Here is a 61,411-nt window from a genome sequence, read left to right on the forward strand (position 1 = left end):
AGACTATAGCTGCATTAGAAATCTTAGTTGATTTTCGGACCTTCTTTTTTCTTTTAAGTTTTTTCTTCTTCCTTTTTGCTAGGGTAATTTATTACTAAAAATCAGTACATGGAGATACAAGAAAAATACTTTATGATTAATTAGAATTGAAGTTGAGAATTCCAGAGTTAGTACTTTCTAAAGGTATAGATATATATATATAGAGAGAGAGAGAGAGAAAGAGAGAGAGAAGATCGATCATAAAATTTTAGGTACATGGTTAGCTAGAAGCAAACACGCAAACACTTTATCCCCAAAAAAGAAAAAAATAAAAAATTAAAGAAGAAGAAGATAGAAAGATTTAGATGGCATGCACACTGCTATACATTAAATGTTCAGTAAATATAATGGCATGCACAATATCCTTAGGAAGAGAGCGTATGAAATTGAGGATTGCAGATATTTATACATGTATGTATACATAGTTGACAATGTTGTTAAAGGTAGATAAAAGTTTATTAATGTTGTCAATGTACATTTGTAGGTTGTACTTTATAATGGCACCAAAGAGGAACTTGCGACGTCAACCGAAGAAGGGAGTTAAGAAGGTGGAAAGTAAGAGACGCGGTGGTAGCACAGCAGCACCCGACTCTAAGCGTCAACGTACTACTAGGCAGAAATCCAAATCTGAGACGGAAAGCACCAAACTTCGAGGGCACGTTCCACTTTCCTCTCCCCCATCTGATATGGTAAGTTTTATATTCATTTATGTTGTTTTGTGCGGTAAATGATAAGACATGTGACAGTATTTATTCATGAATGTGAAAACTGAAGAAAAACTTCACCCGATGGCCATCGGTAATTGCCGATAAGCCATCGGGCTTTTTTTTTAGTTCATTGTAGGTTGATTACCGATGGTTTCATCGGTAATTACCACTTGTGCAAAAATGTGAACCCATATGTCTTAAGATTTAGTTGGAAATTATTATTATCAAGTTAGGGTGGAAAAATAGGGTATGATTAAATCGTTGATGTCAGTTCCATTTATGTAATTCATATTGCAGCCCATTGATGCTCCAAAGGAACGGATGTTGCAGGATGCCGATATAAATAAAGTTAGGACACATTCATTCGGGAATCCAATAGAGGCGAACAAAGTAATTACAAGTGTCCTCACAAGTGAGCAGCTCGAAAAGTATAGACAAACATGTTTTGGACACTTACTTGACATGAAGAACCTCCGGTTCTCTGGTCAGTTAGTGCATCACCTGCTTTGCAGACAAGTTTTGTCCAACAATCCAGAAGTACTGGAGTTTAACTTTGGTGGATCTGCAGTGCGGTTTACGAAGTGGGAATTCGCACTCATTAGTGGGTTAAAGTTTTGTAGGTACCCTTCGATGTATGATATGCAAATTTCCAAAGGAAATGAGCTGCGCACGAGGTTGCTAGATGACAGGAGTGACTTGAAACCGCCCGAACTGGAACGACTATTCAAGGATACACTTTTTGTGGATGATTGGGATGCTGTTAGAATTGCATTACTATATTTCTTAGTTCATGGTGTACTCGGAATGGATCCGAAGGTTCAAATAAAAAAAAAATTCATTGATTTGGTTGCTGATCTCGACGTATTTAATTCCTACCCTTGGGGCATTCTGAGCTACAAGGAGACGATCAACTCATTCCACAATACATTCTAGCAACGAGGACGAGGACGAGGACGTGCAGTAAAGAATATATCACAGTATTATGACCTAAAAGGTTTTCCATTGGTGTTTCAAGTACGGTAATATATTTAATACATGCAGCGTTTACTTAAAATTTATATTTAATAACCTATAATTTGTATTTTGTAGGTGTGGGGGTTTGAAGCAATCCCTGATTTTGGTAACCAATTTGCCGACCGGTTGGAAACCTGTTGTCCGAGGATCCTTGGATGGCATACTCCAAGGCAACCGAACCATTTTGCTGTCCATAATTGGTTCTCCTCCAATAGCAATGTAAGGCAAATTTTGTTTAGACTACATGGTACGACTACATTCAAGTTACATTACCATAGTCAGTTTCCAAATTTACTTTTTTTTCCTTTCTTCATTGCATGTAGTATGTTGTGCACTGGAGGTTAGATGCTACCAATGAGGAGAAGACTATGGATTATTGGCGAACAATAGCAGTTAACATACATGAAGTTCGCTACACGTCACCTCCAATTGTAGCACCAATAGTTGGCGCTAAAGATGTTGGCGCTAAAGATGTTAGCGCTAAAGATGCGTCCAAAGCTGAGGAGCATTCTAGTGGCCCTCCAGATGCTAATTTCAGGGTATGCAATTGTTACTTGCATGCAAATTTGTATTTCATATGTTGTACTAATATATGTTGACTTATGTTTTGGATATTGATATTGATTAGCTTACTTGCTTGGAGGCAAAATTTGATGAATTAAATAAAGAGATGGCAGCGTTAAGGAAGATGCTTAGTTCTGTTATTGACCAACAAAAGCATCAGGTATCATTTAGACAACTTAGTATACTTTACTTTAGTGCTTCAGCATTATTAAATTACATATTGTAATTCAGCAATTATTTGTTGTTAGAGTTTGGGAACTGCAAAAATAATCATTGTGTTTTGCAGGCCGAGCATCATATGCATAGCCATTCACCGTCATCTTCAGTTAGACCATCATCCCCTGTGGCACCGTCTGTTGGAGAGCAAGCTGAAGAATTTGATGCACCCATAGACGGTTCCAATGGTAGGAAGGAGGATGATGATTGTACTACACTGTTTGAGCCTATCGTACTTGGAGGACCCTATGTGGAGGATTCCTGGGCTTTGGTGCCATATCGGCCTTTGCATTTCGGGTGGGATATCGGTGCTTCAGCTGACAGTCCACATCATGACCAATCAGCTGAGATTGAGGTGGAAGATCGGAAGCATAACGTTGATGATACAAGCCGATTCGGTCGAGTTTACCACCAGTCACATCACGTCATCTCTCCTTACACCGACCCGTGTAAAAAGAAGGTCAAATTTAATCTTACTCGACCTATTGATGCATCAAAGGAGAGGGCGTTCGATGAGTGGTATAGGGTGGTACCGAAGGAAGCAACCGTGTGTACATCTTATATGACGGTGGGAAAGGAATTTTTTGCTGAGCTACTGACCGATGAAGGATGGTTGAATTCCGATGTAAGTTATATGCTTTATGTTCATGTAAAATCATTGTGGTCCTACGTTTGGAATGATGTTTTATTTATCACCTCGCACTTGTTACTTATTTCCTTTAATGTGGTTTTGCAGCATATTGACACTATTTTGTATTTAATACGAAAAAGGTGGTTTGATAATGAGAAGATGTTCACCAACACCTGTGCCATATTAGACGTGTTATTTTGGGTAAGATGATGGGATGTTACTGCGTTGCTTAATGTTATATTGATGATATTTTATATTGTATATATTTCATTATTGGGCAGTCATCCATCAAAGGGCGTTATCCCATATGGAGGGCATCTCGTAGCACATATTCATGTGATGCAACCCTTTGTAACTATGTGCGTGGGAGGTCACCCAAACCTAGCATGTCATGGCGGATATGTGATTATGTAAGTCCATACATATATTGAAAACAATTCTCACTAAGTTTCCCATTTTGTGGATAATGAGGTTATGTTCTAATTTGCAGGTGTACATCCCTGTCAACAATGGAGGCGCGCATTGGTTGGCAGCATGTGTGGACTTGAAGGCCCGGCATATTGATTTATACGATCCAAATATGGGAAATAAATATGTCCAGAATAGAGAGTTGAAGAATGCGGAATGCCTTATGTATATGCTGCCTTACCTATTGAGGGATGGGGGATATTACGAGAAGAATCCGGACGTGTCTCCCACTTTAGATCCATTCACGATGACCATGATCAAAGATGCACCCCGCCAAGATATTGGGTATGAATGTGTTGTCATTTCAAACAACTTGTATTGCTGCTGTTTTTTATTGTGGTTACGTGTGAAAATACACGTGGTTGGTTTTCATTAATACTAATCATTAATGCTATTCTGCAGGGGTGATTGTGGCATCTATGCTCTGAAATTTATTGAATACATGAGTAGTGAGGAGAACCCTTCATTTGGTCCGCAAGACATTATGTTTTTTAGAAAAAAATATGCTGTTGATTTGTACTTTAATAAACTTTCAACGTAGATCGTATGTTTAATGTTATGACGGTCTATACTAATGTTATGCTAATGTTATCTTAATATGCTGAACCTATCTTTACTAATGACAACCGTTGAAAAAAAAAGAAAAAAGATAAAAGATAAAAAAAACCCTCGGTTGTGGTAAAAATTAAAGGAAAGATGATTATTGATGGTGCATCGATAATTCCCGATTCACCATCGGTAATTACAGAAACGCTTTTCGTAACCAACAAATAAACCCTGGAAAAATTACCGACGGTTTCGTCGGTAATTTCCGAAGGTGTACAGTCCATCACGTTTTACCAATTTGTTGGGCCCCACAAGTCCCATAATGTGTGTTGAATGCAAAAACATGGCAAATAGGGATTCTAAAATTATAATAAGTGGAGAAAATCCCAAAATTTAATAAATGTGTATCAAATTTTGCCAAAAAATGGGATGTCTATTCACCCTCCGTAATTCCCGAGGAAAACGTCGGTAACCACCAAATTCCCTCGGAAAATTACCGATTTTTTCATCGGTAATTCCCGAGGGTGTACAGTCCATCACATTTTACATGTTTTTTGGGCCCCACAAGTCCCATAACGGGTGTTAAAGCAAAAACATGCAAAACAGGGATTCTAAAATTGTACTAAGGAGAGAAAATCCCAAAATTTCATAAAAGTATATCAAATTTTGCAAAAAAATTGATGACTGTTCACCCTCGGTAATTCCCGAGGAAATCATCGGTAACCAACAAATTCCCTCTGAAATAATTACCGACAGTTTCGTCGGTAATTCCCGAGGGTGTACAGTTCATCATATTTTACCAATTTTTTGGACCCCACAAGGCCCCTAAGGTGTGTTGAATGCAAAAACATGCAAAATAGGGATTCTATAATTGTACTACGGAGAAAAAATCCAAAAATTTCATAAAAGTGTATCCAATTTTGCAAAAACAATTGATGACTGTTCACCCTCGGTAATTCCCGAGGAAAGCGTCGGTAAACTACAAATGCCCTCTGGAAAAATTACCAACAGTTTCGTCGGTAATTCCCGAGGGTGTACAGTCCATCATATTTTACCAATGTTTTGGGCCCCACAAGGCCCCTAAGGTGTGTTGAATGCAAAAACATGCAAAATAGGGATTCTATAATTGTACTAAGGAGAGAAACTCCCAAAATTTAATAAAAGTGTATCCAATTTTGCAAAAAAATTGATGACTATTCACCCTCGGTAATTCCCGAGGAAAGCGTCGGTAAACTACAAATGCCCTCTGGAAAAATTACTGACAGTTTCGTCGGTAATTCCCGAGGGTGTACAGTCCATCATATTTTACCAATTTTTTGGACCCCACAAGGCCCTAAGGTGTGTTGAATGCAAAAACATGCAAAATAGGGATTCTATAATTGTACTAAGGAAAGAAAATCCCAAAATTTAATATAAGTATATCAAATTTTGCAAAAAAACTGATAACTATTCACGCTCGGTAATTCCCGAGTAAATCATCGATAACCACCAAATTCCCTCTGGAAAAAGTACCGACGGTTTCGTCGGTAATTCCCGAGGGTGTACAGTTCGTCATATTTTGCTAATTTTTTGGGCCCCATAAGGCCCCTAAGGTGTGTTGAATGCAAAAACATGCAAAACAGGGATTCTATAATTGTACTAAGGAGAGAAAATCCCAAAATTTCATAAAAGTATATCAAATTTTGCAAAAAAACTGATAACTGTTCACCCTCGGTAATTCCCGAGGAAATCGTCGGTAATCTCAAAAATACCCTCTGGAAAATTACCGATTGTTTCGTCGGTAATTACCGAGGGTGTACAGTACATCAAATTTTCCAGAGGCTATTACCGACGAAATGTCATGGACTGTACACCCTCGGAAATTACCGACGAAACCGTCGGTAATTTTTCCAGAGGGCATTTGTAGTTTCCCGACGCTTTCGTCGGGAATTACAGAGGGTGAACAGTTAGCTTATTTTTTACAAACTTTGATACACTTTTATTAAATTTTGGGATTTTCTCTCCTTAGTACAATTATAAAATCCAAATTTTGCATGTTTTTGCATTCAACACACCTTAGGGGCCTTGTGGGGCCCAAAAAATTGGCAAAATATGATGAACTGAACACCCTCGGGAATAACCGACGAAACCGTCGGTAAGTTTTCCAGAGGGAATTTGGTGGTTACCGACGATTTCCTCGGTAATTACCGAGGGTGAACAGTTATCCTATTTTTTTGCAAAATTTGATACACTTTTATTAAATTTTGGGATGTTCTCTCCTTAGTACAATTATAGAATCCCTGTTTTGCATGTTTTTGCATTCAACACACCTTAGGGGCCTTGTGGGGTCCAAAAAATTGGTAAAATATGATGAACTGTACAACCTCGGAAATTACCGACGAAACTGTAGGTAAATTTTCCAGAGGGAATTTGTAGTTTCCCGACGCTTTCCTCGGGAATTACCGAGGGTGAACAGTTAGCTTATTTTTTGCAAACTTTGATACACTTTTATTAAATTTTGGGATGTTCTCTCCTTAGTACAATTATAGAATCCCTGTTTTGCATGTTTTTTCATTCAACACACCTTAGGGGCCTTGTGGGGTCCAAAAAATTGGTAAAATATAATGAACTGTACAACCTCGGGAATTACCGACGAAACTGTCGGTAAATTTTCCAGAGGGAATTTGTAGTTTCCCGACGCTTTCCTCGGGAATCAGCGAGGGTGAACAGTTATCCTATTTTTTTGCAAAATTTGATACACTTTTATGAAATTTTGGGATTTTCTCTCCTTAGTACAATTTTAGAATCCCTTTTTTGCATGGTTTTGCATTAACACATGTTATGGGACTTGTGGGGCCCAAAAAATTGGTAAATTTTTATGTACTGTTCACCATCGGGAATTACCGACGGAACCGTCGGTAATGATTCCAGAGGGAATTTGATGGTTACCGACGGTTTCCTCGGGAATTACCGAGGGGGAACAGTCATCAAATTTTTTTTGCAAAATTTGAGAACTTTTTAAGCAATTTTGGGATTTTCTCTCCTTAGGATAATTTTAGAATCCATATTTTTCATTTTTTTGCATTCAACACACCTTAGGGGACTTGTGGGGCCCAAACAATTGGTAAAATGTGATTGCTATAGGGTTTCGGTAATTACCGACGAAACCTTCGGTAATTCTTGAATCAAAAACAAATTGAACGTTTTCATTTTTTAATGCCGTTTGATCACTAACTTTGCCAGAATTTATCATTAATAATGCTACATTTAGCATGTTATTGGTTGGAACACACATGATTGAAGTTGCCGGATGGAATTGTTGTGAGTCTTTTACGACGGTGTACAAATGTCAATTACCGATGATGCATTGGTCATTACCATTGGGCAGTAATAACATCCATGCAATAGTAAGAAACATACAAACAACTGAACCAAAAATTGAAGACGGAATGATATGTTATCAAAACAATACGACAGATGAATTTGACAATAAAAGAACACATAAAGCCAACGTCTATTACGCCAAAACACATGTTACGCGGTTGACCAACTAATTGCATTCCTGACTACATTTCATACACACGCATACCACATAACATGGCCTCATTGTCTGAATATAGCATCATGCGATTGATGGGCGTTCGTTTCAGTGGTGCTGTTGGTTGTTAGTGCTATCAAGAGGTACGGCGGCGGAGCATGATCGACTGGTGTGACCAACCAGTTTGCACCTCCCGCATCTATATTGATGACGCTCCTCTCCTTGAGATTGAATCCTCTTCTTTCTCGGTCTTCCTGACTGTTTGCCAATTTGAGGTGAAAGTACAACCTGGTTTATGACATCATCTGGAGCATGCCACTGACATTTATCTCCAAGTGGATATATGGTTTCCGAATATGCATAACGGAGTGAGTCAACTGAGTAATGCACCGAGCAAAGGAAATATGGAGAAATATGTCGATGCTTACATGCTGCAATTGCATGGACACAAGGAAATCCATCAATGTCAAATTCCTTGCATGAGCACGTCTTATTTTCTAAGTTAACAACTCCAACGAACATGCCATGGCCAACAACTTGAAACTCATATAAGTTCATTGGCATAACACGTAAGCCTCTGCCATTATTTGAGCGGTCCTGCATGATTTTTTCCAACCAATTAGTAACAGGAGTTTTCATTGCAGCAGCGTTAGTTCGACGTTCATACCACCACCTTTGCAAGACATCACGAATGTAATCTAGTAATGGTAAAACAGGTTTATCCCTAGCATCAATAAGCACAGAGTTCATGCTCTCTGCAATGTTAGTTGTCATTATGTTGTATCTATTGCCCGGAAAATGTGATCTAGCCCATTTTGAAGGACTTGCATCCTTGAGATATTGTACAGCTTCAATACTAACCCCTTCTAAAAGCTGCATGGCCTTATCAAAATCCTCAACAATATATGCTCTAGCTGCATCATTAAAAGTTGATATAATCGCGTTGACATTACCTTTAAACTTCTTAGCACGTAAATTTGTATCAAGATGATATGTGCAGTGGCCATGGTGATTATTAGGGAAAACTGTACGTATTGCTTTTGTAATGCTCTTGTGTCTATCCGATATAAAAGCTATATTCGGATCATCCCCAAATGCTTCTTTAAAGCTCTCAAAAAACCATGTGTAAGCAAGTGGATAAATTTGATTATTCCCATCCAAACATGATGCAATATATAACAAACCTCTATATCTATTCTTTAGTGTAGTTCCATCGACAGCTACGACTCTCCGCATATGCTGGAACCCTCTAATGCTAGCTCCAAGTGCCATGAACAAATATAAAAATCTGTTTTGATCATCAGTTTCAATTCGAGTAAACGTGCCCGGATTTTTGCTCTTCAAAACGTGACTCCATAAAGGAAGTTTTGCATATGAATCTTCTGGCGTGCCCCACAAACCCGATAGTGCAACTTCCTTAGCAGCCCATGCTTTGTTGTAGCTTATGTTTACTCCGTAATTAGAGCGAATGTCATGCACGATATCTCGAGGTTTGTATTGCCTTGAAATCCCATCAAACATTGGCTGGATGATGTCTTCGATAACTGAACTTGTTGCTTGACGATGATCCCTTTTCATGATATTTAAAGAGCAAATATGCTCATCTTTGAAGGCCCTAATCATGAAGGCCTCTGTATTATCACCATGTAGTTTGGTAGCACGCATTCGCCACATGCAATTGCGTTTGCACATACAACCTCATATCGGACTCTATCCGACTTCTTGACCTTGAATTCAAAATTTCTCCTTAGTGCATAAAGACTAATCTTCTTCTGTAGCACATTCTTACTCGCAAAGATTTGGTTGATTCGAATGATTTCATGGGCATTGACGGATGAGAAGCGATGGTTGACCCTACGTTCAGCCATGGTTGCCGTCGAATCCTGTCGAATGTCCAAATGGTTTTCGGTACAAGGAGAGGCAAGCACATCATCATTCACATTATCAATTGGAGTACTACCATAAGGAGACTCACCATGTCGACTATCACCAGCTGAAAGTCCCAAATGTTGGGTCCAACAAATGTCTCGTAGCCCATCTTCACTACGATCAGTGTTGACCTCAACCTCAAATTGTTCATCTTGATCATAATCATGTCCACGATATTCATTCAAATCATTAATGTCGAAGTGCTCGTTATCATGATCATGTTCCGCAGATTGCACATTGTTTTCACAAATTTGATTTTCAGAGAATCCAGGTTGAGTTTCCGGCACATGAATTTCGATCGCTGGGGACTGCATGTTGGCATCAGAGGTACAAGTAACTATCTCGAGAACTGCAGATAGTGGGGCAATAGTCATAAATCCTGAACTTGTAGGTATCCTATTCACAACACATCCAGCAGTATTAATACTCTTTAGAACCCTGGATAACACATCAACAATAAGTGGAGATCTGTCTTGAGATCTGTGTGAACTATACTCTTCTATAAAACTTTGTAGGTCTTCATCATTTTCCACAACATACGGCTCACATGACAAACACACATGGTATATGAACTTGAAGATTAATTGATGTTGTGTAGAATCTAAGTTGGGAGCGTTGTAGACAACATTTTCAAGTTCGGCCAACGTACAATTCCTTTTGATACGTATAATCTTCATTCTTTGACGTTGGTATCTCTAGGTACCTTCAGAACATACACTCCATGTTCCATCGTAGAACAGTAAAACTGAAATTTGTGACATTGAGCACAAAGAGTTTACCAATTCAAAACATACTAAGTATCTACTTCTGCAATCGTAGAATCTTTGCTGGAAGGTTTAACTATAATCCTGAAGCAAAAGTAACGAAAAAATACAAATACATTTTTAGTAAATGAGTACATAAAATAAGCCAAACAATTATGTTATTAACGCCTACTGGAATAGCATTTTAAATACAAATACAAATGCATTTTCAGTAAATGAGTAAAGATAAAATAGGAATGCATTTTATGTAAATGAGTACAAATGTTGTTTAAGGGAAAAATGTTGCCATATATGTACACATATTTATATTTATAACACACCCTGTGAAATCTGATAGAAGGTACTAGCTACTGGATAGAGAAGACAAACGAGTTTTGTAGTTGGTCAATGTTTTCCCTTTCTAATCATGTAAATGTTATTTTTTTAATACAATATTGACTAATTAAATTCTTATTCTTAGGCTAATATATAAATATATATATATATATATATATATATATATATATATATTTATTAATTAAATCAATCCATTGAAAGGTCTAATGCTCTAAATTTGACCTCGATATCATCTTTCTGTGAATTCAAACAAAACATTTTTGATTCATTTTTATAATATTATATTTAATTTTTTGTTCATAGTTTATAACGCCTCCTTTGTTCGTACCAATTCATACTTTTTCCTCACTACTAGTATTGTGATAAGGCTAAGTCATTATTTGATTTTGACTTTATCTATCACCTATACGTAAAATATATTTTAGGAAATTTTTTTCGTAAAATCAATTAACAAAATTAATATGAAGTATATTGTATTTATTTTTTGGCTTACTTATTAAGCCATTTATGTTTACTATTGGGAGTTCATGATTTCAAAACATTAAGATGGAAAAAATTTATTATAAATGATAAAAAAAATTATGTAAAGAAGTAGCATAAAGCCAAATTATGTATATATATCCACATACCAGGTAATCGTTAACTCCGATCTGCAAAAACGTACAATTTAATTACATCCTTTTGAAGTGTATGGGCTCCACAATGAAGATTTTCAGATGATGCAGGGAGAGTGAACTGAACTGAAGAGATTTTGGGATTTTCTACAATGTTCGTCAATGCAAAGAAAGAAGGCTGAAAGGTACCTAACCAACAAAAGAGAAAGAGAGAGGAAGACACAGTATACATTTAATGTGGTAGCAGGGACAGAAGTTAATGAGGGTAGATAGAAATGAGGGATGGTCAAAAAAGTTGTTTTACTATTATCACCTGTATTCGAGACAGTCAATGAGAAAACTGTTATTTTTACTTTACACTTTCATAGGTATCCATGTATTTAAATAGTTTACAAAAGCCAGACAATTAATTCCCTCCTAACAAGTCTCATTTGGACATACTACCATGGAGCCATTCATGTAAAAGTGATTGATACCATCCATTTAAATTATCATCCTTCTTATTTATTGCTTCTCCACATATCAAATAATATGGAGAATTTAATAATGAAATTGGATCCTTACACATCATATTGACACGAGAATCAAGTACAAAAACTAAAAACAAAATCTGAATTAGCAAGAGGAAATTGTACAAGTGTTTTATGAATAAAAACAAGAGAATATTACACCTCCTAGAGAATATTACAGCTCCTAGATAATATTATAGCTCCTACAAAAGCCTCTGTTGGTATCAATCCCGACTTGACCCAATGTTCCCCATCAGAAATGGAAAGGCTTGAAATTGTCACAGCAATTAAACATCAGCCATGGTAGTCAAGGATCACCTCCTGACAACACGATTAATTGTTGGTTGAACAAATATATGAACCCTGCAGATAGCAAGTAGCTGTCAATAAGCCAAAAATACTATCTAGTTTGCATGAAAAGAATCATGAGAAGGAAACTCCATATGAATGATAAACTTTCGGGTGTACCATTTTCCAGGGAATCATGAAAAGGAAACTCCATATGAATGATAAACTTTCTATGTACTTTCATGATTTTCTGCAATGTAAGGCAAATTCTCCTTCCCTGTATCAGACTTCTTATCTGCACAAAAATATATGAACAACATAAAATAAAAGTGAAAAATATAATGAGCACTGGGAAATAAAAACCACCATAGCTGAATATATTACCCTCGGTAGAAATGGAGGTTTCTGTTAACGTATATAATGTGCAACCATGGAGTTTAAACAGTAAATTTCCCTTATGATTCTCATGTTGATAATGAAGTAAATGCAATAACTGACAGTTTGCATTAAACATTAAGGAAAACAAGAATTATACATGACAACAATAACTGATAACAACGAAAGCAGTTATATTTAATCACCAACAGCAATTATAGTAATAAAATAACTATAACTACAATTATATTAAAACACAAATAAGCGTGTAAATAAGCAGCATTCAATAATGGAAAACACACAATTACCATCTTTAGAATAACCTCACAGCACCTTTGTCATCACCAAGAGCTCCATCTATTTCATCAATCACCTAGAGAAAAAGTAGTAACTTGTTTCTCCTGCATACATTCTACAATAAGAAGGGTAACCATAAAAATAATGCCAACCAAGCACTTTGGCCTCGACTCAACAGTGACAGAGTTCATCTGCACTACATCAACAAACTAAACTGTTGTATAAAGTAACCTATAACACAAAGCAATACATTGTAATAGCTAGCGAAAAAAAAAAAGAAAAGAAAAAAAAAACACAAAGTAACTTTATACAAAATTTCCAATCTTAAAAGAATCTAATATTCAGCAGATAAAAATTAATGCAGATCCATGTGAAAAAAAACAAAAACGAAAAAAGAAGAAGAAGCATATATATACAAATACATACATCAGGGACCAAACCCATGGATTTCATTTTTGGCCGGGGGGAGGGGGGGGGGGGTGTGGGGTGGGTTGTTGGTGTGGAAATTGGAAGCTGGATGAAGAAGCATTCACTTGAAAAGACAAGTTGAGCATCATTTTCACATTCACAGGTAGGTTACTAATTTTAAGTTCTACCCATGTGTGATATTCAAAATCACAATTTCACAGCCACAATTTTATGCTTTGAAAATAAATTAGAGACGCATAGTATTTAGAAATTGAAGGATATAACAGCAGAAAGTTTAACATGACAAGAGTATTACAAAACATTTCTACCAATTGTATATGATCATTGTCACTGTTGACTCCATCTATGCTTCAAATTTTTTAAACAACCATGACAGCTTTCAGAATGCAAAAATCATATGCACTATAAAATGGAAAATGGATTGGAGACACAATAGAAAAGAAGATATGGTACCTGTAGGGCCAAACCATAACCGCCATTCACATCTTGCTCGAAATAAAGTAACTGGAAAATAAAGCAATTAGATTATAAATTTAATGTCACATCAGCAACACAAAAGAAAATGCAGATGCAGAGATAGAGAGAGAGAGAGAGAGAGTTCATAGTCATCAAACATGGTATATAAAAAATTTAAATGCAAAAATATGAAATATACATACCTTAAATTTGCTTTGTGCATTTGAAGTAACTCTTACTACAATACCACACTCGGCTTGTTGCTCGTTGATCGTAACACCAAAGAAATGAGCATTTTGCTTATCCACCTGCAACAAAACAAAATCAAGCAAACGGAAAATTCCAGAAAGAATGAAAGTCCATGATAACAAACATGAAAGCACCTTTCCACTAACTGATGACAGAATGGAATGTATCCCTAGTTGGCTGTACTCCATCCAGCATCATATCATCATACATATCTCTCAGCAAGAAATGCCTACCACTACCGTTATTAAAAAAAAAAAAAACAGAACACAAACTTTCACAATTTCTCCCAAAAAAAAAAATTCCCAAAACCACTAAAAGAAAATCAAAATTACAGACACTGCTTGAGTAGTTCCTCCGTCCCAATAACAATCTAAAATATATTATTTATTTAAAAAAAAAAACTATTTCATTATTAGCGAAACAAGGAAAAAAATGTCTCGGGAAAAGCTTAAGAATTTGAAAATGGAGAGGAGAAAAGATTACCAGTGATTGATCGAATGAGCCTCATGCTTTCCTACTTCGTTGTTGCCTACCTGTTACTTCTGCTCCTAGGGCTCTCTAGAACCCTGCAGTTTTCTCTCTGAGTCGCCTCTTCACCATCTCCTTCAAAACGCGCAGTCTCCACGCTTACAATCCGGCCGATGCGTAAAGAAACAGAGGGCTCCTAAGGTCTGGTTATGGATAAAGAGATGGAGGGGAAAAGTCGAAGAAAGGAAAGAAAAAAACATATAAAAAAAAACATAAGGGTATTTTAGGATTTTAAAAGATTGGAGGGGTAGATAAAAAAAGATATGAATTGAAGGGGCAAAATTCATGAAGCTCGGTCCTATGGGGGTATTGGGCCAAATTTCCCTTAAAAAAACGTTACAGTTGCATCAGCAAACCAGGGTTTAATTTCACTATTTGCAACCCCAAAACTCAAATCAATTGAAATTCATTGTCTTTTAATAACAATGACGAGAAATATCAAATTCCTTCAAAGTCGACTATATTATATATATTACAATAAAACAAATAACCATAAAAAATGTGACAACTTTAGCTTAATCTCTTATGAAGATAAAGTCAGAGATTTAAAAATAATAATAATAATAATAATAAATAGATTGAAAAATAAAAATAAAAACCAAAGTTGCATCAGCAACCCAGGGCTTAATCTTATTACATGCCCAAAGCTCGAAACAGTTGAAGTCATTGTACCAAATTCGTTCAAAGTTAACTAAATATATTAAAATAAAGCAAACAACTGTATAAAAATAAATAAATATTAAAAAATAAATTATGTGACAACTTTCATAGCATCCTGGCCCAAGTGAAAACCCGAACCCTGAAACCGTGACCAAGAATTTGAGAACAATAATGGTGGTATGGTATCAAACATTTGGCATTTTCTGTGTTTAAAAAACAAAAACACATATTATCATTTTCATTACTCGACCCAAAAATTCAGCTCCCAATAAATATGATTTCATATTCAGCAAAAAAAATATATAAATAAATAATTATGATTTCATAATTAGCTGCTTAGCCTTGACTTATTTTAAATTTTCTCTTCCTCTTTCTTATTGTTTGCCATTATTTCCTAGATAATGATCCGATTTGGATCCTCCCTCTTCTTCAATACCAAGATTAAAAGTTTAAAAAAAAAAAAATTTAAAAACTAAAACACCGTTCTTTTTAGTGTGACAAACATTTGATCAATGGTAATGTTGATAATATTATATATAATGGTAAAATTGTAATTTGACATATTTGACCACCAGTTTGGAGGAATTCCAGCTCACACAGCATTGCACACAAAAGAACATTATTGTTTCTTCAGAACAGACAAGGCCTGAATCAATTTGACCAGATTTTAAGATACAATTTTGACATTTGGCAAATTCATGAATTTTTATAATCATAACAAAAATGAACTATGGAATGAAATTGCCGACACTACAACACCAATGAATATCTTTTATTAAAGGTATTAGTACATGAGTAGGAGTGGATGATGGGTGATTATGGTAGCAAAGCCAATTAATTTTTTTATTAATTAAGCAGAATATTAACTATAGTAACGGGTATATGGAGCTATTAAGCATGTTACAAAACAATGCCAAAAAAAGAAAAAGAAAAAAGGAAAATGTACGTCACAAAACAACATAATCAGGCACCAATTTATGTTACACTCTAAAATAAACGACTTAGAAGGAAAGAGTTTACATTAATGAATCTTTTTTATACACGGGGAGGTATGATAAACTTTCATTTTATAATTAAACTCGAAGGATATTTAACCCCATTTTAAAATGATGAATTTTTTTATCATTATTTTAAAAAAGATGGATTAAATATCACACTTCACCTAATAAATAATGATACCCTTTGTTTAGTTAAGTAGTAACTCGAGTAATATCTTCATTTTATACAACTAAAAATCAATTTTTTTAAAACAATTAAAAATTAAAAATTTAGATGGTGAAGTAGTAATGAATAGTTACTACATCATTAAATTCCCAAAATTTTAAATTAATTTCTAACATTTCTCTTTAGTAATTGATAAGCTTATTTTGTTCAATAATATATATATATATATATATTTTTTTTTTTGGGTCGAATTAGTTGCATATATGCTAGCATAATAGCATTGCAATATTAATGTAGTTTCCCAGTAATTGAAAATACCTTTAGCTTCAAACAGTGTCTTTCATAATTACTAGATTTTATTCATTACTGGATAATCTCACTGATTACTGGCAAATACATGGTACATCCATTTTAAGGGTACGTGTGTTTTCAGTTTGTGACTTTGTGTTTACGGCATTGTCATATTTATTCTTAATTATCTTAATTACAAAAATTAAATTAATATTTCTATGGTTCTCATCATTCAGGGACAGACCATTTAACATGCTTTATAATGATTGGCCTGTGTGCTGCCCAAGACCTTAACCTAAGGTTTGATTTCTTAGATCATGGGACCTTATATAATATTTCATTTTGTCTTCCAAGCAATTTATTGAAAACATACTTTTCACTGCATTAGATTCCCCTAAAGCAAAAAGAGAGGCTGCCCCACATCTTTCTTTTTCTTCTTTTTTCTAGGACACTTGGTACAGTTATCCAACTATATATATGTGTGTGTGTATATATATATATATATATATATATGAGTTCTTGTAATTTTATAGCAATAGCATGACACCTCCATAAATAATTTTGAATTTAAAATCTAGTTAAGAAAGTGATAATCCTATTGTTACTATATATCATCATCTCTCATATTAAGTTAATCTAACGGGTTTAGTAGAAAAACTCTTTATCAGTTTCTAAACCACTTTATTGATGGCTACAGATTAAAAATTTAGAAGTAGGATAATATAGATTGAGTGAAATATTAAAATTTCATTAAATAAATTAGGCTTCACATGGAACCAAAAGACCATTCATGCATATGTAATATTAATCATCATTGCAATCTAAGAATTGAAACAGAAAAAAAAAAAAAAAAAAAACAAACAAACAAGACAAAACAAAGTGTTGATAGTAAAATTATCTCATCAACCTGACGAAGTGAACTACTGTATTCTAATATGGAAAAAAAAAAATGCATATATAAAATAAGTATTCCACTTATTAAAATTTTTGACAAATAATTTGATAAATCATTAACCATTAAAATGATAGAAACAATATTTTTAATTTCCAACATTTTGATCAACTCAACATATTCTATTTGACGTCAAAAAAGTCAAAAATTCTAATCTGGAAAAAAGAATGTCTATATAGGAGTGTTTTCATGTAGCTCTAAGATTTTTGACAAACGATTTATTATAAATCGTTAGCCTTACAGCTACAGAATTTTTAACTTTCAATATTTAATTTATATACTGTTAGATGAGATGATTTTAATTATCAAAGTAATTTTTCAAAATCACTTATCAAAATTTTTGGTATTGAGAACCTATACAGATTCATAGAATAACTTTCACTTTCACAATTAAAAAGTATTATATATATATATATATATATATATATAGAGGAGGGGACTATAATCCGGACATCGGAATGGGCATAAAAATGGAATAAAAACATGCTTTTTTTTTTCTTTTTTTTGTTTTTTTTGTTTTTTGTGGCCATTGGATGGCAATGAATGGTCAAGATTAGAAAAAAAATTTCCCTTCTATTTCCTTCCTCTTCCACCCTATTCGACACCACTTGCCACCATTTCTCTTCCATTTTCGACAGCCATTAGCCACCGTAAGCCCAACTGCCCATACCCACATATCCAGACTATAGATTCAATTGTCAAAAAAAAAAAAAAAAAAGGAAAAAAAAAATAGAGGAAGACAATGGAGAAGAGGAAATATCCAATATAGGAGATAAATTCAATAGAGGAAGCTCCAATGGTGGGAAACAAAGGTATCACTTGCCAAAAAAATTTACAACGTGAATTTTTTTCTTTTTTTTCATTATATGACCGGATTTTGTGGTTTAGTTTTATTGCTTCCGAGTTTACTGTTGACCGAGTGATTTGGTGTGTAAGTCACTTTAGGTATGATGAACTTAGCTAGATAGAAGAAATGATTTATCGAGATCAGCTAAACTCAGCCAATGACTAATGGCTGATGTCTAGTGCGCGGTTGGGCTCACAATGGCTTATGGCTGTCGAAAATGGGAGAGAATCCATGTTTTTAATCTTGTGGCAGCTGGTGTCGAATGTGATGGAAGAGGGGTGGGAGATCCCAATAATTTTTGAACATAATTTACATTTTAATATTAGATAATTATTTTGATAGTTGTTAAGGATTATCACTTGACCAATTAAATTTTTATTTTTAAATTACTAATTAACATGTCACGTTTGATATGTTAATATATTTTCAATTTAGTTATATTGAAAATATATTCCTAATATATCATTTATTCTATAATATATATTTAAATAAAACCTAGGAGCTATGAGTACAAGTGAAACCAAACCTTCATTTGAAAAGGCAATATCACCTACAAGTTTCTCTTCTTTCCATATCAAAACTAAACACATTTATAAGATATTTTGACAAAATGTTACAGCAAAAATGATTTATATCACTTGGACTGTGTTTTACAACATGAACTAGTTGTCTATTTTCTTGTATGACATATGAAAAAGACAAAATATCCAGCACTCCTAGTTAATTAATATGCTCGCTAATATGCTGATTTACAATTTGTTTTAAGTAAGTGGTTTATTCAGTAACTAAGCTCCATGTGGAACACTTTTTTTTTTTTTTTTTTTTTTTTTTTTTTTTTTTTGTTTTTAGGGAGCGCAATGGGGTTAGTTTGGAAAAAAGGAGAATGCGAAGTGGTTTCCTGGCATGTGTGGTGTTTTGAGGTGAAAAAGAAATAGAATAATCCTTGGAAACCCTCTTTCACTGTGAATGTGTCAGTGACACTGAGGAAGTCACTGGGGATAGAAACCCCTCCCCCACCTTTTGGGGGTTTTTGCTTACCGGAATTGAAGTAAAGCATACGCAGCGTACATATGGAGTACGGACCAAGCAAGAATTTCCACTCAACTAAACAGTCTACAACTCTATTTTTTTTTTTTTTTTCTTTTTTTCTTTTTTAAGAAATTGTACAAAAAATTAAAGAAATTGTATGATAATCTCATATATTGAACTAAACTCTTTTATTTTTAACAAATTTCTTTTTTTCTTTTTTCTTTTTTTAATAAATATCATTTGAATAGGTGGTGGCTTTGGCGAGTAATAATATTTAATGCTGATTGGGTGAACAAATTTTGTCAGCATGGAAGGTCACATGTTTGAAAGCTGGCCCTCTAAAAGAAAGTCAAAATAGTGTGTTAGGATCAGATTATGTTGGACACTTGGAATGCTATTAGAATATCATCGATTTGAGAAGATTCTTTAAATAAAATATTAATGCTAAATATTCATAAACACCAAGATGAGCATCACGCTGCTGCAGGCCTCAAATTTATCTTCATTTCTTATTCTTCTTCTTCTTCTTCTTCTTCTTCTTATTATTATTATTTTTGGATGGGGATCGAAACTCAGGCTGTTTAGTTTGGAAACAATGAATTTTGTCATTGGATTGCCCTTTCGAAAGCCTAAATACTATTTTTAAGTTTTGTAAATTATTTATATTAAAAAATTACTAAACTAGCTTTAACATATTATATAAGGATAAAATATAAACTAATTTTCACTAATCTAATTCATACTTGTAACTAGCTAGAAGTATCTTTGTCTTTATCGTACTGCATATTGTTGTTCTTTTCTTTTTTTTTTGTTTTTTTTTCCCATTAAAATTACTTGAACCTCTAGGATTTTATATATAGAGAGGTGTGTAAACATATCACTAAACTGAAAACTTTTAAGCCAATTGAGAAAATATAAAAAAAATCTATTTGTCTACTTAAACATATCACTAAACTGAAAACTTTTAAGCCAATTGAGAAAATATAAAAAAAATCTATTTGTCTACTTAAATGCAAACTATCACATAAAATGCATCCTTAAGATAAAATTATCAGATAAAAATAATTATTTCATCAATTAATCTAATTTTAGAAGAGAAGAATTTTTATTATTTTATCATTATATCTCAAAAAATAATAAACTTTTTCGCTAAATTTTTTTCTGAAAAGATTCGACAAAAGCTCATGATAAAACGTCTAATATTTTAGGTGGCATATATTAATTTTGTGAACCATAGTTTAAATTACATCTTGCCTCAGTTGGGTTTATTAGTCATTACAACATTACTTATACTTAGTCCAACAGGTAACAACATACAAAAACCATCAAAATGCTTTGGATAAACTTACCAATTTTGGTAAATAGGTACTAGTTTTATAGAAACTTAATTAAAGATGTAATAAAATGACACAAATTTTTTTTTTTTTTGATGGAGTAAAATGCAAAGTGTGCTATTATTCAAAGGACAATGTATAGTTTATACTTTATCCCTAAAAAAAATATATTAGAAATAAAGAAACAAGTACATATATATGCAACTAACTGGGTCCAATTTGCAAGTTTCCTAAGTCAATGATAAGTAAATGAAACAGCCCCCTATATATCTCAACAAAATTTTCAAGAGGTAGGTGACCCTTTTGGCTAACAACTTAATACCCAACAAAATTAAAAATAGCATAAGTTGATATATAACATCAATGGGACTTTTATTCACTTTGAAGATTTTGATTTAAAAACAAAAAAAAAAAAAAAAAAAAAAAAGAAAAAAAAAGGGAAACAAAACAAAACAAAAGAAAATGAAGTAATTTGGCAAAAAGATGAGGGCGAGAAAATAGATTGAAAATGAAGGGGAAAAAATATTAGGCTTGGTTTTGGGCCAAGAAGGGAATGGAAGGTGCTTTGGAAACAAAAAGCTAATATTAGGCACCAAACAACATGTGCCTGCTCACATCACTCTTTATCACGTGGGACTAACTTTGCCACCACATATAAACCCCACTTTGTCTTCCTTTTTCATCATCTTCCAAGTTTTCTTTTCCTTTCTTGTCCCAATTTTTTTGTACTTCTTTTTTACCAAGAATTTTACTTCACTATGCTAATTAACCTTCATGCATACACTACCATAATACTGCCATTACTACTATCAGAAAAGTTTAACGGCTTAAGTGGATTCGCTTTATTCCATTTACAATCTCCTTCAGTTTTTATTCTAAAGGCTTGTAGTATGAGAAATAAAAACATTAACTAGTTGTTATTACCCAAAATTTAAAAAAAAAAGAAAAAAAAAGAAAAAGAAATTAACTAGTCATTTGATAACATGTATGTTGTCCTTTATTTTTTTTTCTTAAATTAAGTATACATGAATGATAAATGACTTCCATGATAAATATTTATGATTTTATAGTAGTAAAAAAAAAAAGTGTTTTATTAAAAAGTATTTTATAAATAATTTAAAATGGTTTTTAATTTAGTATTTTTATTTTTGTTTTTATTATTTTTCCTTTTAGTTTATAGCAGTAATTTTTTTTCTTTTTCTTTTTGGATAACAGCTTATAGCTAGTTGAGAAATTCAACTACTATTTGTTGCTTAAGCAAATTATACACAATTTGAATAAAACCTTTAAGAAAAAAAAACAATAAAAACCAACAATAAAAAACATGAACATTACCAAATGACGCATAAATTATATATATATGGATATATATATAAAATTTATTGTCAAGTTACATTTAAAATATGACAAATGTTATCGTATTTTTAAAATTTTTTTTATTTTTTATTTCATGATATTTCTAAAACTGCATTTTAGGTTTAGTCCAACCAAAATATGGGATTTCAAAAATACTTATCAAAGCTTAAAAAAAAAAAAAAAAGTACATGCTTCAACACTTTTTAATCATTTACATATTAATGTTTTTGTATCCCTGCAAATATATATATATATATATATTTTGTGTAGATCATATTTTGCTATGTTAATCTACATTTATATTAACTTTGTTTTCAATTTCTAATGAAATATGCAGATTATTTGATAAGTACTCTTTTTTTACACTTTCTCTTAAAAAAAGATATATTGAGTATACGTACAACATCTGGTTTGTATGATTAAGTAATGAAAATGGCCAGCTAACAGAAAAACATAAATTATCTTTTTGTGATAAGGAGCTAAATTTTCTTCTTCTTCTTCTTCTTCTTCTTTTTTTTTTTTTTTTTTAAGCAAAAAAAAGAAAAAGTGATTTTTTTTTTTAACAGCCAAAAACAAATAAAAGGTAAGTGTACCGAAAATGATGAATAAAATGGCTTTTTCAAAATTGAATCTCGTGAGTTAAAATAACCAAAACAAGGAAATTCCCTCCCTTCTTACTGAAAGATAAGAAAATGTAACTTTTTTTTTTTTCTTTCTTTCTTTTTTGTTTTGTTTATTTTTTAAGGGAAAAGGAAAGCTTAACGGTATCCCATAAACCTCTCGTATATCTATTTTGTCTTTTGTCTTATTAATAAAGCTAAATTGCAATTATCTAAATGGTTAAGGAAATAAAAATACAGCCTACGAAATCATTTACTTAAAATCCCAATATAATTAAAAATGTATTGGAAACTAGTTACATATTACACACACACACACACACACACACATATATATATATATATATATATTTAATTATACAGGATCATGACTTTTAGTCATAGGTGTAGATAGAGTATTCAAACATTTAAATTAATTTTTCTTCTTAACAAAACTGAAACTTTTAATTACATGATGATATTCTGTCATTTTTCTCTTTATATTTATACTATCTAATTTATCAACATATTTATTAAAAATATATATATTATTATTTAATTGATTTATATTTAATAATATTTATCATTTTAAAGATCTACTTATCTATTTTTAAGTTATATTAATATACTAACAAATCAAATGACAGCACATGCATTTTTAATAAATATACTGGTATACTAAATGGTATCTTAGTATTACTCTGATTTTACCAACAAAAAAAATATGCATGCTAATTTTTAAGCTAAACTATATGACACATGCATTCTTGATAAATATATTAGTATACTAGATGGTATCTTAGTATTACTCTAATTTTACCCACAAAAAAAAATATGCATGCTAATTTTTAAGCTAAACTATATAGTTTAGAAAAAATTATAAAATTCTTCCTTGTACTTTGAGCTATGTCTCAATTTACTTCTCAAACTTGAGATATAAATAATCTATATTAACTAAACTGAGAGCCAAATTAAAATTATTTGAATGATTTGTATAATTATATTTAGTTTTAATTTATTAATGACAGGTCTAATATAAGTTTGTGATTAAACAAATATAAAAGTAAGCACTACTCCGCAATATGGCACACGGTCCAGTTATTAGAAACCTCAGATTTCTTCATCCATCCGCATTTCACTTTCTAGAATTCAAATTTCAAATTTATTTTTTACAAAAAATTTCAAAAATGATATAATATATATTTGTAGAGAGAGAGAGAGAGATTGAAATGGGGTCCAAAATATGTGGAGCACTAACTTTGGTTGATGAATGACACACAGTTTAAATGTAAGTATTAATTATTTTCAAAAAGAAAAAAAAAAAAAGAAGGGAAGTATTAATTGAAATAGAAAACCAGCAGCTTATTATGTCTAAATGTTTTATTTTTTTTAAAGTAATATTATTAATTTTCCAAAATCCAAGAACTTGTTTTAAGCCACTGACTTAGTGGCAATCTCCGTAATATCTGGGGAAAGTAAGGGGCAGTAATCGAATTGGATTTGATTCGGTTTCAAAATTTTTCAAAAAAGTTAAGATTTTTTTTTTCTTCTTCTTTAATCTCTTTTTTTTTTTTTTTTTTTTTTTGGTCGATTTGTAACGGTCGGAAATTACAATACTAAAAAAAAAAAAAAAAAAAAAAACGGATCTTTGTTGACGCCGTTAACGACGAACGGCACTGCCGTCCTTTTGGATTTGCAAGTAAACGTCCCTGTAACGTCTTTTACAAAATTTAAACTTTTATTTTATACTTTTATTTTTAATTCCTTTCTTAAAATCCAAACACCCCCGCTCTCGTCTCTCTCAGCTCACGCTCGCTCTCACTTTCTCTCTCTGTATTACTTATATGTATTGTATATAAATAATCGTTGAAAGAAAAAGGAAACATTTTACCAATTCATTTAACACTCACACACACACAGAGTACAGCTTCTCTGACACCCTCTCTCTCTCTCTCTCTCCCTCTCTCTCTCTCTTGGAGTTTCTCTGTCTAAGAAGCGTTATCGACGTTTCTTCAAGAATCTCTTCTTTAAATCTCTCAGTCTCTCTCCCTGTACCGCCATTGAAGCTGAAGCAACAGTTTTTGAAAGGCCGGCCTTCGGATTTTCACCGTAAGTTTTCACTTTTTTTTTTTTTGTTTTTTGGTTTTAGTCTGTTTGGTTTGAATCAGAGTAATCACGTACATCTCGGTTCTTCGATCGGTCATTTTCGATCCAAATGTGATTTTATCTTCTTTTTTCTCTTCTAAAGTTTTTCTCTTTTCAACAATTTTCCTTTATTGATTGTATATATAAATACATTTTAAATAAAGAAAAACTGTGTTTTTTTTTTGTTTTTTTATTTTTTTAATTATTGCTTAATTTGATCTTGCATTGTTTGAATGGCGAAGAAAAATCAAAATCAAAATAAAAATGAAGATCATGCCTTTTTTTATTTTTTGGTATTGGTCAAATCTACGCGTTATGTCACGGGGTGGAGTTTTTGATCGTAGCTTATACTAGAAAATAATGCAAGCAATGTCTGAGTCGGTGAGTTCAAAAATTCTGGTACTGAGTCACTAACAGCTCAAGTTTCGCAGAAAGTACTGCCCTGTAGAACAATTCATCAATCTTTCTGATCAAATCGGTGCATCCACATTGCAATTTGAGCTCCATTTCATCTACCACTTGTTTTCTCTCTCTAACTCCGTCTGTTAAGCAATTGAATGATTAGACACTTTGTTTTTTGCTAATCGGGTTGGATAATTCATATCCATGATCAAAAAGGCATTTTATACAGAATCGGGTTTTCACTGATTCTGGGTTTTACTTGCAGTGTTAACATAATCTCAGATTCGGTGAATAAAAGGTAGAGCAATGGATTCCTCTCAGTCGCAGCAGAGAAGAGGAGGATTGATATCTCTATCACCTTCTCAGACGCCGAGGTCGAGCGACAAGGCGGTTCGAGATCTGCGATCCGCGGATTCGAACTCGAGTACAAGGCATGATAAAGACAAGGGTGTCAATGTACAGGTTCTTGTGCGTTGCAGGTAAAGTCGGAAAGCATCTTTGAAAAGCTGCCCAGTTGCGTTTCGGTTTTGTTACCAAATGGTAGATTTATTTATTTATTTGGTTTTTTAGGCCTCTGAGCGAGGATGAAACGAGGTTACATACCCCAGTGGTGATTTCTTGCAATGAGAGTAGAAGGGAAGTATGCGCAGTTCAGAATATAGCTAACAAGCAGATTGACAGAACCTTTGCGTTTGACAAGGTGCGTGTAGTGTGTATATATATATATATATATATATTTAGTTTTTTGGATTTTTCCTGTTTATAAGAATGAATGTTAAATTTATAGTCCTGGGATTTATTTTTATTTTGCACAGAAATCGAAATAAGCTCATTTTTAGACACTATGTTCTAATGTGTTTTGCTCTCTTGGTCTCTTTAAGGCGAAGAAGTTAACTATTATAAGTTTGATATGCTGGTAGGTCTTTGGTCCATCATCCCAACAGAAAGAATTATACGAGCAGGCTGTGTCACCTATTGTCAATGAAGTACTTGAGGGATATAACTGCACTATTTTTGCCTATGGCCAAACGGGTACAGGGAAAACATACACAATGGAAGGCGGATCAAGAAAGAAGGTGTAGTGATTTTCAATTAAGTTCACTGTAGCATTTGACATATGCTGCTTTCCACTAATTTCTTATTGAATTTCTTGTTTTCCATAGAATGGAGAGTTTCCAAGTGATGCTGGTGTTATTCCAAGAGCTGTAAAACAAATTTTTGATATTCTAGAAGCACAGAATGCTGAGTATAGCTTGAAAGTCACATTTTTAGAGCTGTACAATGAAGAGATTACAGATCTTTTGGCCCCCGAGGAAACCACAAAATTTATAGATGACAAGTCTAAAAAACCCATAGCTCTCATGGAGGATGGGAGGGGGGGTGTTTTTGTTAGAGGGCTGGAAGAAGAGATAGTATGTACTGCTAATGAAATTTATAAAATCTTGGAGAAAGGTTCTGCAAAAAGGCGCACAGCTGAGACTCTTCTTAACAAACAAAGCAGTCGCTCTCACTCAATATTTTCTATCACAATTCATATTAAGGAATGTACTCCAGAGGGGGAAGAGATGATTAAATGTGGAAAGCTGAATCTTGTTGACCTTGCTGGCTCTGAGAACATTTCACGTTCTGGTGCAAGAGAGGTATGGTATATGTATGCAGTAATATTCTTTTGGCACTGGACTGTCTTCTTGCCATATTGTTTAAAATAATTATGTACTAGGTGATCATGCTACTGCCGTTGCATTTATGAAAGAGGGGAAAAGAAAGAATAAAGCATTAGATAGAAATTATATGAAGGTTTATACCTCTCATTTGATTGAAAAGAAAATTTGTTGCAGGGCAGAGCAAGGGAAGCTGGGGAAATAAATAAAAGCTTACTTACACTTGGTCGTGTTATTAATGCACTGGTTGAGCATTCTGGTCATGTTCCATATAGGTATGGATTATAATTTGTTAGGTGACTGAATTCTAGGAGTACGTTTAATTACTGTTTTGTTGCTTGTAATATCAGGGATAGCAAACTAACAAGATTACTAAGGGATTCCTTGGGAGGAAAAACAAAGACATGCATAATTGCCACAATATCTCCCTCTATTCATTGTCTGGAAGAAACACTCAGCACACTTGACTATGCACACCGAGCCAAAAATATAAAGAACAAACCAGAGGTCAGTAGTCCATTTGATCAATGTTAACTGCTTCTCCTTGGTGCATTCCTGTTGTCTCTCATATTATGAAGAAGAATTGTTTCCTTTCTATCCACCCTGATGGTTTGCTGTTAATTGCTATTTCAGATCAATCAGAAGATGATGAAATCTGCCTTGATCAAGGATTTATATTCTGAAATTGATAGGCTCAAGCAAGGTTGTTTTACTGCTTCCAAGAGCTCTCCCTCTCAACCCCTTTATGTTTGTCTCAAACAAGGCTATTTTGTTATCTTTTATTAATGGTATGACTTTTTTTCCCCCTTATCTGTCCAATTAGAGGTATATGCTGCAAGAGAGAAGAACGGAATCTACATACCACGAGACCGTTATCTTCATGAAGAAGCAGAAAAGAAGGTAGAAGTTTTTACCGTATAACTAGATAGGACAATTTTTTTTTTTTTTTTTTTTTTTTTAACGTGAGTTTATGAAATGCATTTACATAATTATTCCACTTCTTAACTTTTTTCTTTTAAAACCTTAGGCAATGACTGAAAAAATAGAGCGCATGGAACTTGAGTCTGACTCCAAAGACAAGGTATTCCCACCGATCTTGTATTCTGATTTAATTATTTCTAGTTTACTATGTGGAAATTAAGATCAATGTTATTTCATGACTGCTATGACCAGCAAGTGATGGAGCTTCAAGAACTTTATAATTCTCAGCAACTATTGACAGCAGAATTAAGCGAGAACCTTGAAAGAACTGAGGTATTATGAATTGGTGATTGCTTTATGCTTCTGCCTTCTGCTTTCTTCTTGTACAATATGTGAACTATAAATCTCATTGTAACTTCAGAAAAATCTTGAGGAAACTCAACAATCATTATTCGATCTCGAGGAGAAACATCGACAGGCAAATGCAACAATTAAGGAGAAGGAATTTTTGATATCCAATCTCCTCAAATCTGGTGAGTAATGTCATCTTTTGTTTCAGCCCCCCAAAAAAAAAAAAAAAAAGAGAGAGAGAGAAAAAGAAAAAGAAAAACACCACTTTCTGTTTTCATAGCTTCTTTTTATTGACTACATATTGACATCACATCACCTTTTTATTTTTATTTCTTTCTCATTCATTTATTTATTTATTTATTTTACATTTTGTTTTTCATTAGAGTCGTGCAATTATTGTGAACTACCTTAATTTCCTTAACTGGCTTTTGATAAATATGTAATTGAATTAAGTGAAATAGCGTTATGTGTTTAAACATGGTTAGATCTGTTTTCTATCGGGTTAAACATTTGTATTGATGAATAACTTAATATGCTATTAGAGCCCAGATTATTTGCTTGGTCTTGTTTTGGTATCCTGCTTACTTCTTCTAGGAGTTTTGACTGTGTTAAATTCTATTTTGGTTTGCAAAAACTCAAAACTTTGTTCTCTAGATGTTGTATTTTTCTATTTTTGTTTATATTTTAGTTGGTCTAGAAAGGATATTTTATGCTGTGTTTGAACCTTGCAGACTTCTGGGGAAGAGTGTTAGCTGTGTTCAATATGCAGTTTGGTTACATAATTTGAAACTTGTATTGGTTTACAAAGTTAAGTTATTAATATGACTTTTGCCATTGTTTATTTCTCAGAGAGAGCACTTATTGAGCGTGCATTTGAGCTTCGAACAGAGCTAGAGAATGCTGCATCAGATGTGTCAAGTTTATTTGCCAAAATTGGTTTGTATTAAGAATTTGGATATTATCTTAAAATTGACACTGTCTTTCCAAAACTGCTGGTGATATGGATTAACTGCTTTTCCAGAGCGGAAGGATAAAATTGAAGATGGAAACAAGATACTTGTTCAAAAATTCCAATCCCAGTTAAATCAACAGCTTGAAATCTTGCATAAGACTGTGGCAGTTTCTGTTACACAACAGGAGCAGCAATTGAAAGATATGGAGGAAGATATGCAGTCCTTTGTATCAACAAAGGCAGAGGTAAGATCTAAACAGTATGGTTACGTACAATCCTAAGTCCACATCAATCTTTACAAACTGTATCTTTTGGTGTGCTTAAGGCTACTGAAGAACTTCGAGGAAGACTAGGAAAGTTAAAGACCATGTATGGTTCTGGTATTAAAGCTCTGGATGGTATTGCTGGGAAGCTTGAAGGGAATTCTCGGTCAACCTTTGTTGATTTAAATTCTGCAGTTTCTAAACATTCTTCTGCCCTGGAGGATGTATGTGTTATTATATAATATTTTTTTGTTAAATTGTAATTCTAATTTACTTCTGTAGTTGACGTCATTTATCTGATTCAGCTCTTCAAAGGAATTTCTTCTGAAGCTGATGCCTTACTTGAGGATCTTCAAAGTAACCTTCACAAACAAGAGGAGAAGCTTTCTGCATATGCACAACAGCAGCGTGAGGTGTGTAACTGGCCGTACGTTTAGTTACTCTCTAAAGTGAGAGATGTTCGGATTATCACCACTCTTCCAATAAATGCAGGCACATGCTAGAGCAGTAGAAAGTGCACGTTCAGTTTCTAAGATAACTGTGGACTTCTTTAAGACCCTTGACATCCATGCATCGAATCTGACTGAAATTGTGGAAGAAGCACAAACTGTGAATGATCATAAACTGTCTGAATTTGAAAAGAAGTTTGAGGTAGGTTGCTTTCGCTCTTTGAAGTAAGGATCAAGAACAGAATAGCTGTGTTTTATCAACTTCAATTCATGTTTCTTTTATGCCTCTAGGAGTGTGCTGCTAATGAAGAAAGGCAGTTGTTAGAAAAAGTGGCAGAGCTGCTGGCTAGTTCCAGTTCTAGGAAGAAAGAACTGGTATATATACTGTTTCTAATCTGCTAACTCTTTTGTCAGCCAACTAGCCTTTTCCAATCTTCAATTCTTTACATTTTATATCACCCCTATAGGTCCAACAAGCAGTAAATGATCTTCGGGAGAGTGCAACCAGTAGGACAAACAGACTCCAGCAAGAGATGACAACCATGCAAGATTCCACTTCTTCTGTTAAAGCAAAGTGGGTGGTGCACATGGAAAAAACAGAATCCAAATACCTGGAGGATACTTCTGCAGTGGAAAGTGGAAAGAAAGACCTGGAGGAAGTTCTTCAAAACTGGTGTGTACTACTTTTTAATCATAACACTTCTTGGTCCTAGAATGAGTCTTCCATAAGAATTCTTTCTTTAGCCATTCTGAACCTAACTCAAAGAAAATGTGCAGCTTGAAGAAGACAAAAATTGGCGCACAGCAATGGAGAAATGCTCAGGAGTCCTTGCTCAGTCTAGAAAAGAGCAATGTTGCTTCTGTGGATTCAATTGTCAGGTATGCTAACTTTTTTGTAACATTTATACTGGTTTTAAATGAATAGTACTCATTTGCTTTGTCATCTTCAAATAGTGGAGGAACAGAAGCCAATCACGCTCTACGTGCAAGGTTTTCTTCTGCTGTCTCAGCTGCAATTGAAGATGCAGACATTGCAAACAAGAATATTCTTTCATCCATTGACTGTTAGTATCTGTTTCAAATGAATTATTTTGATTGGAACTTCTAATATGTGGTGAAATTCATGTGACTGATGGAACAAACTTTTGCACAGATTCATTACAACTTGATCGTGATGCATGCGGGAATCTAAATTCAATGATTGTTCCTTGCTGTGGGGAACTGAGGGAATTGAAAGGTGGTCACTACCACAAGATTGTAGAGATCACTGAGCACGCAGGAAAATGTCTACTAGATGAATATGTGGTACGACAAAAAGAAATTATTTTTGTTGGAAAAATAAAGTTTGGCATTGTTCTTTCCCTGTGATGTCAAATACATCTATCTGTCATATTCATCATTTTAGGCGGGTTATGAAAAGTAAACCTAGTTTATTGTTTCATGAAGCACATATTTCTAGTTTCATAAATTTTATTCCATAACAAATTGTCGACCTTGAATCTTGACAACAAACAGGTAGATGAACCATCTTGTTCCACACCAAGAAAGAGGTCGTTTAATCTGCCAAGCGCCACGTCCATTGAAGAACTCAGAACCCCTGCTTTTGATGAATTGTTGAAGTCCTTTTGGGATGCCAAATCTTTAAGACAAGCAAATGGAGATGTAAAACACATTGCAGGAGCTTACGAGGCTGCACAGTCGATAAGAGATTCAAGAGTTCCTCTCACCGCTATTAACTGAGGAGATGGAACAAAATGATGATTGTAATGTACATAGTATATGGGTAAAATTTGTACTCGTGTTCACTAAGATACATTATTCATTAATTTTTTTCTTTTGGGAAAAAAAAAAAGAAAAAAAAAATATATTATTCTGTTGGAGGGAATATCTAGTAGATTTTTTACTCGTGTTTTTGTAGGGAATTTCAGTTCATTGAAGTTCTCATTGCTATATAACAATTGCAGTTGGAGTTTTGAAGGTGTTTTTGAGTGTTTGTATTTAAGTCATTGTTAGTATAGTCCGTGTAAAACATATTTGTTGGGAAAAAAAACCTTCAAGCTTTTAGTAATGCGTTTTTTCAACCCTCTTAAGGCATAAATGAATATGTAAAAAATATGTCAATTGTCAAGGTTTTAGAAAAATCTAAACATAAGCACGGAAAGAAAAATCAAAAATGTAGTTTTCAAAGTCCAGTATTGTTTGCTATAATATTTAGCATAATCTTCTTTTATTAGTTTGAAACTTTTTGCAAGGTTATCATTGTATTCTCATTTTTTGCCGAAACTTCCCTTTTTAAGTTTAATTTAGGAATTATATTTTATTTCCTTCTACTATGCTACATACTTGCATTTTGTTCTCCAAACTATAAAACTCCTCTTGCCTCAACCATTATTTTCCTATCAGTTTAATTTAATCATGCAATTTTTATTAGTAAATTTGGTAAAATTAGTTATTTATAACTCTCCAAAAAATAAAATAAAATAATTTTCAAACAGAGTTACATTAGTTGTGTATGTCTGATTACATCAAGTTTATAGAATTAGATTTATCTGATGGAAAATTAATAGTTCAGACGGCAATATTTGTACAAGGGGTCTTATGGTATAACTGGCAGTATGGAAAGTTGTGTAGTTGAATTTAAGGGGTAAAATGTAATTATCCTTTTTTAATTTATTCGCAATTTTCTCTATTATTTCAGTATAAATATAACATCTGGGTAAAATTTATAAGTGGAATGACACAATGGATGTATAATCATTAGAGTTAAATATTAAAGTGAAATGTTGTTTAAAAATTAAGTTGATACTCTAATCATTTTTATCACCAAAAAACATATAACTTAATCGAAATTTCACCATGGGTAATTTTTTTTTTTTTTTCTTTTAAAAGGTAGAATCACTGATCGCTAATGATGGTTCTGGTTGAGAAATATTTCTGTAAATAAGATTTAATCATTTGGACGAGTAAAACATATGCCTTTGGATTCACCATTGAAGGATTCAAAGTTCTGTAAACGCTTGCTCTTGGAAGGTGTATGTGCTTTTTGCGTGCTTAGTGTAATAAATTTCTTACAAATAAAGAAAATCTGCTGTTTGCTTGTAATTATTTCATTATTCCAAATGTGCAACTGACATGTAACTTCATTTTTTTTTTTTTTGGGGCAAATGTGACTTCGGTTAGCTTTTTATTTATTTTTATTTTGTTTTTTTTGGTGAATGTGACTTCAGTAAGCCTGAAATGGCAAATTGTAACAAAAATGATCAATTACACATTTAAGCAAACTAGAAGGACGTTGCCTCATTTTGAAAAGGCAAATTGAAATTGATGTGAAACCAAAAGGGTAAATTTAAAATTCCTTGAAACTTTCTAGAAGGAAGTAATTTATGTACCATTTATTTATTTATTTATTTGCTGAAACAATTTATGTACCATTTAAATTTGCATCATTTAAATATCTGTCATTAAATCTGCTCAACAAAGCCCAATTTGAAATTTGGCAAGGTTTTAAACAGCCTACAAACAGTCCTGTGGGGACAATCCAGTTGACAATCCACTAAAAACAAAACAGCCTACGAACAATACAATCTAAAACAAAATGCAAAGAAGGGCCTGTTAAAACAATTGAAATTTGCAAAATTGCTAAACTCAATTTACAGAATGAACTACGTTGTTTTAATATATCTAAGACAGGCATGAAGGCCAAAAGAATTATTTTTATGGAATGCAGAACTACATAGATATCCACTTGTACCAACTCAAGCGTTGGACTCAAAATAAGATCATTTTTTTTTTTTTTCCTTTTCTATTCTAAATTTCCAGATAAAATCAAAATATACAATGTACAATTACCGCAATATGTATTACACACGCCTTGACCTGGAACAACTGTGCATCAGATGTAAGTGGATCTGTAAGTCTGCAAAATATATTGTTGTTTAAATTTGTCAGGGACCCCTACGTTTCAAATGGCAAGGACACAAAATGCATACAAATAATATTCATATTTATCAATACCCAAGCAAAAACTGAATGCGTAACTGCAACGTGCTTTGGTTCAACAATCCAGAAGAACTTAAATAAAATGCAATGAGAGCCATATATTAGTGAATGAGCATATAACAACCAGAAAATGAAAGACATGAGGTCAAAATATAAAAATGCCAAAATTAAGAAGACTTTTCCCCTATGCAGATAAGCCTACATTAGAAATCTTACAGAATTTCAAAATTATTTCACTGATTGTTTGGTGTTCAAAAGTCAAAAAGCACAGGCACAGGAAAAGAAACAAAAAAGTCTCTGCAACTACAGATTCATTGGGGTTGGAAAAGACAACTAAAATTTCCACTTTATGTAATTCATGTCTACCCACACATGCACCAATGCACAAATGTTACAATTCATCACCATATAAAAAAATTTCTATACACTAGAAATGACGTCTTTCACCTTGTCAAAGATTTGTTTCATAATTTTATAACCAATGACAGAAAAATATGAAGGCAAGGTAAAGAAAACACATGCAAATGGGACCGGTATAAATGGTATTAACCTCTTTAACTACTTTTTTTTTTTTTTTTTTTGGCAAAAAGGTATTGATCCCCAATTATTAAATATTAATATTAAAAGATATCCATCCCCCCTCCTTACAAACTGAACGAACAAAAAAATAAAAGAAATATCCATGGCAAACACCAGGCAGGTTCTATAATTAAACATCTTTTAAGGGAGTAGTTAAGTTTCTGAAATTCATCACAGTATAATTGCAGTTTAAACTTCAAAATCAATTAAGTATTTGTTTGAAACTTAAACAACAACAACAAACAGAATGCAGAGTGAAAAACCACAGAATCAATGTTACCTCCGAGTAGCCTTATGCTTACCCATCAAACAGAAGAACATAAACATATTCTCCAAAGAATTTGATAAAAGATTGAATGAAGAATACATTTGGACATAGTTTATGAAACAGATTAAGGAAGAAAATTGATGATGATAAATTAACAAATAAAAAAACATAAAAGGAGGAGAAGGAGAATGTCAAGTTTGGTCTTGATAAATTCAATTTCCATGGTATAACATTTAGACATGTCTTGATTGGGGCCCCCTACGCACTCAAACGGTTGTATGGAAGCATACATTACATGACAAATATGCATCATCAGAAAGATGATTAAACGTAGAACCACCAAGTACAGAGTACCAGCTACCAACTACCAAATATGCAACCATTTTCCATACAGTAAATGAAAACCAAAAAAAGACATAATACAGAAATAATGAAGCCCATGAATTATGTAAAAATCACATTGAATAAATCCTTCAATTTGGAAAATATATGATTTCCATGCAGACATACAAGGAAGAAATCATTCAGAAAAGGCATAATGCCTTTGAAGCTACCTGAAGAACTCCTCATGATAAGCTTGCACTTAAGAGCCCAACCGGCCTTTCCCTCCCAAATGTTTCATCATCAAAATCTTCATTTGTGGAATTTTCCTGACATAATAATTTGTTCTCTCGAATAGGATCCATGCCAAGAGCCTCCCATACCATTGGATGATCTTGAGGCATGTCACCCTGTTTAGCCCCTTGATTGGGATCATTGTTGTCATCCACATTTTGTCTCACATCATCATACCCAAGTTCCACTCCTTTGTCATCACCAATGCATGATGGTTCTGCATTGAGATCAGAGCACAAATCAAATCCAATCGGATCCTCAGTTCCATGATATGCCACTGTTACTGTACCTTGGTCAGGCTGCTCAGAAGCATCTTTTTTCTGCCTCTTCCATTTCTTTGTGGATGACGTACCATCATCTGCAAAATCTTCTTCTTCTCTTTCTCTGTGTAAATAAACCCATAATTTCCTTTCCCCATCAAACTGTACACAAGGATCGCGTTCATAATGCAAGCGGTCCAGGGCTCCACTGACAACTTGATTAACTTGAGCATCAGACACATCTTCAACGATGTACTGAGAATCTCTTATCAAAGTACAAACATCAGCTCTTGTCCCAATACTACCCGGCAATCTGGCAGCTGCATCTCTTACAAGACAAAGAATAGTAACATGTGGTGGTCGATCACGTTTCAGCATAAAGTGGTCTCGGGCTTTTGATGTTGGCTTGCCACCACACCTTCTTAAGGGAGCAACAATAGATTTCCTACCATCAGCAGCCGTGTAAGAGAAGGCTCTGTCGGGAATTGAATACCTAAGAACTTCCTCCTTACGGAAATAATCCCTCACTTCATCAGAACTTTGGTTGATGGTGTTAAGACTCTTCTGAGCTCTTAGGTCCCTGAACCTTTCTTTCTCATCCAGGTTGAGCTGCATCTTTGCCAAAGGCGGTTCAGGAAGACTTCCTATTTGTTGAAGGGTTTCTTGTCCACTTTTCAACCAATTAGCAAACGAATCAACCAACTTAACAAGCATTTTATGAGGAAGACCCCACACTTCAGGAGATGTCGCCTCCTCAATGGTCTCATGATCTGATGAACTATGAGAAACTGGACCAAGCCATGACCAACTTTTGCTTGATTTTTCATAGATTGCAAGTGTCTTCCAACCCTTTGCTCCTAAAGGTGCTGTTTTAGATGAAAATATCTTCAGAACTCCTCTCACTAAGTCCTGAAGAGGTTCTTGCGTCTCAAGAATACAAGGATCTCCAGGATTCGATCTCACACGGTTCACAATCTCCTGAATAGTTAAAGAAGGCAAATTTCCATCCCTAGCATGTCCTAAGTCATCTACATCCAGCCTCTCATGAGATAGAACCCCATTCGCACTCCCCTTGGCATTAGGGCTTTGCTCATCTATAGGTTTGCCAACCTCTAAAGTGTCTTCATGAAGAGGAGTAATCATTGCCAAGCGAACAGCTGAAAGAAGATGTATAATGGAAAAAGAGAATCCTGTATGAACAGTAGGTGTAATTAAAGTAAATGGCTTTTTCTGTGGTTTCGTTTCCAGCTCTGTTTCTGCAGCACCCATTTCTGAAACAGGTGGCTCAGGGGTTTCCAGATCTGAGCTACCAGTGTCAGCCTCCACTTTCCTCTTTGCCTTCTTCTTGGAGGATTTTGAATCCTTGAGATGCAGATGGTCAGACTGTAGGTCACCATCTCCATCTCTATCCAGCTGTGATACATCCTCCTTCCCCTTCCGCTTCTTTGACACCACGTTGCAACCCAATAATGGGACCTCAGATCTACCACGTCGATCACTCACATACTCATCCATGTTCTGACTTTTCTTCCCAAGTCTACCCTGTTTGTTTTCATCGACCAACAGACGTAATTGAAATGAATCATCCTCTTCATCAACAGCAAAGTCACGTAAATGATGTGACTGTGGTACAGAATAATCTACTTCCCTTTTCTGCTTTCTGTCAGAGTAGCCCTTCAATGTTGACATGTGTATTCTTTCACCCAGTTCCCCTGGTAATCGGCCATTCTTAGCTAGTTTGTAAATACGATCATCATCCTCATCATTACTTTTTCCCATGCCAGAGAGGTAAGTATCTTCAAACACTCTGGTAGAAGAGTCGAGCAAAGGACTATTGTCTCGTATCTTACCTTTCTGTTTAGCTTTTGAAGAGTAGTTTTCTGCACTTCGCATATGTCCACGTTCAAGAAAGCCACCCATCCTCTTAGAGTATGTGATTCCATCACCGGCCTGGACATTCCCCTTTGTGTCTTTTTTAACAAATTTAGCCTTCTCAGCACCTTGCCCAGACTTTGACAGGGAAGATCGAGAAGCTTCCACAAGACCACTGGGATAAGCCATCTTGCTCTTCAGCAAGGGGTTGCTATCCTCTTCATATTCAGATTGCTCTGATGAGTCTGACTCTGTTTCTTCATTTTTACTAAAAATTTTATGTCCTTTCTTTGCTGCCATGTCAGATCCTCCATTCTGAACAAGATTGCTCCTGTTCTTCTCTTCAAATGTTTTTCCTCTATATTCAGAAGTTAAAAATCTATCATTTAACTGTGGTGGGGAAGCTCTATATGATTTGTAATTCAGATCAGGAGACTCCCTCCCTGCCTTCCATTTCTTGCTCCTAATATTCCATTCATCAGATTTCATTGGAGAATCCATAGAGAAAGCTTCTCCTTGACTCCTGCTATGCCACAATGGTTCAGTACGATCTGATGTGTCAGCTCGACTTCCTTTCAGTGCTAGCTGTGGAAGTCTTCCTTTCAAAGGTTTTATTTGATCTCCAACTGCCAATTCAGGATACTTGCCCTTTTTGCCAAAATCATAGGGAGTTCTCGTGTTAGGAGGCTTTGCTGCAAACACCTTTGTCTCTGACAAAAGGTTACTATTCCTGCTCCTACCATAATGACGTAAATCATTCTTTGAAGTGAAAGGCAAACCCATCAAACCATCTGAAGCTAATTCATCACCTCTTGATAGGTCATGCTTTCTTCCAACTTTTAAAATTCCAGATTTCTCCATCATGTTAATTCGATCTCTCTGGAAACCAATTCCATAAGTTTCTTCAGCGTCATCACTGCTTCTCATCTGATCCCTCATCCTGAAGGCTGCCCCTGATTCATAGCCCACTGCCTTATTCTGCCGATGAAGAGCTACTGCTGAACTGTAATGCCCAGAATTCATGTCCAAACCATGGTAAACAGAAGGAATGCGAGCCCCTAGATCCTTAGCTGCTGGAGTTTTGGATCCACCCAACTTCAGTATACCTTTAGGATTCTGCTTTCCATATTTTGCTAATTCAAAAGGTAATGAACGTCCCCGTGAAGGAAAATCCGCCTTTGAACCAATTCCGTATCCAGAATGGCGACCCACTTTCTGTGCAGTTTTCCTGTCCTTGATCCTGCTAAGCAAACCTTCAGCCGAATCTCTTTCCGATGAGTCAGTCTCCACATCTTCCATCTTCTCATACATCAAACTCTTTTGGCTTTTCAAAATATTCAGAACACGAAGCCTCTCCTCAATACTGTATCCCCTACAATTAAGCCAGGCATCTCTTATCTGACAAAGATTACTAACCATAGTGTTCTGATGCTTCCTTAACAGATGGTAATGTTGCCGCTTCTGGAAGAAATCCAATCCCTCCCTGTAAAGGGCAACTCTGGGCTCACACAAACCTCCCTTCAGCATATCAAACAACTTCTTGATGGGGGTCCCGAAATGAAAGTTACTACCCGTAAAAAGCTCTTTCAAAGTAATCATATACATCTCCTGGTCCAGGTCAGGCAAGTACTTAGTGAGTGCGAAGCGCTCCTCCTCACTCAAGCACTCATTCCATACATCCACAGACAATATGTCTTCAAGACCCGAAAGATCATACAGCTCAAAAGGAATGCTACAAGTTTGGTTCCCAACTTGACAAAACTCCACTCCATTTTCTCCTAATTCCAACAAATCAAAGTCATCGGAGCCAGCCCCGGAATCAGCATCATCGAATTCATCATCGTCATCAGATTCAACAGCAGAGCTTCGTCGCTGAAGCTCATCCTCATCACTAGACATACTCTTCCTACTACTGGGAGAAATCTCCGAGTCTAGCCTTGAAGCCTTAAAGCTGTTCTTCTCAATCGCCATGAATCACATAACAATCCAAAAGCGCCACACCCTCCACAGCAGCAATTAAACAAAACCCACAGAATCAACCACCACACCTTTTAATTTGAACAAATTTTTTTCAAATTTTCCATACACCACCTGACAAACCCTAATTAAAAGATACATATATTTTTATCAGAAAACAGAGACGAAAACTCAAAAATTGCGTCGATTAATGCGAGATATATGCAAATCGAAACACAAAAAATTGAAAATTGCAGCAACTCAAAAAAGCACACAGTGCATATAATCAAAGAAGATTTTAATTTGGGAAAAAAAAAAATACCTCATTCTTGATTCGAATAAACTTTTTTTCAATGGAAAAATCGACAAGCAGGGAACGAAGTCCAACGCGCCAAAGGAAGATAAAAGCACGAAAATTTTGGACGTGCAAAACAGAAAGATAAAGCGTTTGGTGAATCCTGGAACCCTAGGTCGAAGAACGAGGCGGTTATTAATATATGTGTGTGTGTGTGTGTGTATATATATAAGATGTATATGTGGGGGAGAGCAGGTCGCAGGGATGGTGAAGAAGACGATGGTGACGTGGAGAGAGGTGGGCCGTCTGATTTTGCGAGGAAGATGAACGTGCAAAAAGACGAAAAAGGACATAGGCAAAGAGAAAGAAACAAAGGAAAAAAGAAAGAAAGAGAAAGCGTGTGCGCAGAGGCAGAGAAAGAGCGAGAGAGAAGAGAGTGGAAAAAGGTTCGGATGTTAGAGAGAGAGAGAGAGAGAGAGAGAGAGGGGAACAGAGAAGGCTAGTCGACTCAGTGAGTCAGGAAGACCACGACAACGAAGCGAGTCATGGATCTGGCTGGGCCAGCCCAGGCCACCATCTTGGAAATTCCCGGCAGGCCGTCTGATCTGACCCATCAAACTAAAGTAGTTTTATTTCTCCGACGTCGTTTGCGGTCTTTTTTGTTTTTCCCGTTTTCCAATTTGTGACAGCGGCAGATTTTTTTTTTTCTTTTGCTTATCATATTATTGACACCAATGAATTGCATCTTTCCAAGTTCTCAACGGTCTACAAAGTAAAACTGTTTTATTTTGACATATAAATATTTTAAATTAGTTATGAATTTAACTCTTGCAGATTAATGGTTATCATGTGAAAGATATGTTCAATTTTTAGCATTAAAGAAAACCAAAAAAAAAAAAAAAAAAAAAAAAGAAAGAATTCAAAGTATTGTCTTAAAAACAAAATAAATTTTAACATTTCTTATTCTTAAAACCAAAAAATAGTTTTTCTTTAGTACATAAAGGTGATAGCGACAGATCCAGAAATTTTTCAATGGCATTATATAATAGTATTTGAGTCTTCTTTGGTCAAAATATCAAATATGAGTGTTCGATTGCCTTTTTTTTCTTTTTTCTTTTTCTTTTTTTAATGTAATACATTGTTCTCATGTTTATAGTTAAAAAAAAAAATATATATATATATATATCTAAACATCCTTTGCTATATCATACTTTAATTAATTAAAATATTTAATAATTTACAAATAAAATTTGAAACCTTCACTAAACTAGGTATGATTAAATATTTTTTTCATTTTTATTAAAAATATTTGAGAGAAAAATATAATTTAAATGATTTTGATAGATTTGATTTCCTATTACACCAAATTTATTACAAATTTATAAAACAATACAAACATTTATACTCTGAAAAAAGAAGTAAATTTTGACAATAACTAACTAAAGAAAGTAAATTAAATATTTTTATAAAGAAAAATCATTAAATATTTTTATAAAGAAAAATCTAACGGAAAGAAATATATAATTAAATAAATTTGCCAACTTAGTTTTGTGTAATAAAACAAAAAGTTAATAGATAAATAATTATTGTGGTAATCATATTTTTGTTTTAATTACATATTTATTTTTTATTAAATAATATATTTAATATAGTGGTTAAGTAATGATTATTTATTTATTTTTTTTTTTTTTTGGGCTGAAGGTGATATTTTATAAACCAAAAAACCTGCAGAATACACTTGCAAAGTTACGACCTCAGCCACTCTCCTAGGTTACAAAAAGTCAACTAAAGCGGAGCTGGTCTCACATTTACTCTCCTGATTAACAAAATCAGCAAAAACAGAGGAAAGGTTACTAATAGCTACAAAATCATATTGGCTATATTTTAAACACCAACTAGTAATTGCATGCGCTAAAAAATTAGCTTCCCGTGGATCCATATGAAACGTATTTCCTAGAATTTACTTTTCATTTTCCATAAGCCTTTAAGGATTCCTTTCGTTGACCAGTGGCATGCTTGAGTTTCAGTAAGATTTAAGGAAGTTATGAGGTTTTTTGCATTAGATTCACACCATACCCTTGGCCAACCTTCGTCTTCCACCATTTTTATTCCCTGAAGAATACCAAATGCTTCAGTCAACTCAGATATATCTGAATTGAACAAAGTGGACTCAATTTTCAGGACTTCCCCCTTATGGTTTCTGGCCACTGCTCTTACCACACTGACTCCATAGTTGGCGCCTGTGAAACTGAGCCAAACCTTTTGAATTTTTATTGTGCATGACCTTTTTGGCTTCTTTGAACCTGAAATATAAGCGAGATATAGTGTTGTCTAGGCACATAAGTTTTTTTTTAATCAAAGATAGTGCAATTCCTTAACCTCCAAAGATGTTCCAGAATTAAGGAGGCAAACACAAATAAGTCTTCTTTGTCACTATAGAGAACAGGAAGCACCCCTATGGGGTTTGAGAGAAGGTCAGTTTCTCTTGGAAAGAAAGCTCACAGAAACTATTCCATTTGATAGCCCAAGGTGTGGCAAACCATAATGCTCTGGCTACTTGACAATGAAAGATGATATGATTTTTTGATTAAGTACACGCACATCCATGAACACAATTCTCATTATCCACTCTCATATTCCAAGCCATAAGGTTAGAGGCAGTTGAAAGATCGAAATTTGCTAGCTTCCATATAAAGAACTTGAGCCTCTCGTGAATTTTAGATTTCCAGAGGAATTTCCACCAAACTAAATTTGTTGAACCCCTCTAAATTTCATGTTATATGCTGATTTGATCGAAAATTCACCATTGGTATTCCCTTTCCAAATGAGTTTGTCATCTAAACTAAGATTCGTACTTGGAATTTTGCTAATATTTTGGACAGTGGCTATATCAAATAGAGATCAGAGGGTTTCCAAGTTCCAGTTTCCATTTTCTGTTCGGAGAGAATTAACCATTTCATGCTTGAGAGTTGCTTCCTCAGATAGTTGAATTGGTTTGAAATTAGGGTTGTTAGGGACCCAAGGATCTTCCTATATATTAATTTGATTTCCTCTACCAACTTTGTAGCATAACTCGTTTAGGAGTAGTTTTCTGGATAACAAAATACTGCTCCAAGACCACAAATCACCCTTCTTTTTCTCGTACTTAAAGAAATTCTTGCCAACCAGATACTTGGCCTTCAGAGCTTGGACCCAAAACTTGTTAGCATTTGTTGTTAAAAACTAGCCTAACTTGCTGAGAAGGGCAAGGTTCATGCCGTTTAAAGTTCTGATTCCAAGGCCTCCTTCATTTTTAGGCTTGCAAATTCTAGACCAAGAGATTGATGTGAAAGGTTTACTACTCCTACCCCCCCCCCCCCCAATAAGAAGTTGTTGGTTAAACTTTCTATCTCCCGGCACCATTTTAAGGGAAACTTAACTGAGGACATCGTTTAAAAGGGAGTTGAGCTTACCACTGACTTGATCAAAATGTATTTACTTGTTTGAGAAAGCAAGTAGGACTTCCAGCCTTGCAACCGAGCTTCTATCTTACTTTTCAACTCTTCATAAGCCTTTGAGTGGTTTCTACTCCTAAAGAGGGGGTTGCCGAGGTATTTCATCTCTGTTGGCAGCTCGCTCATTTCAATGATCTTTTTAATGCAAGTTTTAGTCTTTGCTTGAGTGTTCTTAAAAAAGAAGCATCTAGACTTGTTGAAATTGAACTTCTGACCTGTGCATTTGTAGTATTGAGTGGGGCATTCTTTTAACTCTTTTATATCCTCTAGATTAGCCCTACAGAAAAAGAGGATGTCGCTTGCGAAGAACAAATGTGAAATAGAAGAACTCAATCTACCGATTTTAACTCCATGTATTTTCCTTTCGCTTTCCAGCTTAAGCAACATCCTTGGCAGTAACTCAAAGTACAAACAAAAAGGGACATGGAGATAGGGTCACCTTGTCTAATGCCTTTTTCCATTTCTATTTTGCTGAAGGGGCTTCCATTTAGGAGTAGCTCCACAGGCACAGGAGAAATACATATGAGAATGAGAGAAGTAATCTTGGGCAAAAAACCAAACTGATGCATGATTCCGGTTAAAACTCCTCAATCCATCCTGTCGTATGCTTTTAGCATATCGATTTTGATCGCAACTAATCCTCTACCGCTTCTGCTCTTTTTTTATATGTGGACAATCTCATTTGCAAGCAAGGAATTCTCTCCAATCCATCTACCAGGTACAAAAGTAGACTGAAAAAGGAAAATTAATTTGTCCATCACTGGCTGAATACGATTAATCAGAAGCTTAAATAGAATTTTGTAAGTGGTGTTGCAAAGGCTAATTGGTCTTAGATAACTAAAAATGGAGACTTGCTTGTTCTTTGGTACCAAAGCAATGAATGATCTATTGATTTTCCACGGGATAATAACCGATTTGAAAACATTTTGAATCTTGGCCATTAAAGCCTGAGGTTGGATGGGATGCATGCTCTTAACTATTCGAAGGATTCATCCTCAGATGGCACATCATTAAATCTGGCATTGTGCTCATCTGAAACTCATCCACGAATATAATCACCAAGGCTATCGCAGAAAATTGTTGGTTCCACTTTATATAACTCAGAGTATTTGCTAATCAGATAGTTGTCAATTTCTTGCTTTGATTGTAACACTCGTCATTATCATTTTTAATGGTCACAGTCATGTTCTTTCTTTGCTTTGCTACAGTAGATGCATAGAAGAATTTTGAATTGTGGTCACCTTCTGTAAGTCATAGCTCTCGTGATTTTTATCTTCAGAGAATCTCAAGTCTTAAGTCTCCATTCGTTAATTTTAGATTGGATAGCATGCTGAGACCTTAAAATCTCCTCCAAGGGATGTTGGTTGAATAACTGAGAAAGTTGAAGTTCAAGGTCCTTAATTCTGGCTTGACAAAAGCCAAAACTTTGCTTATTCCACAACTTTAGAGCTTTAACAATATTGGTAATTCAAACACTAAGGGGAATCCTTCTTCTTTGGTTCGGAACGTTGGTCCATGCCTATTTAATCACTATTTCGCATGCAGGATCCCTGGTTCAGGCCTCGAAGAATCAAAAAGGTTTAGGAACAAAGGATGATCTTGGCATAACGAGAACTAAATTGGAAGGTGGTCCGAACCAATTGGGGCAAGGTGCGTGACTCCAACTTGGTTGAAAAGGATCCTCCATTCTGGACTGACTACAACACTATCAATACGTTCCCTGATGTTCACACTACCTGATACGAACCTAGGACGACCTGCTCCTAAACCCGTATTATATTAGCCCGGATCTTTAATTAAGTTCAAGTTTTAATGGAATGGACCTCAACCCTTAACCAACCTGTGGTTAGAAACCTTGGTATAATGTAGACGCCACAATAGGGGATGGAAAACCTATTGATAAGTCAAGCTAAAACAACCAATTCTCTAATGGTGTTTTAGGTGTTCTCAAAGAATAAAGAGATAATTAATCTCACAAGTATTTTCTTAATCAAATCAAAGTTGTATTCTTATTGAAAAATAAGCCTTTAAATAGGCTTTGAAAGAAACAAAATAAACCCTAAAAACCCTAGGAAAAACCGGCCACACAATGAAGAAGTCTACCTTGGCCGAAACTTTCCTTTTCCTAAACTAATTTGGATTAATTAATTCCTTTATTTTGAATTAGGAATTAATTAATTTACAATGAAAATAATAAAATAATAACTTTCCTAAACTTATTTGTCCAGAAAATAAATAAATAAAAACTAAAAAGTAATGGTAGTTTCCTAAAACAAAAAGTAGAATAAAATTAGGAAACTATAATACTAGCTTTTTGACTAAATTGACTTTGACCAATCTTTGACCAAATTGAGCTCCAAATCAGCTTCAATATGCTTTATAGGATGCCAAATAAGCTTATTGTGAAGTTCCTCACGTTGCCCTTGCTTGGAAATATGAGAAAAGGCTAATACAGTAAAATACAGTAAAGCCAGCAAGGAATACAGCAAATCCGGCCTTTCCTTCTCCTTGTGCGCAAACCACCTTGTTGGTCGGCTTTGAAGCTGCTTTGGCTGGTTTCTATGACTCATCCTCCATATGAATTGAACCCATAAGGATGGGGTTCCAATTCATACAACCCGGCCTCCTTATTATCACCAAAAACGTCACCCGACCCTGTTTTGGCTTCTATTGCTTGTATGAGTAAAACAGGCCTTGGTTCTTTAGATGTGGCCAACCCCTCTTGACTATGACTTATTCCTTGTATGAAGACAGCAAGATTGTCCTTGAACTTCTTGGCTTGGGCCCTAGTGATCGGTCCCACCTTCATTTGTATTGGGTCAGCACCCCAGCGGGTTGTTGGTCGAGCAGTCTCGGGTGGATTCGCATCATTCCCCTCCTCTTGAAAAGGATTTGTCCTCAAATCGAAGTCATCACCTGCAGCAAAAGGAGATAAATCAGCAACATTAAAGGTGGCACTAACACTATACTCACCCGGTAGATCAAGTTTGTAGGCATTGTCGTTTATCCTCTCCAAAACTTGAAAAGGTCCATCACCCCTCGGCATGAGTTTTGATTTCCTTTGTTCGGGGAATCTTTCTTTCCTTAAATGCAGCCACACCCAATCTCTAGGTTCAAACACCATTGATTTTCGGCCTTGATTAGCCACCCTTGCATATTGCTCGGTCCTCCTCTCAATGTTTGCTCGGGTTTTCTCATGAATCTGCTTTACAAAATCAGCTTTTTGTTTTCCATCTAGATTAGCACGCTCACTTAAAGGCAAAGGTGTTAAATCTAATGGAGTCAAAGGATTAAAACCATAAACAATTTCAAATGGAGTAAATTTAGTTGCTGAATGTAAAGACCTATTATATGCAAATTCAACATGTGGCAAACATTCTTCCCAAGTCCTTAAATTTCTACTAATTAATGCTCTCAACAATGCAGATAAGGTTCTATTTACTACTTCGGTTTGTCCATCAGTTTGTGGATGACAAGTAGTTGAAAATAAAAGCTTAGTACCTAATTTAGCCCACAATGTTTTCCAAAAATAGCTTAAGAACTTAGCATCCCTATCCGACACAATAGTTCTTGGCATTCCATGCAATCTCACAATTTCCTTGAAAAATAAGTTAGCAATATTGGATGCATCATCAGTTTTGTTACATGCAATAAAATGTGCCATCTTAGAAAACCTATCTACTACAACAAATATTGAATCCTTACTTGTCCTTGACCTAGGCAACCCAAGAATAAAATCCATAGACAAATCTACCCAAGGATAGGTAGGAATCGGCAAAGGCTTATACAATCCATGCGGTTTCAATGTTGATTTTGTTTTTCGGCACTTCAAACATCTTTCACAAATTCTCTCAACATCTCTCCTCATGTTAGGCCAATAAAAATGTTCTTGCAGCAAGGATAAAGTTTTTAAAACACCAAAATGACCCATTAAACCACCCCCATGACCTTCCTGAACCAATAATTCCCTAATACTACAATTAGGCACACAAAGTTTATTTTCCTTAAATAAATATCCCTCAAATATGTAAAATTTATTAAATCCATGTTTCAAACAGGTTTTAAAAATTTCTCCAAAGTCACTATCATGCTCATAAAGTTCTTTCAATTGTTCAAATCCAAGCAACCTAGCATCTAAAGTAGAAAAGAGCACATACCTTCGGGATAATGCATCGGCAACCACATTTTCCTTACCTTTTTTGTAGCGGATCACATATGGAAATGTTTCAATAAACTTAATCCACTTAGCATGCATTCGGTTGAGCTTTCCTTGACCCTTGATAAGCTTCAAAGACTCATGATCCGTATGAATCACAAACTCCTTTGGCATAAGATAATGCTGCCACGTCTCCAAAGCTCTCACCAAAGCATACATCTCCTTGTCATAAGTCGGGTAGTTTAGGGCAGCTCCATTCAATTTTTCACTAAAGTAGGCTATGGGCCTTCCTTCTTGCATTAAAACAGCTCCAATACCTACACCCGAAGCATCACACTCAATTTCAAAAGTCTTTGAAAAATTTGGCAAAACTAACAAAGGTGCATTACACAATTTTTCTTTCAATAAATTAAAAGATTTTTCTTGTACTTCCCCCCATTTGAAACCAACATTCTTCTTGACAACTTCATTTAATGGTGCTGCTATGGTACTAAAATCCTTGACAAATCTTCGGTAAAAGCTTGCCAAACCATGAAAGCTCCTCACTTGGGTGATAGAAGTAGGAACCGGCCACTCTTGTATTGCTTTCACCTTAGCTTGGTCAACATTGATTCCTGCAGCACTTACTACAAAACCTAGAAACACAAGCTCTTCTTTGCAAAATTCACATTTTTTAATGTTAGCAAATAATCTTTCCTTTCTAAGAACTTGCAAAACTTGCCTAAGTTGATCCACATGGTCATCCAAATTTCGGCTATATATTAGAATATCATCAAAATAAACAACCACAAATTTACCAATAAATGGACGCATTACATGATTCATAAGCCTCATGAAAGTACTAGGTGCATTGGATAATCCAAAAGGCATAACTAACCATTCATACAGCCCATATTTAGTTTTGAATGCGGTTTTCCATTCATCACCTTCTTTCATTCTAATTTGGTGATAACCACTCCTAAGATCAATTTTTGTAAACATGCAAGCACCATGCAACTCATCAAGCATATCATCTAATCTAGGAATGGGATGTCTATATTTGATGGTAATATTATTTATAGCCTTACAATCAACACACATTCTCCAAGAACCATCCTTTTTAGGTACCAACAAAATAGGAACAGCACATGGACTTAAACTCTCACGAATGTATCCTTTATCAAGCAAATCACTTACCTGTTTTTGCAGCTCCTTTGTTTCTTCTAGATTGCTCCTATAAGCTAGTCTATTTGGTATGGAAGCCCCTGGAACAAAGTCAATTTGATGTTCTATCCCCCGAATAGGTGGTAGTCCACTTGGAATCTCATTTGGGAAGACATCTCCAAATTCCTTCAAAAGAGAAATCATTGAACTTGGCAATTCAAGTTCTTCAAAGTTAGTTTGATCATTAAAATAATTTTCTTTGTAAAGCATGACCAGCAAAGGTTTCTTACACTCAATAACCTTATTAATATCCCCTAAACTCAAATAAAAATTCTGGTTTTTCCTCTCTTTTCTTTCTTTTCTTTTTCTTTCCTCGGTTTGGCTCTCATTGGCGGAAATTTCCAGATTTTTTGTGCTTTCGGGTTTGCTCTCTTTTCTCACCCCTCTCTCAGCTTTTTCTTGGTCTTTCCACTCAATATGAACCTAGAAACCTTACCTTGGTCAGCAACCTCAATCTTACCTTCTTGAAAGGATGGTGAAGCCGTTGGTGCCATACTTGCTTTTTCCTTGAGCTTTTCGGCTTCTCTCCTTTGTTGCATTTGTAATTGGTCTTTATAAACCTCTTTAGGAGATAATGGTTCCAGCTTGACCTTCTTCCCTTTAAACCTGAAAACAATACTATTTTCTCGACCAAAATGAGTAGCATCTTTATCAAATTGCCATGGCCTACCTAATAGTATATGTCCAGCAATCATGGGTACAATATCACATAAAACTACATCCTCATATCTACCTATATTAAATTTTACTTTGGCTTGTTTGTTTACTTTCATCTCACCACTATCATTAAGCCATTGTAATCTATAAGGTTCTGGATGTTTAATTGTTTTCAAGCCTAATTTATCAACTACAAAATTACTTATCACATTAGTACAACTCCCACTATCTATAATCATGCTACAAATTTTACCTTGTATTTCGCAGCGAGTGTGGAAGATGTTTTCTCTTTGTATCTGCTCTTCATCTTTGTAGACAGCAAGTACTCTCCTTGAAACCAAGCTCAACTCGGCATTAGATGTATCTACAGGTTCGGCTTCATCTTCATTGGATTCCTCCTCTTGCTCGGTTTCAGCCCCACTTTCTTCACTCGCAGATTCCAGCTCACCATCACCCTTTAATACCATGATTCTTCTATTTGGGCATTGGCTGGCTATGTGTCCTCTTCCTTGGCACTTAAAACAAATTATTTCTCTGGATTTTTGAGGTTTAGGATCAGATTTTATCTCACCTCTAAGTGCTTGGACAGATTCGGTCTTGACCTCCCTTCTTGGCCGGTTGGTAGATTTTTCTCCTAATCTCGGCTTCAACTTGTTTTCATAAGTGGAATTGTTTTTCCAGCCACTTGAACTTGTCCTTCCACTGCTAGAAACTCCTCCAAACCGTGTACTAACGCCCCTCCTCTTGAATTGGTTCTCAAGCTTAATGGCTACATGCAACATCTCCTCCAATTCCAAGTATTGTTGTAATTCAAGTTGGTTGGCAATGTCTCGGTTTAACCCTCCAAGAAATCTTGCCATGGTGGCCTCCCTATCCTCATTCATATTCAGCCTCATCATTAACATCTCCATCTCTTTGTAATAATCCTCCACGGACCTACTTCCTTGAGACAAAGATTGAAGCCTTTGATGCAGCAACCTATGGTAATGGGATGGCACGAACCGCTTCCTCATGGCTCCTTTCATTTGTCGCCATATTGTAATTAAGTCATCACCAACTCTCCTTCGGGTGCTTTGCTCATTTGTCCACCATTGGAGTGCATAATGGCCAAACTCCATTGCTGCCAACTTCACCTTCTTACCTTCCGAATAGTTGTGGCAGTTAAAAATCATCTCCATTTTCTCTTCCCACTCCAAATAAGCTTCGGGATCACTTTTACCCATAAAAGGTGGGATTTAACCTTGATATTTCCCAAATCATCATCTGTATCTTCCCTCCTATATCTCCCACGGCCAGCTCTATCTTGGACAGCAAAGGTTTCGTCCATACCTTCCTCAAAGTCGCCGTCGAATGACTCCTCATCAAATTCCTCTCTCGGCCTCTCGCGACCTCCTCGTCCTCGGCCTCGTCCTCCATGGAATTCTTGCCTATTTCTTGTATTCGGCCTTCCTTGTGAGGCTTCTAGTCTTCCCACTCTTTGATTTACATGCTCAACTTGAGCACTAACCCGCTGTATTGATTCCAAAACAGCTCTCATGTCCACTTGGTCTCCACTCCCGGTAGCTCGATCATCGCCACGGAATGCTACGGACTCTTCCTCATTGATCCTCAAGGGTGGATCCCCTCTTCTTATTCTAGAATCTGCCATGTTAGTAAAATACTGCAAAAATAAAATAAATCCTCACAATATTCACTCTCTCACGTGTTTCACTCAAACAAGGTCTCGACACTCGTGTTTGCACACTAGTTTCGGCTTTTACCCTCTTTTAAGCTCACACACTCTTGCCTTTTTCCACTCAATGAATTATCTCAAAGTTCTAATTAAAACACCCACAAAACAGCAGTTAGATCACTAGTATGTTTTAATTAAACTTATCAACAAAGCAGTAGCAAAAAGTAGGCAATACCGAAAGAATCCAACAAATCCTAATTTTTTCGACTTTCTAGACAAGAAAACGCAAAATAATGGGAAAACGTTGGAATTTTTGAAAACTGCACCAGATGGTAGTAGATTATGAGTTCAAGAATAAAATTCCAAAAAAAGAAATTCAAATACGAACAAGAATCAAAGAGAACAAAAATATAGAAAAGTGTTGGTTGTTGTTCTTGTAATTCAAGTTTTGTATCAATTCCTTTAACTAATTTTAATCCAAATAATTTAAGCACCCAAAATCCAAATATCCAGTAGCAAAAATAATTTCCCAGCAATTCAAATATTGAATAAATAAACAAAAACCCAGCAGCTCCAACAAATTCCCAGCAAACAAATCAAACTCCAACAAACTGAAAATTTTTTTTTTTATTCGACTTTACCTCTTCTTTCTTTTTTTTTTTTTTTTTTCACTCACAGAACACAAACAACTGCAGTAGCAAGAATAATTACCAAAATTGCAATTCCAACTCCAAAACAAACACCAAACCCGTGACCTCCAAATAAACAAAATGTATAGTTTTTTTTTTTTTTTTAAATGTTGCCGCAAACTTTTTTTTTTTTTTTTGAATATATGAATGCAAATATTTAGGACTAAAACAGCAAAGGAAAATCAACAAAAACAAAAATTAACAAGAACAATGATGAAAGACAACCAACAAACTAGGAAACAAAAATACGATAAAACTAGGAAATCCTAATTCAACTAGGAATGAAATTTTTTTTTTTTTTCAAGATGCTGAATGTGTATAGGATGGATGCAACCTTAACCTAATGCTAAAATTGCAGAATAACATAAAAACAAATAAAGCAAATAAAGATAGATCAAACCTGAACAAAATTTAGCTCTGATACCAAATGATACGACCCTAGGACGACCTGCTCCTAAACCCGTATTATATTAGCCCGGATCTTTAATTAAGTTCAAGTTTTAATGGAATGGACCTCAACCCCTAATCAACCTATGGTTAGAAACCTTGGTATAATGTAGACGCCACAATAGGGGATGGAAAACCTATTGATAAGTCAAGCTAAAACAACCAATTCTCTAATGGTGTTTTAGGTGTTCTCAAAGAACAAAGAGATAATTAATCTCACAAGTATTTTCTTAATCAAATCAAAGTTGTATTCTTATTAAAAAATAAGCCTTTAAATAGGCTTTGAAAGAAACAAAATAATCCCTAAAAACCCTAGGAAAAACCGGCCACACAATGAAGAAGTCTACCTTGGCCGAAACTTTCCTTTTCCTAAACTAATTTGGATTAATTAATTCCTTTATTTTGAATTAGGAATTAATTAATTTACAATGAAAATAATAAAATAATAACTTTCCTAAACTTATTTGTCCAGAAAATAAATAAATAAAAACTAAAAAGTAATGGTAGTTTCCTAAAACAAAAAGTAGAATAAAATTAGGAAACTATAATACTAGTTTTTTGATTAAATTGACTTTGACCAATTTTTGACCAAATTGAGCTCCAAATCAGCTTCAATATGCTTTGTAGGATGCCAAATAAGCTTATTGTGAAGTTCCTTACGTGAACAAGCTACTAGAAAACCCAATATCCAAGGCTCCCATGTTCGAGATAAAACTTTTAAGGAAAAAGTTTATCTTGCTAGTCACTTTTCTACCACCACGTTTTTCTTCCTAACATGTAATGTCATTGAAATCTCCAATGCACATCTAGATCTTACTTCCATTCGCAACAATTATAGACAATTCCTCCCAGAAATTCTTTTTGAGTGATCTATTTGCTGGATAGTAACAAAACCAGTAGCAACATATATAACCATTTGGTAAATTGGAATTCACACCAATAATCCAATTTGATTTGTAGCAGACTACCCAATTTAACACCAAGTTCCAGAACAGAGCTAATCCGCCTGCCTTCTTGTCAAACTCAACAAAAACAGCATTTTCAAAAAATAACGATTTGGCAATTCTGTCCATTTTACCTTTATTAGATATGGTTTCAATCAAAAAGAGGCCCAACGGAGAAGATTTCTTTACGAGGCTTTTAACTCCTCGCGCTGCCAAGGCTTTTCCCAGTTCGTGACAGTTCCAAGAAATAACATTCATAGTGAGGTTGAGGGCATGATAAGGCCTGCCTCCTTGGCTGAAAAACTAATCTTAGATGATGACTCTCCGGTGATCTCAAACCTTCTTGGAATGTTGTCTAGGCTTCTTGCATTCCTTGCTAATTCTTTGATTCTAATTCTGGGAGAGGTTGATTGAGTAACAAGCTGACCAAGTTTGTTCTCATCTAGACGAGTGGTTACCAAGTCTTACTTTGAACTTTCGAATCTAGCACAGTCACTTTTGGCAAAAGTATTTTGAATCGTCCCTGGCACTACAAGTGGTTCTTTGATAGTTATTCCCATTCTTCGTTTAGTAGAAATGGACTTTTTAGGTGATTTACGGGCCTCCCTTTTCCTTTTCCCTGCTGTCCTTCTTTCGATTTAGAGTGGGCACTTGAAAACTAGCCCAATCTTAGATTGCCCCATAGCCTTTACATCTTTGGGTTTTATCGCTTGGCTCAAGCGTGGCGCATCACTACCAATAACACCAGCATTATAAAGGAGGAAAAATTCTCCCTTTTTCCCCCATTCAAATTCAAAATCTAAAAAAGCTGAATTTGCACCATGTTTTGACTTGATATTTAGACCACATGTTTAGGGGGGTAGTGTTGTCCACGTGTTCGGTCATCATAGGATCCTGCTTTGCGCCTTGTCCAATGTTTTGTAGCCTCTTGGGTGACCCTTTTAGTTATGGACTTGCCCGATTCAACGTATCTTCTTCCTTGGATACCACTTCCGAATTGTCCACGTTTTCGCCTCCATCTTCTTCATGTTCATCATCAGTTTTGGCGTCAGGATTAACATCTTGGGAAAAAGTGTTGAAAATCTCTCCTCTTGGAATTTCGACTCTTCAAAGAAAACTTCATTCTTTCACTATTGTAAACGGGTCCGCTTCAGCACACAGCCAAGGTCCATATTTGGAAACAAGCATTTGATTGCTTTCACTTGATAAAGGACACGAAATTTTGCCATGACCAACTCTCCCACATCCCTAGCAAAACTCCACAAGACGTTCATATGCGAAATGTATCCAAGCTGTGCCTTCACCGAACTGGTGGAAGAAACATGTCAGCAACGGTTTGGAAATATCAACCCCAACTTGTATCCGCATATACTTCATCTTGGCCACATTGGTTCTGGATGAGAATTCATAATGTAGAACTTTCTAAAATAGTCCTCCAATTCTCAGGGCATTTTCTTTTGTCATAAATTGAAGGGGGAGCCCATGGATTCATACCAAAAACGTGGAAACATTGAAGTTTAGATCTTCGAATGATAGTTCCAGCTTCCATTCTCTAAAAACCAAATGAGCCCTGTCTATTGACCAGGGTCTTTTCTTTTAGATTCGATTTCTATTAGCCGCTATATTGAAACTAAATAAGAAAATATTGGTCTTTTCTTTTAGATTCGATTTCTATCAGCCGCTATATTGAAACTAAATAAGAAAATATTTGATCGAATAGACTCCACTCTAATTGGATCGTTTGTAAACCATACTCGTTGGAAAATCGATTGAACAACAATTAGCTTGATTTGCTTCTTAAACATTATGTTTTCCATCAGTTTTAGTTGGGATATCTTAATCACACTTTCCTCATCTGCTAATAGTTCTAGATGTGGTACCTTAATGTTAAGTTGGGATCTATTGCTTTCCTCCACCACGAAGGCGTTGAAAAGCTGTAGATATACACCACAAGGGTGTGGCCGGGTATCCCAATCTACTCACAGGATTTGCTTGGAATTGTATATAGTTCAGATTTGTCTATAATAATGATTATTTAGTTGAACAATTATACATTATTTCGATTATATTTATTTCAAAACTATTTAGATTATATTAAATAATTATTAATATAAAAAAGTATATTATAGATATAAATATATTAAATAGAAAATAAAAAGATAAAAAAATTAGTGTACGGAAGAGTTAATGAAAGTGTACACTGGCAGGTCGGGCGAGGGGGCATGTGCCCCCTTTCAGATTTTTTTTCCTTTTTCAAAATTTTAATATTTTGTTTATTTATTTATTTATTTTTTTGTCCCTAAACATCTATCAAAGTGCCCCCTGCCCTTTACTTCTTTCTCTCTACAGGCCACACATGTACTTTTAAGTTTTAAAATTTTCTTTAATTATCCTTTTTTTTTTTTCAATTTTTTTTCTCTAGCTTATCCTATGCATATACAGTCTTATTAAATTTTTGTTCTTTTCTTTTACCTTCTGTTTTTTGTTTTAAGTCTTTTCTCTAACTTATCTAAATTATATATTTTTGTTCAAGCATAATTATTTAATATAATTAATATATATTTGTAATACAAAATATAAAATATTTCTCTTTTATGTTTAACAATATAATGTTTATTTAATTATTATTCTTAATAATATTCATATAGAAGTGTAATTATTTTTAAAATATAATTCCTATCTCATTTTTGTATTAATTACAGAGAAACTATACTGCAATTTGTTTTTTGTTCTAATTACATTTTTTAAATTTTTTTCTAGTTTTCAATTATTTAGTTGTTTAAATCACAACTTAACCGAAAGTTTTTTTTTTCCTTAATAATGCTGTACATTTCATATTTTCGTAAATTGGAATCAAATTATTGTGTATTGGGAAAGCATTGAAAATAATATTTTTGTCTAAAAACCAATTTATTTTTAAAAAAATTAAAAAAATCTAACCTTTAATTTAGCAAATAGTCTAATTAATTGAAGTATAACATATAAAATTATTTTTCATTTTGTATATATTTATATTTCTTCACACCATAAATTTAAAATATGTAAGTGGTACACTATAATTGTGTCTCTCTTGGAAAACTTTCATGGGCTTGGGTAGAATTAGATTTTGAGGGTTAAATTAGTCAACAACAAAAGGAACTTAAAAAGAAAAAAAAAAAAATTTGAGTGGGGCATGTGCCCCTGGACCGCATATTTTTTTAAAAGAAATTATTAATTTTAACAATATTGAGAAGTATTTTTATTAACCATATTTTTTTTAAAAGAAATTATTAATTTTAACAATATTGAGAAGTATTTTTAATAATGTAGTATTAACTTCTATCCAATTTTGAATATTCTATCGAAACTTGAATACTAATTATTGTGCAACAAAATAAGATACTAATTATTGCGTATATCTTATTTATTTATTAGTGATTTCACTAACTAATTTCATTTTTATTTTGTTGTATAAAATCTAATTTTTTTTGTACATACTTTTTAAAAAATTACTATTTTTTTCTATCATAAAATTTTTAATTGTTGTACACTAAGAATAAAAAGAAGCTTTAAAACACCTAGAGAAACAACCATCCTTTCCTTCTCGGTACCAAAAAAATAAATAAATAAATTATGAAAGACAATAACAATAAAAACAATAATTTTTATCAGATTATAATAATTTCTACTTAAAAAAGGGATATATCTCAACCCATGATCTCGCATGTGATGCATTTCACAACTAAATTAATTTGTTGGATTAAATACGCTAGATTTGTAAATTATTATATGTTTTTTATTTTACCACATAAACTACAAAAATATCAAACTGCCCTTAAACTGTTATTTTTTGTCAATTTAATCTAATTATGTATTTTCAAAAAATAAATTTTATGAAATTAATTATAGACAACTAATATTACTTTATTGAAAAACTATTCTATTAATTTTTATTTCATTTTAATTAGTGTATATACCTAATTTTTGTCAAATTTATTAGATAAAATTGAAGAATTGGACTAAAGTCATAAACAAAAAACAATAGTTTAAGGCTATAACAATTTTTAAAATTTTGAAAGTAAAATGTAAAAGGTATAATAATTTAAGAGGTTAAATACCTAGTTTTTTTAAAGTTCTTTCTGATTCATGTCATTCTAGAAGGAAATATGAAATCTCATCTATATTTTATATGCATAATGATTATTTCTAATGGAATGAAAATAAATATTTTTGGAAATAAACACTATTGAAATAAAATAGTTATTTATTGATTTGATAGTTTAAAAAAATTAGCTTTTATATATTTTTCGTTTTTCAGAAAATTCAGATTATGTTAAAATTAATTAAAAAAGTTAGATTTTTATGTATTTTATTATATGATAATTTATTAAAATTCAATTTTACTAAAAAAAATAGGATAAAAGATATTAAAGTTTATCCATATTAAAATCGTAGTTTGGAATAAGTATATCTAAAAACATAAAACACACTAAACCTGAATATAGTATTTTGTTTCTTTTATATATTTTGTTTATAAAATGTACTAGTTTATTAGTGTTTTATTGGAAAAAAAAAGTTTATAAGTATTTGATAAAAAATTTAATAAAGAAAAAATAGAAGTTTGAGTAGAAATGATTCCCAACAAAATGATTCCTCAGGCTAATTTTTAGGAAATTGATTCTCAATAAAAATTAATTCCTCACAGTTTTACCATGAATATCTTTAAAGTTACAACATGGAGATTTTAATAAAATGGTACATCAAGATATCTAAAAGTGTCCAACTCCTGTACCGGAAATGGCTTTGAAAAAATTGAAAAGAAAAATTAGTGAATTTCATATTATGCAGATTTGTTACCTTATGATTAGGATGATCAATGTTATATTAAATAGAAAGTTTTATATTTTAAGTGTTAAATATATTATGTGTTTATGTTTATAAAAGTACTAAAAATTTATATTAAAATAAGCAATTTAATTTTTTTCATCTTCATTTTGATTTTTTTTTTCATATTAGCAACTTTAATATGCAATTTGTAAGGAAGTCTTGACATGAACTATCTGCTTCAAAAAGATAGTTGCAAGAATGAATGAAACTTTAACCTTCGATCGGAATACAGAATGGATCAAAAAACTGAACATGTTTCCAATACCGACAGCAACCCCTGCTCAAGCAATTGTAGTAGCTCCGGCACCCATTAATTTTGCATCTTCTAACATCTTGAGTTTAGAATTCTCGTCACGCTTTTTTCATTCACGATTCTATGTTATGGATTCCTCATCGATTCTTCTCCTCATTCTTTTTTTCTTGCGCATCCCACTTTGAATGCTTTGCATTCTTTTTGATCTTGTACCCACGGAGTGCTACATTTAACACCAACCCAATCTCAATTCAAAAAGGAAAAAATTTCTCAAATGGGTTGTTGGCTTCCACAAATTGATGGGAAAAGGCATCCTTATATTTGGCTTAAAGTCACGAAATATTATTAATGAGAAGAGTAACATAAATGCATTTTTAAATTTATTTATTTAATTAGAAAAAAAATGCAAAATAGCGTGGTCATGTCTCTCCCAGCCAACTTGGCGAACGCCGTACCGCTAAAACTACTGTGAAGACCAGCACGCAAAAGAAGTGTAAGACTCAGAAAAAAATGGGATTGACAAATAATAGCTCTCCACGTGGCACTAAAGGAACTGCTTGCATGCCATTGAGTTATTGGACATTGAGTTAAATCCCCTTTACAAAGTCTAAAGCTAAAACGAGTTTAGGACCATGCACATGGACCCTGAGTTCTCTTTCAACCGGGCGTCCAACATCTGTAGTTTCTAAATTATTTTATTTCCAATTAATTGGAGCTTCTTTTTGCTTTTCTTTTTTTTATTTTTTAAATGAAATCCCTTTTTTACTTTATTTTAAAATACATTCTAATCCTTTACATTAAAAAAAAAAAAAAAAAAAAAACAAAAACGAGAGTTATTTTTCTAACGTAGCCGCGTACATTTTAATATTTAGATGAGTGTTTTTAATTTAAAATTTAAAAAATTTGATATATTCGATTTAAATTTTAAATAAATTTATATAAGTATAATGATATTCAATTTAGATATTAATAGATTTTATAAAAATTTATTAAAATCTAAACATATTCAATTAGAACGTTGTAAAATTTTTTTAAAATCTATTTACATTCAAAAAGTTATTGATTTGAAAAGATTTTTAAAAAAATAATGAATTTTAATACATTTGAAAAGATTTTAAAAACAAAATTGTTAAAAAAAATTATCAATATAAATCCAACTTTAACCTCAAAAATTTCATTGGATTCTTATAAATTCTTTATTTATGAAATTTATGAAATTTCATAATAATCTATCAAATCTTTTAAAATACAAAATTTATTTTAAATCTATTAAATTCTAAACTGAATACACCCCACTTAATACAATAAATCCTGGGATTGGGTGTAAATTATGCTAGCTAATAGAATTTCACAAAATGTACACATAAAGTATAACTTCATTTGTCAATAGATATATATATATATATATATTCTTTTTTTTTTTTTTGGTTGAAAAGATAAAGTTTAAATTCATTTTGCGCATTTATATCTTACAATGATATTTACTACCTAATTAAACTAGTGTCCATTATTTTGTAATAAGCATTTTCCAAACTAAGCTACAAGTCGCGTGTCATCTAGTTGCTTCTTTTCGAAAAATATTTCTGGTAGGACAAAGCAACTATCAAGAACATCCTTAACATTAAAGGACTCTCCAAGAACTCCAGTTACCTCGACAACCCTTTATTTCTAGATAAAAGCAAGCTGAAAAATTATTAGGAGCTTCAAAAATGTGTGGAAGCAAGAATACAGGGATGGAAAGCTAAGTTACTCTCTCAAGCCAGAAAACTTGTCTTGGTCAAATATGCTATCACTTCAATTCCCATCTATACCATGTCTAGCTGTAAACTTCCTAACGTTGGTGCAGGAACATTGAAAAGTTGGCTCATGGTTTCTTATGGAAGGGAACTAATGATCATAGGTGCAATTTCATTTTGGCTTCTTGGAAAAAAAATTTACAAATCAAAATTCTAGGGTGGTTTGGGGTTCAAAAGGCTTGAAGATGTCAACATAGTAATGTGTTGCAAATTAGATTGGTCTTTTAAAAACAACCTTGATATTTCTTGGGTCAAAGCCCTCAAAGCTAAGTATTTTCCTTCTTCATCTTTTATGCATTACACTGCGAAGAAAATTAGTTCTTGGCACTGAAAAGGAATCCTCTGCACCAGACCGATTCTTGCTATGGGTATTTGCTTCAAGGTCGACAAAGGCAATAACGTCAACTATTGGGAAGATTCTTGGATTCCAAACAATTTTAATTTCAGGCCAGCCCCGGAGCTGAGTGTAGAGAATAACTAGTGTGTCATGATAACCTCTTTACTCCTTCCTAATGGCCAGTGGAACACACAACTTTTGGAAGGTCTCTTCGACAAGGATTCAATCAATAATATCATTAAGATTTGCTTGGCTAACAACTCCCTGGAAGACAAGATAATTTGGACTGGGACTTCCTAAAAAATCTTCCAAGTTAAGTTAGTCCACAAGTTTATTCGTCCAAGGTCTTGCGAGAACACAAGCTGGTGGGGATTTCTTTAGAATAGCAACATACACGAAAGATTAAAACTTTTCATGTGGAAACTGTCCTCCTGCAGCCTCCTAGTGCATTCTACTCTCCTTCGCCGGAAAAAAAAAATAGATAATCCAAATTGCCCTTACGGATGCAACTTTCTAGAAGATAAAATTCACTTTTTCTCCACTATGAAGTAGTTATAGCTCTTTGGTTAGCTTTCTCTTGGAGCATTAAGTGGGAGGACAACCATTCCTTTAGCTTAAAAACTTTTCTAAACCAGCTGACTAGACTGAAGAGGAAACTCCCAGTCCACCCCAATGACAGTAAGAATTTCTTTCTCTTTGCAATTTTGATCCTTGACATAATTTGGAATTTGAGAAACAACCTAATTTTCGAGGGGAAAAGATGCTTTCTTGAGGAAGACGTTAAAGCATTGTATTTAAGGGTTAAAGAATTTTCCATAGCTAGTCACTTGTCTTATGGCCCTCCTTCCCTCATCCCGATTGCAACCACTTCATGGGTTCATCTTCCCTTGGGAATCATTAAAATCATCATCGATGATTCCATTGGCAATGTCTTGGTGCATTGGGATAGTAGTTCAAAATCACTATGGAAGAGTTTTAAAAATTCAAGCTCTTAAGGGAAATATTGACATTCTTGAAGCTGCTAAAGCTGCAGCAATCCTCAAAGCAATCTCTTTCGCCATTGAAGATGGACACCTCAACCTATGCTGTGAAAGTGATGCAAAAATGTGATCTAAAATTTCAATGAGCTAGGAACTTGCTCTAGTCATTGGTCAACCTCATGATTCATCAAAAAATTTCTTGACCTTCATCCACTTTTTCA

At 34.1% G+C, this 61,411-nt stretch overlaps 3 protein-coding genes across 5 annotated transcripts; 1 reads left to right on the plus strand and 2 right to left on the minus strand.

Moving 5' to 3' along the window:
- Positions 1-13,322: 13,322 nt before the first annotated feature.
- Positions 13,323-14,179, minus strand: LOC132799787 (chaperone protein dnaJ 15-like). Its single transcript, XM_060812450.1, has 3 exons — positions 14,083-14,179; positions 13,903-14,007; positions 13,323-13,747 (listed from the first exon to the last, which is right to left on the minus strand). Exons 1-3 carry the CDS (start codon positions 14,134-14,136, stop codon positions 13,646-13,648), a joined length of 261 nt encoding a protein of 86 aa, XP_060668433.1. The 5' UTR covers positions 14,137-14,179; the 3' UTR covers positions 13,323-13,645.
- A 10,342-nt stretch (positions 14,180-24,521) lies between these two features.
- LOC107411180 (kinesin-like protein KIN-5D) lies at positions 24,522-31,920 on the plus strand. Of its 2 annotated transcripts, none has more exons than XM_016018723.4 (23): positions 24,522-24,817; positions 25,521-25,734; positions 25,826-25,955; positions 26,176-26,331; positions 26,419-26,895; positions 27,094-27,191; positions 27,267-27,423; positions 27,550-27,619; positions 27,740-27,816; positions 27,944-27,997; positions 28,090-28,170; positions 28,259-28,370; positions 29,038-29,124; positions 29,210-29,385; positions 29,466-29,627; positions 29,709-29,816; positions 29,896-30,054; positions 30,144-30,227; positions 30,320-30,525; positions 30,630-30,731; positions 30,807-30,916; positions 31,006-31,157; positions 31,368-31,920. In XM_016018723.4, the coding sequence occupies exons 2-23, from the start codon at positions 25,562-25,564 to the stop codon at positions 31,590-31,592; spliced, it is 3,156 nt and encodes a 1,051-aa protein (XP_015874209.3). In that variant the 5' UTR covers positions 24,522-24,817; positions 25,521-25,561; the 3' UTR covers positions 31,593-31,920. The 2 variants fall into 2 exon arrangements, with proteins under 2 accessions (XP_015874209.3, XP_024926971.3); XM_025071203.3 differs by lacking the exon at positions 24,522-24,817 and adding an exon at positions 25,076-25,234.
- Positions 31,921-33,464: 1,544 nt separating this feature from the next.
- Positions 33,465-40,410, minus strand: LOC125419884 (uncharacterized). Of its 2 annotated transcripts, XM_048466376.2 has the most exons (4): positions 39,724-40,410; positions 35,603-39,546; positions 35,253-35,530; positions 33,465-33,768 (listed from the first exon to the last, which is right to left on the minus strand). In XM_048466376.2, exons 2-3 carry the CDS (start codon positions 39,414-39,416, stop codon positions 35,265-35,267), a joined length of 4,080 nt encoding a protein of 1,359 aa, XP_048322333.1. In that variant the 5' UTR covers positions 39,417-39,546; positions 39,724-40,410; the 3' UTR covers positions 33,465-33,768; positions 35,253-35,264. The 2 variants fall into 2 exon arrangements, with proteins under 2 accessions (XP_048322333.1, XP_048322332.1); XM_048466375.2 differs by having other exon boundaries at positions 35,253-39,546; positions 39,724-40,409.
- Positions 40,411-61,411: the final 21,001 nt, after the last annotated feature.

The sequence above is a fragment of the Ziziphus jujuba genome, chromosome 10 (genome assembly GCF_031755915.1).
Source record: "Ziziphus jujuba cultivar Dongzao chromosome 10, ASM3175591v1".
NCBI lineage: Eukaryota > Viridiplantae > Streptophyta > Magnoliopsida > Rosales > Rhamnaceae > Ziziphus > Ziziphus jujuba.

What these genes read in the sequence shown, in the direction of transcription:
- LOC107411180 (XM_016018723.4), top strand. Translation starts at nt 25,562, where the DNA reads ATGGATTCCTCTCAGTCGCAGCAGAGAAGAGGAGGATTGATATCTCTA. An exon ending in CAGGTTCTTGTGCGTTGCAG is followed by an intron (nt 25,735 to 25,825) that starts GTAAAGTCGGAA and finishes TTGGTTTTTTAG; the next exon opens with GCCTCTGAGCGAGGATGAAA. An exon ending in GAGGAAGTTCTTCAAAACTG is followed by an intron (nt 30,526 to 30,629) that starts GTGTGTACTACT and finishes GAAAATGTGCAG; the next exon opens with CTTGAAGAAGACAAAAATTG.
- LOC125419884 (XM_048466375.2), bottom strand. Translation starts at nt 39,416, where the DNA reads ATGGCGATTGAGAAGAACAGCTTTAAGGCTTCAAGGCTAGACTCGGAG.
- LOC132799787 (XM_060812450.1), bottom strand. Translation starts at nt 14,136, where the DNA reads ATGGAGTACAGCCAACTAGGGATACATTCCATTCTGTCATCAGTTAGT. An exon ending in TGTCATCAGTTAGTGGAAAG is followed by an intron (nt 14,008 to 14,082) that starts GTGCTTTCATGT and finishes GTTTTGTTGCAG; the next exon opens with GTGGATAAGCAAAATGCTCA. An exon ending in ATGCACAAAGCAAATTTAAG is followed by an intron (nt 13,748 to 13,902) that starts GTATGTATATTT and finishes TTTATTTTCCAG; the next exon opens with TTACTTTATTTCGAGCAAGA.